Source organism: Cryptomeria japonica, chromosome 3, assembly GCF_030272615.1.
Source record: "Cryptomeria japonica chromosome 3, Sugi_1.0, whole genome shotgun sequence".
Taxonomy (NCBI): Eukaryota; Viridiplantae; Streptophyta; class Pinopsida; order Cupressales; family Cupressaceae; genus Cryptomeria; species Cryptomeria japonica.
In genome coordinates, this window is record NC_081407.1 from 706,740,323 (window position 1) to 706,812,411 (window position 72,089).

A 72,089-nucleotide genomic window follows, 5' to 3' on the forward strand; every position below is an offset into this window, starting at 1 on the left:
TAGTTTGCTTTCTTGCATTTTTGGACCTTGCACACACAATACATTTTACAAAACAACTTAGCTATTCGTGGAGGTGGAAATCACCGAAGCGGGGGTTTGACTAAGGCAAAACCCTATATAGCCACCCCTCCCCCTTTTCAGATATTATTGCAGGTTTCGGGATTCGGACGACGTCGCGGGATACAAATCCGGAGAGAGAAGGTCGAGACAGCACTCTGTGTGAAGTTGCAGAGCAGAAGACTGGGACAGGGGCGCTGGGCACCCTGGTCCTGCCAGGACAGGGGCGTTGTGCACCCTAGTCCCTAGGACAGAGGCGCTGGGTGCCCTGGTCCTCCGGACAGACAGCTTTCAGACAGTTTCCAGACAGTGTTTCAAGGTGCAGAACAGTGGTTTCCGGTGCAGTTTTCAGGACAGTGGCGCCCGCGCTCCCATCCCGAACATTTTTAGTCCGATTTTGACTCCGGGTACATATCTACATTCTTATTTCATCCTTGTATTTACAGCTGTTCATTGTTTAATCTCAATTCTGCAATCTTGTTATTAGTTTATACTTGCATTTTGGGATTAGGGTTTGAACTTGCATTACTTGATCTTACAATTTCAACAAGGGAATAGAAATCCTAATAGATATCCCGTGGCTCTCTCTTTCACCAAAAGAAGTAGCCAATCGTGCGATATCTCTAGGCTCTTTCGTATTCTGTAATGTGTGTCAAAAGGTAGGATTAGGGCATGATTAACCTAGTCTCGCTTTTTCCCCCACACAACAACAAATAACTTTTTTAAGAAGTGATTCAACTTGGTTAATATTTGTTCGCTATGCAATGTTAAACAAGAATTTGTAGATCATATATTCTTGCATTGTAGGTTTATCTTGTAAGTGTAGAAAGAGATCTTATCCACCATAAAAGTGTCATGGATTATCTCAACAATGATTAAATTCTTAGCTCGATGAATAAATCTCACTTCTACCAACCTAATATCGAAGAAATATGGAATGAAAATCCTCCTTTGTTAATTAGAGGTACCTTGATAGAAAGAAATAATAAAATATTTAGATAAAATCTAGAAATAGAAATGAAGTCTCCAAAGTAGTTTTAAATGGAAAAAATGGTTTTAAATGACATCAATGAAAGCATCAATGTGGTCAATATGAAAGCAACCCATGAGCTCCCCTCTCCAAGATGTTGATATTTACAAGAAAGGTTTAATCTTCTTTAGAAATAGATCCTCAATCCTCCTCCAATATTGGATCCTCTTTATGATCAAGTCTTTGATAGACTTCTCTAGATGATTCCCTTCTCCCTATCCAAGTTATATTTGGTTGCCCTCAAAATCCACTTCTCAAATGATAAATTAAAAAATATGGTTTTCTTTCTTAGCCTCTATAAAATTCTTGGTTATAAGGGGTTATCTCTAGATTTCTTCTAGAATTATTGCAATATTTCAAGATTAAGATGTTACCTTGATGCCCAAACAATTCCATTATTTTTGGATCCTCCTAAGATAAATCAATACCACTTTCATAGTCCTCATCCCCAAAAAGATGGGGGTTGATAGTATGTCTAATTTCAAGTCTATCAGCCTTTGTACCACTTTGTATAATATTTTTTCAAAACTCTTGATTAATTTTTTATGTTATCGTTAATTATTCTCCTCAAGGTTTCTTCTTAGTTTTTGGAGGGATCAAACAAGGAGATCCCCTCTCGCCCTAATTGTTCATCCCATTGGTTGATGTGTTCTTACTTCAAGGTTTCAAGATCTCGTCTTCCCCTTACATTGTCTCCCGCCAAAAAATTATTGAAAATACTCTCTTGATAAGAAATTCCTCCCTGGCTAAGGAAAAGGAACTGGTCTCCATCCTTTTGGATTAAACATTGGTCTTTGGTAAAAAAATTAATTTGGAGAAAAGTGTTATATATTTCATGCATGTGCATCCCTCTTTATAGGTAAATATTAAAGTGTCAAATTTGCAACCTCTCAACTTCTATTTAGGCATGCCCTTAACAAATGGTAAATTTGATATCTCTATTTGGTTCTCTCTACTAGAACATATCCAAAAATATCTCACAAGTTGGAAAGGGGATATTCACAGAAATGTGAGGAATATCCACCTTATAAAAGCCTCTCTCCAAAGCACTTTATTCTTCCTACTCTCTTTTTTCCATATGACTTATATATGGATGTAGAAATTAGAGTTGATTTAAAGAAAGTTGTTTTGGTCTGGTATGGAGGGAAAGAATCACATTTCCCTCATGGATTGGGAGACTATTTGCTCCAGTAAGGAATTAAGAAGGCTAGATACAAGGAAATCAAAAACTTGAATTTATCCTTTCTCTCTAAATTTAGTTGGATACCTCTTAACATTCCCTCATACTAGTGTAGAATTATGAGAGCCTAGTGTATGCAATGTGATGGAGAAAAGTTCATAAAACTAGACTCCCTACCTCATTGCTCTCATATCTAGAATAAGATTCTTAAAACTAAATCCTTCTTCAGTAAGGGTATCTTATTGTATATTGGAAATGGGGAGTTGGTTATTTTTGGAAAGACCCTTTGGCTTCTTTTGTTCCCTTTGAATAATATCTTGTTTTCTCAAATATTTTAATGGATTTAACTAGCAGACTTGGTGAATATTTCAAGAACTACTTAGATACTTCCTCTTCTCCTTCTTAATCAAATATTGATCCCAGCTGGTTTGATCCCACTATTCAGGATTTTTCTACTAAGTTCCTTTCTATTTCAAATAAATAAGGATTCTACACTGGGCCTAATTCTCAAGATATTGTAGTGTAGATGGCTTCTAAAGAAGGGAATTACATGGTCAAATCAGGTTTGAACCTCCTCTCTTATGTGTCTTACTCAATTCAAGTGGAGGAATTTATGGAAATACAAAACCATCTCTAAAAAATTATTTATCTAGTGGACATAATTTCACAGAAAGATCCTTACCCTTGACAATATCTAGAAAAGAGGTGGGAAAATGCTCAACTATTGCTTGTGGTATGATAAAAGATGGAGAAATATTTAATAATCTTATATTCGATTGTAATTATTATTCAAACATCAACCATAAAATTATAGGCTCCTTGTCCTTGACCTATGTCTAGCATAAGGATTTGAAGTATGTTTCTAATTGTTGGAATCCTCCCTTTTCCCACCCCCCACTCATTGAACTCTTGTGGTAGGCCTATCTTCATATTGGTTGTGGTATTTGGAAAGAATACAACAATAGATTCTTGAAAGATAAGAAGATACTATGGGATGTTTTAGTTGAGAGTATCATTCAAAATATTAACAATAATATAAAGTGATTCTCTTCTTCCAAACCCGGGAAGGCTCCTTCCCCTCTAGAGTTTAAAAATGCTATAAATTCCAAAACTTTTGAGACTCTCTTAATATTTATCATATATTTCTATTGTTTACGGAAATACCATTCATTGCCCCCCTCGACAGTGGTTGGCTCAAACTAAATTTTGATAGCTCTTCAAAAGATAATCTAGGCTAGGTGGGAGGGGAAGACATCCTATGGGATGAGAAGGTAGGTTGATTCTTGCCAATATGGTTAGTCTAGATATCCAAACCTCAAACTTTGATAACATGGTGATATCATATCATGGCATGCTATTGGTTTTAACAAAACCATATTTGAGGATGATTCTTAAAACATCATCATGACGTTGAAGGGATAGGCTTCTTTAGGCTTGTTTGTGAGAGAACTCATTTTGAATCTTACCATAGGGTATAGAATATTCTACATGATCTCCTAGATGAGGTGTGTGCACCAATTTTGAATGATTGAAACTCTCCCATCATTTGTAATCTTAGGTTTTAATTTGTGTATTGATATTATTGTAACAGTTTATTCTTTCAATATCTTTATCTATCTTCACTTTGACTTTGGAAAATCCTTTCCTTAAACTTAGATGTGATGGATATCTTTTATGACAATATGCTTGCATTCTCATTCTGTTTTCTAACTTAATTTAACCAATTTTTTAATATTAGTCAAAGTCACTTTCACTAATCATCTTTGGTCTACCATGGGTGGTGATTTTATCTAAGTGGAGCCCAACAACTATATTTATCCAAAACATGATAGTTTTTGTGGCCAATTTTTGAAAGAGGGAATTCTTCCGCCTACATTGAGGCAATGTCAGGTCATGATCCTTCTCTTTTTGTTGAGTTTTCTCATTTCAATAATTATGGTAGTGTGGAAAGAAAGGGTTATCTTTCAATGTGACTATGGATCTTATCTTGGTTTCTACTTATCTCCTCATGGAAGGGTTCCTTCCTAAGAAGACCAAAGGTAATTACAAGAATGATTTCAAGAAATTATTCAAGAAAGGTAAGAAAATTACCTGTCTGCAAAACAAATTCAATAGTTAAAATCTTCTTGGAGATAGAAATACTATGGTGGAGGTCCGTATGAGGTATGTTATCCTAGATAGAAGTTTTAAAATATTTTAGGCTCAACTTTTCTCAATTCTAGATCACTTTAGGCATGGTATAAAAGTGAATTTTTCCTTTTAGATTCATTCTTCCCTTGTTCAGGCAATCTTTCTAGTTCACTTTAAATCCAGTTGTATCCATCTTCATCAAGGTTTGATCCTTAGGCTTTATAATTATAATTTAAGTCTCTTCTTTGCCTAAAATTATCTTTGTTTCATTACTAATCCCTCTTTGATTGTGGGTTTGAGCCATACCCATGCACCTAGCAACTAGGTTTTCTCTACCTCCACTATGTTTAGAACTAATTCCCCCTCTAGAGAGAGGGACTCCCACATAAACCCCTAGCATAGGGCCAAAATGAATAATTATGAGGCCTTTTGTGCTTCCAAAAAAATAAAAGTAGATGACATTACTAAAAAACCATAATAAATCTCTAATGATCATGCCTCCATTTTGTCTTCTTCTTCTAATTGGTCTCCTAAAGACTCTATACCTTTCAATTCTATATCCTCCCCTAGAAAGAAGCTTCCTTATTTAGGTTTCTCATTTCACTCACCTGATCAAACCCTTGCTTACAAGCTTTGCAAGTAGTTTATCTCTAAATTTTATAAATTATGTACAACCTATAACCATCCAAATCAAATCCTAAAATGAAAAATGGCTCAATTTCAAGCAATCAAGGTAAAATTAATAAAATTGGAAGCTATTTCTTAGGGTGAGTCCTAGGTTGTAGATCAATTAAAGTCATTAATGAGATGGTTTGGACTTCTATGAAGGGATTGGTAGAGAAAATTTATATGTGATTGATCTAATAACATTAGGTGAGTTCTAGTAAGGATAATATGGTCTTCGAGGAGGACAAAAAGAATAAAAAAATGAGCATTTTTACCTTCAAGAAAAGCGTAGAAAAATAATGACAATTATAGAGGGCATTGTGCCATTTAGCAAGGAGATGGTTAACAAAATGTTTATCTCTATGTAGGTTGTATAGTAGTAATATGTAAGGAATAATTTTAAGCACAAGAAAGTTGAGATGGTAGAGACTTCTATCAATTTGTGGGATAGATCTTCCAAAAACGGGAATGTTAATGTTACTCTAGATGATCTCCTTCCAAGGAGGTCTCTACAAACAAGGTGTTTTCTTTTATGGACAAGCATAATATACTCAACAAGAAGGGATAGGCCATGAAGTGTCTCAATATTTTGGGAAACCAATAGTTGGTTTCTTTGTGTTTACTATTCTTCTCATTATCCCTGTCTCTTTTTGTTTGCTTGTTGCTAACTTTTTGTTTCTATTCTTTAGTTTTTGGTAATCTCATTTCTAATGAGATCCCTCTTTTATGCTTGATGGATATTATGTAAATGGGTTTGGGCTCTATCCCTATTAACCTAAGCAGAACTATGAAAAAATGTTCATTATTAAGCAAGCACGCTGATATAACACCAATAAATGAGATAATTAGTGAAGAATAGAGATATTGGTCTTCAATAATTTCCTCTTTCTAATATTAAATTAACAAGAATATCCTTCTCTATTTCTCGCCTCATTGTCTTTTCTTCAAGGATAAATTCTATTTTAAGGGAAACAATAAAAATAATATCATCATTAACCATTTTCTTAACTTTACCTTTCCTAACCCCCATATCATGGGTATTGATCATCCTCCTAATAATTATATACTCATTGTTTCTTATATTGTATATGAATGACTCTTCCTCAAAATAGATCCTATTTGTTTTATTTTCCCACCTTCTTTATCCATTGCCCCTTCCCTAACATTTTACTTCTTTCCTACTCATGTTTATGTTTTAAGGTTCCTCCAAGTTTATAACATTAGCAGAACTCTTGAGACAAATTATCATGCGATTGATTTCTCTTAAATTGTATTAAAATAATGTAAAATCTATTAAGAAAACTTTCAAACTCAACAAAATTATTTTAAAGTGATTCTCTCTTTACTCACATTCACTTTATTGTTTATATGAGAGATTACTTAGTTCTTAATTAAAATTAGTACTTCAATTTCATAGATATTCCAAATTTCAAAATCAATACACTAGATATTCCAAATTTTAAATCAATACACTAGCCCTTTGAATATTCCCACAATATTGATGCCATTAGCCCTTCAAATATTCCCACAATAGTGATGTCATGGGTGTGGCTAGTTTGGCTTCAAAACTGCAATGTCGTACTATGCATAAATTTCGTGTTATGCAAATAGAAAAAATGCAGAATAGGCACAGAATAGTTGTGGGAATCGCCTCTGACCCCCTTGTTGTATAACACGAAGGTTATTTTCGATGTACGACAATGCAGTTGAGACGTTTTTGGAGCAAGAATAGTTACAGTGATGATGTCAATACCCTTGCATTTGACTTGATAGTTATTTTATTATTTACATTAACCAAATTACATTAATATTATTTGCTTTAAATTTAAATATACCCTATACCATTATTCTAGCTACCTAGGTATTCCAATATTGCCTTATTTGAGTACATGGGCTAAATTTATAGCTATATGCTTTATAATTTCATACAAAGCACATATATATTTATTTTAATAATTTAGTGGTTTTTTTATTTTTTATTTTTACTTTTTCTTATTATAAATTAACCTTCTCTTAGATTTTTTGTATTGGCTTTTATCTCCTTCCTCCTTTGCTTGTGTATATATTTTTACTCATTTATTTAGATATATATATTTGTACATATATACATACTGTTTCTCACACACTCACATTCATATATAAGCTCGTGCTTATATATTCAGGTATATGCTTATTTAGTTCTTATATGTGTGTGTGTGTATATGTATATATATTACATACATCCATACATACATACATATACATATACATATACATATACATATACATATACATACATATAGATACATACATACATATACATACATATATATATACATATATATACATATATATAGATTAGATACACACACACACATCTAGTTTCATTGTGTTTCCCTCCTTGGTTTTTGTGTTCCTTTCTTGGGAATTTGTGCCACTTATCCCCCTCTCTCATCCTTTTTTATCTAGCATTGATCTGCAATTACATACATTTTTCGCCTACAGCTCTCATCCTGATGATGAATCATGGAATGTGATTCGAAACATTGATGCAAAAACCTCCTACAGAGCTGAATCCAGAAGTATATATCAATTTAGCATAGACTCTGAAAATCTCATCTACCTAACCCTAACTACATTTTGAGTTAATGCTATGAAACTCACAACTTACCATACAATCCTCCTGAGTGGCTATACAAGAAGATGCAATTATGGCAATGGCCCACAAGAAACAAGGGTACCAGGTACTAGAGCGATGTATCTTGGCAGAATAATATCCACTGCTACAAATTTTTTCTCTCTCTTTTTAAAGAAAACCTTATAACTATTCACTGTTTAGAGTTTATAGCTCAGGCTGTTCACATTTCTTTTCCCTTGTAGCTTTCAGGCAAGCAAAAGAGCCTCCCTAAGGCGTGTCCAGGGAGAGTATGGCGCAGAGTTCGAATAAATAGAAAAGGTGGCTGGAGTTCGTGAAAAACATGTACACATTTTATTTTATTTTTCTCCCCATGGTAAAATATTGGCGAGTCCCCTTTTTATTACACAAATTTGAGCTTTTACGTTTTTCTTTTTGATTTTTTATTTTTAAATCCCACTTTTATTCATTTCTCTGCACATTGCAGAAGAAAAAGCTATTAATATCCCTGACTGATGGATGACGGCCTGTCTAAGAGTGAACTGTGCCTTACACAGAAGTCTGACTGCGCCCATTTGTATTGTTATACAAGCATTAACTCTTATAACAGGGTTCTCTACAAGCTAATGCGTGAGGTCAATTTTTGGAATATCTTTCTTGCATGCATTTATAAGCCAATCTGGATATAACGTTTCTTGCTCATATGTGCCTACGGTGTCAACTTAAACAATAGGAACTACACATTTCACTTCGGAGGGGAAAATTAGGAAGTATTCCAACTTAGATAGTAGTTTTTAATTTCAGCTACAAGTACTACGATTTTTACATACATTCTACGGCAGAAGTCTGCAATTGAGCAACAAAGGAAATAAAACATATCATTCTTCTTCTATAATATTTCACCAGCAACATGTGTACTATGCGCTCTCATACGCAGTAAAAATAAAATAGGTAGAAAACATGAACTTAATAAGATTGTAGCAAGTATTATTCCATTTTCTCATTTATACAGCCTCAATTATTATGGAATAACTGTTTTTACCAAGAACTTGATGGTAACTCAGCAAACACTTTCGTGCATAGTAAACATACAATAGGAGGTAACAAACCATTCAGGCTGTTCTCTGCTTTATATTTTGTTTGCTTAACAACACTTATCATGATGACCGCTTCTGTAAGGATTGCGGGTTTCAATCTATAGTAGGATTTTAAGAGAATATTGATATAGAGTGTACCACAACACATCTCATCATTTACATTTGAAGAACAATTTTACAAAAGAATCTTGAATATTTTATTACATGATTATGTCCAAAAGAATTTCCAAAGTCACGAAGTTCTTCAGTATGAAATCAACCTACACAACAAAAACCAGAGAACAAAAGGTTACAAGGTCAATGAAAGCTCACCTCCCAACCTTACGATAGCAACTTTCCACCCTCACAATTGGGGAAAACGCAGGGTAACCAAGTGAAAATATTGACACCAAATTTTATAGCTATAACATGGAATATTACAACAATACTCTAACAACAAATCACACGTCACATTTACGTAATAATACCAAGAAAACATCTAAAGAAGGGCTCTTATAAGAATCTTGTGAAGGGAGATTGAGGAAACCATCTTGTGGGGAAACTAACAGCAAGATAAATATATACAACAATCATTGTTTTAGAAAAATTCAAGGTAAAAAATAGAGAAAACTAATAACCTAGATTGTTTTCATTACATCATTGGAAGCTATTTGAACATGTTCAGTGTTTGTTTTTTGAGATTAGTACACAATTTAATAGTCTCTTGTGAGATTCTTAATTGAAATGGTAATGATTTCTTCAACAAATACATCTTTTTGGGAGAAACGACCATCTGAACACCCTTCAAGTGCTTTCAGGATCGAATCCTCTCAGAATTTGTAATAAACTGGTCAATGCACATGGAAGTGATGGCATGTGAATTGGTTGATTCACATCAGTTACCAACGATATCTAAAGAAAAAAGAGTATTTCAATCACTCTTTAATCTCTTCATATAGCCAACATCCTAGTAGTTGCTTTAAAAAGAAAAATTCCATCATTGTTTATTATATTTTTAAGAAACTATGGATAATTGGTTATGAAATCAATCAGACCATTATATTGTTTTATTTTCATATATTGACCTTAAAAATGGGAATGTGAGATTGGAAAAATAATATTAGAAAATCCAAAACAAACCCAGCCGAAATATAAAGTTAATCAAGTTTTAAATACAAAGTTGATCTTGTTTGAGCCAACCAATTCACCTTTCAATCAAAATCTGGAAACGAAGTTTACGAGTCTTTAGATATTGGGTTCATATTAAGAAAAAGAGACCAATTTTAATCATTGTTTAATAAAACATTTTATATTGTTATAGGTAGATATAAATATTTATGCATGAGAGGTAGCCAAAATCTACTTCGGTTCAATTATCTAGATTTAGCTATCATATATAAGCAAGGGTTGCAAGGCATCATAGTTCCTGTAGTGCTGCAAAGTTGGTTGTGGATTGACTTTGTCCAATTTAAATGTTTATGGAAAAATAATATGAATGTTTATTGCTAATAAGAGGTTCATTTAATCCATCAAAACCTCCTGAGTCACGATGCTCAAACTTCTTAAAACCAACATCCTCATGATAAACCCATCTTCTCCTCACAGTGCTCATGTTTGCAAGTAGAAAATGTGAATGTAACTATTGTACCAGAATTCAAACTTTGTCATAGTTAAAAAGAAAGAAATTGAAAGGAAATGTCAATAGATTGTTGCAAGGCAAGAAAGATTCTTTAAAACCAGTAACTAAAATTTGGACTATTTGCATTGAAATATGAAGGCACACAAATTCATATTTTTGCAAATATCTTATTGCTGTAGAAAGGATATTGGTCATACACGTAGCATCCCTTAGGTACGACTCAATTGGGGTATGAGGAATTCCTATCCAACTTCGTAAGATATTACATGGCCAGTAAGCTATATATCTTTCTTCATAGTACATAGGCTTTTAGGTCCCAGTAAGGCTCACCAAGGATCCGATTCACGACATAATAGTCGAATAGTTCAAAGCATAGTTTCATTAGATCCCTAATTCCTCTTGATAGTTCATTTAGAACCTTACCAAGGTTTCTATGGAGCCATAATCACAACCCTAAGACGAAATGCTTGCATATCTGCAAGGAAAAATTAATAATATAAAGAATTAACCAAAACGTTTAATTTGGTGCATGCGATATCTCTAAATGTCCAAGAAGATGCAAGTGTAACAATTCCTAGCTATGTCCTATCAAATCCATGGGCGAATTGAGGAAAGAGATACCCATTAACTAGAAATCCTTAGAAATTTTAGCTTCTTACTGCACATTTTTGTAGTGTATGTACGTGCAAAGGAAAAACACTATGCTAAACAATATGTTACGAAACTGCAAAAACTGCGATGAATGAAATAATTTACCCTAGCCTACTACTTGCGTGTCCAATAAGTTTAGAAAGTGTGAAAAGCATTATATCATCATCTGTCGAGCAGGAAATTGCAATGAACTGAAGCCAATACTCACATGATCATAAACCATCTTTACATTCTTGCCTTTAAAAACAACCTCGTCTAGAAGAGTGTCTGGATAGTTTAGAGATGTTACAAACTCGATGAATTTCGTTTAATTGAAGCATTTTGTTCATTTTGTAAAAACCCTCTCGTCTTTTGTCCACAAATCATCCCGAGTTAAATAATATCACCTGTACTTTGTAGCCCTGCATACCAAACAAAGATTTATCATATGTTAAAATTTCCAAAGAAATACTTTATGGATTCCCCTCTTAAAAGTCAATTTTTTTGAGCTTGACCGAATCATTGTGTACATTTTTGTGTCGACTTGAATCTAGACACAAAAAAGAAAGAAAATCACTAAATTATTGAAAATTAAGGTTTCTTCATTTAAATAGATCTGAAATATTACACTGCAAAAGGGTGCAACAGCTGCAACTTTTGCTAGATTTGAAGCATTTGTGGGTGAAAGGCTATTAATGGCAGCATTGATGAGTTGCACGGAGCCTGTTCCAAGCACAATATATCTTCTTTCTGCAACGATATTTTCTACGAGAGCACTAACTCTAACTAACTTTCTGGGTTCGAGAACACTTCCTTACCCACCCCACACCACCGGTTGAACTCTATTCGGTTTCTATCCTTCACCGGGTAGTTATAGTTGTCTACTAGATGGTAACAACTCCATGGGCGAGAACGAACGAGAAATGTCTTGCTTCTTCTTAGTGGGGTCCTGCCTTCCAGTTAGACTAACCAGGGATTAGAGCTACTCCTACTTCCTGCACCCCCATAACAACCAAATGTTCTGTGTGCCTCTACAATGGTGCGTTCTCTCTCATCAAAATCTGACCAGCCCTCTGTAAACCGCCAGAAACTCCACTCAGCAGGCACCAGAAAACTTTGCCCTTGATATTTCAGGTAAAAAAATGTGCAGCCACCTACCCACCTGCAGCCTTCTGTAGAAATGGTAAACCCTAGAAATGAAGACTCCAACACGTCTTTTTTATCAGCCCACTATCTTAGATAATTGTGCATTCTCGGTTATGGTTTTATCAGGAATCGAGATTCCCAGAAAAGCCCACCTCGTTCTATGTGAAGGCAACCATATCGGTCTTAAAATTTAATCCAATGAAAAGCCATAAAAATCATTTATCAATGCATTTAGCTTAAAATTTGTTTAAATCAAACAATTTAAACATTGCAAAATAGAAAACTATACTTCATGAAATTTAATGTATGCAATGTGATTGGTTGGAGGAAGTAATAATTATTTGAAGGATAATGAATGCCCTCAACAATAGTTCCTTGAAAGGGCATGAACTAATAACTATTGGAATAAATAGGTAATTTCTTCCACCATTTGTTGAAGATCGACATACTGTATTACCAGTAGGAAACTACCTCATCTCCACTGTTCACAACAACTAACACTGTTGTAGAATTTTGAACCTGACCTATCCTCTCTGAACCAACTGATTAGCAAACAATAACAACAAAAAGAAGAAATTGCAAAAAGAAGAAATTGCAAAAAGAAATCACAATGCAGAATAAAAAACAAAGTGCCTTGTTTTTTTTGGAATTGCACACACCAATATCTTTATTGAAGGTTAATTAAAAATTACATAGAGGCTGTATATATAAAGAATTTGTAGTCTAGAAGAATTAATAATAACTGCAGTTCTAAATATATTCCTAGCATTGCATGGAAAGCTACTAAGGCTCTCAAACTAAAAAAAGCAAACTACTCCCTAAATTAAGAATACAATAAGTGCATGCACAGCATGCTTTATTTACTAAAAAGAAATTCATGCTAAAAGCAAAACTAAAAATAGTCCTAAGAATTAATGCATGTTGGAGTACATGCTTTATTTGCATGAATAAACAAAAAACTATTAACTAAACTAATCTAGCTATATGCTAGAGCAGCATCAGTTATCAACATACTCCCCCTTGATGCTAAGAGGGCTGACAATCTTATCTCATAGTGCTATAAACTGAGCTTTCGCAACCACTTTGGTGAATATATCTGCTAGCTGATCCTGGGTGTTGATGTGCTTCAATTTGACATCCTTCTTCTACACCAAATCTCGTATGAAGTGATATTTCAAATCAAAATGCTTTGTTCTGCTGTGATGAACCAGATTCTTAGCTAACTTGATAGCACTCACATTGTCACAATATATCACTGTAGGATGAATTTTTTTTTCTTCAATTTCTTCTAAAACTTTTCTGAGCCAAAGAGCTTGTGTACCTGTTGAGGTAATTGCAACATACTCCGCTTCTATATATGAGAGAGCAACAATACTTTGCTTTTTCGAGCTCCAGGTAATCAAACCAGAACCAAAAGAAAAACAATTTCCAGATGTAGATTTTGTTGGTATTTTGGTATGGTTTTGTCATTGATGTCAACACCTGCTAAATACACCTACTTTGGAGATCCAACAACATTCACCGGCAAATAGTAAACTGTGCAACAGTTACCAGTATATGATTAACCGATAGGATATAATGTTCACCGGTACCTGGAATGACATGGAAGACACTTGGTAATGTCGAAGACATCACGTGGACACTTTATTTTGAAGTAATAATCATTGGCATATCCTTATTTGCATATTTGCTTTTACCGGCAAATAGGTCCAGGTTATCTAGGGTTACACCGGTAGGTTTATCTTTTCTAGATCAGCACGACATGCTATGGAGATGATTTATTATTTTTGTAAATGCATTAAGCCGACATGTTCAATTGGTTATTGCATCGGATATTGTATTGTTTGTAAAATATTTTTATTGTAATATCTTATAGAGCCAACCTACTAAAATTGATCTTAGGGTATGGTATAAATGTAAGATCTTATTTGTAAGATCAAGTGTGAAATGTGAAAAAGATTCAAGTGAAAGTATATGCGAGATAAAGCAAAGGCATACATGAAGACATCATTTGAAGGTGAAGTTAGGTTTTTGTAGAAGCATATTAGCATTACACCGGTACTGAATTCAGCATATGAAGATGCAATTTTGTGCAGTACATTCTTATTGGATTTAACCATCCAACTGTACTCAGTGTGACTCTCATTTGTGATTGAGCAGTGAGCTCTAGGCTGTTGGCCTTTCTACATGTGCAGACCCCTCTTGTACACTTACTATCTGCAATAGTATCATCTGATTATGGGTAAGGTTTCCCACCATGGTTTTTCCCTTACAGGGTTTCCACGTACAAATATTGGTGTCATGTGTTGTGGATGACTTTATGCTTATGTTTCATGCATTAATTCTTACTAGTATAGCAATTTACTGTTAACACTGTCTATCGGCATACTTAACTGATTTATTGGTATTAAGCATTAAGTTGGTTAATAAGTTTTTGATTTGAATTTATTAGACAACTGATTCACCCCCCCCCTCTCAGTTGTCTCCAGGACCTACAATTGGTATCAGAGCTTAGTCCTCTTTTTGCAGAAGTTTAACAACTTGAGGAGATCCAATGTCTATTAATTATTTCGTAAAGGATAGTCCTAAACTTGATGGAACCAACTATGGGATATGAAAAATCAGAATGGAGACACATCTGAATTGCATTGGTAAAGACATTTGAGAAGTTACTAAGAATGGTTATACTACTGCTATAGCTGGTCAAACTGCTCCCACTACTTTAGCTAAAGATGAAGAAAATGATTGCAAAGAAAGAGAAGCACTCTTGAGTGCATTATCAGATCAACAAATCATGGGATTATCAGATAGGTCCACTGCAAAATCTATTTGGGATCATTTGGAAACACTGAATGAAGGGGATTCCATAGTCAAAATTGCAAAACTTGAAAGCTTCCGAGTCGGGTATGAACATCTGAAAATGGAAGAAGATGAAAGGATTTCTGCTTTTATGGAAAGAGTAAATGAAATTGTTTTGGGTATCAAATGTTGTGGAGGAACCTTGAGTGAAGATGAGATTGTTTTAAAAATCTTAAGAGGTTTGCCACCGACATATAAAATGAAGGTTACTGCTATAAATGAGTTGAGAACAATGCCTAATACATCAGTAACTAAGGATACATTGATTGGAAAACTTTTAGCTTTTGAAATTGAGGAATTTGCTCCTGTTACTACTATAAAAACTGATTTGGCCTTCAAAGCATCAGCATCATCTGCTCCATCCTTTGACAAATCAGACTGGAGAGCCTTTTATGCAAGAGAACTTGAAGAAACCGGGAAGGAGAATGAAGAGCTTGAAGAACTTGAAGCACTATTTGCAAGAAAAATGCCAAAAGGCCCAATTGGAAGTAAGTATGAAGGTAAAGCACCCTTTAAATGTTTTAACTACAATAAGATTGGTCATATGGCTTCAAGATGCCTTGATAGACATGCTAGACTAAGAGAAGAAGCTCGAAGAACATACAAACCTAATCCTGAATATCAGAGATACAGATTTAAGAAAAACAAAGATAAATCTTGTTACATTGCCGATGAAGGTGTGACTGATGATTCTGATGAGGATGCAGCAAACAATGGATGGGTCTTTGTTGCTATAATAGAAGATCAACTGGTACCTATTGCTCAACCGGTAGAACAAGCCCTAGCAGCTAAAGTTGAATCAAAGGATGAATGGATTATTGACTCAGGATGCTCACATCACATGACTGGAGACAAAGGTAAATTCTTGAACTTTCAAGAATACAATGGAGGTTTAGTAAGATTCGGAGATGACAAAGCCTGTTCAATCAAAGGTAAGAGTTCAATATCTCTTGATGGTAAACATAACACTGACAATGTCTACTATGTTGAAGGATTAAAACATAATCTTTTAAGTGTTGGTCAATTAGTTGAGATAGGTTTTCAGTTACAATTTAAAAATGGAAAATGCAAAATCATGAATAGAACTGGTTTGGAAATTGCAACTGGTAATCAGACTAGAGGTAATATCTTTCATTTGAATAACAGTGAAAAGGCATGCTTAATTGCACATATAGATGAAAGTTGGCTATGGCATAAAAGACTATGTCATGTAAATTTTGATTGCATGGTAAAAATCAGTACTTCTAAGGCAGTTAGAGATCTACCTAAAATTGTGAAACCTCATAATACAATTTGCAAGGAATGTCAATTTGGAAAACAAGTTAGAGCTAGTTTCAAAAGTATTCTAGAAAAATCCAATAATGCCCTTGATTTAATTCACATTGATTTATGTGGTCTAGCTAGAACTAAAAGCTTACAAGGTGATAGATATTTCATGCTAATTATTGATGATTATTCTAGAATGTGTTGGGTTACTTTTCTCAGAGAAAAATTAGAAGCACTTGGGAAGTTCAAACTATTCAAAGCAATGGTTGAAAATGAAACCGGTAAGAAAATTAAATGTTTAAGATCAGATCAAGGAGGAGAATTCACATCTAAAGATTTTAATACATTCTGTCAAGTAAATGGAATCAAAAGACAGTTATCAGCACCTCAAACACCACAATAGAATGGAGTTGTTGAAAGCAAAAATAGAACTATTTTGGATGCAGCAAGAAGTATGTTATCAGAAGAAAATCTACCACATGTGTACTGGAGAGAGGTAGTAAGCACTATTGTCTATACATTCAACAAAGTTCACATCAAAGGTGAAACTGATAAGACCCCTCATGAACTATGGTTTGGTAATACTCCTACTCTTAAGTATTTCAGAATTTTTGGAAGTAAATGTTATATTAGAAGAGATGAGAATATTGGCAAGTTTGATCCTAGAAAAGATGAAGGAATATTTCTTGGTTATTCATCTAAAAGTAAAGCATATAGATGTTTTAATAAAAGATTACAGAAAATTGTTGAGAGTACAAATGTAAAGATTGATGAACAATTCAGAGGAACTTCAAGGTATATAGACTCTGAACTAGGAACAGAAATTATGACAAATGGACCTACAATAAATCCACCAGTATAGAATGATGATCCAGTTACTCCGGTATCATCAGAGGATTCCATAGTAATTGAAGAACAACAACAGACTAAGACACCCTGGTATGTAAGACTGAATCATTCTGAAGATCAAATAATTGGAAGCAAACTTAAAGGAGTCATGACAAGAGGAAGATTTGCAAATGAAGAGGTATGTCTTATTTCTCAAATTGAACCATTATCTATCAATGAGGCATGTGAAGATAAATTTTGGATTAAATCTATGGAAGAAGAATTAGGACAAATTGAGAAAAATAATACTTGGACATTAGTTCCCCGGCCTAAAAATAAAAATGTAATTGGAACCAAATGGATATTTAGAAACAAACTCAATGAAGATGGTAAGGTTGTCAGAAATAAAGCAAGACTAGTGTGTAAGGGATATTCTCAGAAAGAAGGAGTTGATTACAATGAAACCTTTGCACCGGTAGCCAGAATTGAGGCAGTTAGATTATTCTTGGCTTTTGCAGCTCACAAGGATTACAATGTTTATCAAATGGATATTAAATGTGCATTTTTGAATGGAGATCTTGAAGAGGAAGTCTATATTGAACAACCTGATGGATTTTCCTTGACAGATGACAATGATATGGTTTGCAGATTAAGAAAAGCTCTATATGGATTAAAACAAGCTCCAAGAGCTTGGTATGCAAGATTGGATAAGTATCTTTTAAAGATTGGTTTTACTAAAGGAAATGCAAATAGCAATTTATATTACAAAGTAACTAATGATGACATCTTGATTATTGAAGTATTTGCTGATGATATAATCTTTGGAGGAGAAGATGAATTATGCAAAGAATTTTCTCTTGAAATGTAGCAAGAATTTGAAATGTCTATGATCGGAGAAATAAAATTCTTTTTAGGATTGCAGATTTTACAGACTGATAAAGGCATATTTTTGAGTCAATCTAAGTACTTGAAAGAACTACTTAAGAAATATGGGATGGAGAACTCTAAACCGATAAGCACACCTATGACTACAAATGACAAATTATCTCAAAGGGATGAATCTACACCTATTAATCCAACTACATGCAAATCTATGATAGGAGGTTTACTATATTTGACACAAACCAGACCTGATATTATGAATGCAGTATGTATAGTTTCTAGATTTCAGAGTAATCCTAGGGAAAATCATGAATCAACAGTAAAAAGGATTTTCCAGTACTTACAAGGCACAACAAATCTTGGATTATGGTATCCTAAAGATGAAAATTTTGATCTATATGCATACACAGATGCAAATTGGGTAGGAGATGTGGATGATAGAAAAAGCACCACTGGAGGAGCATTCTTTCTTGGAAAGATATTAGTTTCTTGGTTAAGTAAGAAATAGAGTTGTACATCTTTATCAACAGCAGAATCAGAATATGTTGCAGCAACAACAAACTGTACATAGGTACTTTGGCTTAAGCAAATGTTGAAAGACATAAAGGTAAAATGCAAGGAACCTATTACTATATATTGTGATAACACTGCAACAATTGATATATCTAAGAATCCAGTATTACATTCTAATACAAAACATGTTTCTATCAAACTGAATTTTCTAAGGGAAAAAGTTGAAGAAAAAGAGATAAAACTGGTTTATGTGAATACTAAAGAACAACTTGCAGATATTTTCACAAAACCTTTGCCTAAGGAAACTTTTGAGTATCTCAGATATCAGCTCAGAGTCATACCTCCACCGGTAGAGACTTAGACAGTTGATGATTGACATCAACTGGCAGAATTAAATGCACAAATATTTTATTCCGGTATTTGATGAGGAAGCTACTTCTCAGGGGGAGTAGTTGGTATTTTTGTATGGACTTAAATTTTGTAGCTTTGGCATTTGATGTCAAAGGGGGAGAGATATATGGAAAAACACATTATCAATTGAGGAGAGATATCCATGGTGAAAATTGGTATAGGATAACATAAAATAACTCATGTTGCTTCCAGGGGGAGAGATTGTCACTTTAAGGAGATTGTTGGCTTTACACTTGGCATCTCTATTTTGGCACTTTGATGGTTTTTCCATCTTGTGTTGCCATCAATGCCAAAGGGGTAGATTGTTAGTATTTTGGTATGGTTTTGTCATTGATGTCAACACCTACTAAATACACCTACTTTGGAGATCTAGCAACATTCACCGGCAAACAGTAAACTGTGCAACAGTTACCGGTATATGATTAACCGACAGGATATAATGTTCACTGATACTTGGAATGACATGGAAGACACTTGGTAATGTCGAAGACATCATGTGGACACTTTATTTTGAAGTAATAATCATTGGTATATCCTTATTTGCATATTTTCTTTTACCGGCAAATAGGTCCAGGTTATCTAGGGTTACACCAGCAGGTTTATCTTTTCCAAATCAGCACAGCACGCTATGGAGATGATTTATTTTGTTGTAAATGCATTAAGCCGACATGTTCAATCGGTTATTGCATCGGATATTGTATTGTTTGTAAAATGTTTTTATTGTAATATCTTGTAGAGCTGGCCTACTAAAATTGGTCTTAGGGTATGGTATAAATATAAGATCTTATTTGTAAGATCAAGTGTGAAATGCGAAAAAGATTCAAGTGAAAGTATATGCGAGATAAAGCAAAGGCATACATGAAGACATCATTTGAAGGTGAAGTTAGGTTTTTGTAGAAGCATATCAGCATTACACCAGTATTGAATTCAGCATATGAAGATGCAATTTTGTGCAGTACATTCTTATTGGATTTAACCATCCAACTGTAGTCAGTGTGACTCCCATTTGTGATTGAGTAGTGAGCTCTAGGCTATTGGCCTTTCTGCATGTGCAGACCCCTCTTGTATACTTACTATCTACAGTAGTATCATCTAATTGTGGGTAAGGTTTCCCACCGTGGTTTTTCCCTTACAAGGTTTCCACGTACAAATATTGGTGTCATGTGTTGTGGATGACTTTGTGCTTATGTTTCACGCATTAATTCTTACCGGTATAGCAATTTACTGTTAACATTGTCTACCGACATACTTAACTGATTTACTGGTATTAAGCATTAAGTTGGTTAATAAGTTTTTGATTTGAATTTATTAGACAACTGATTCACCCCCCCCTCTCAGTTGTCTCCGGGACCTACAGATTTACGATCATCCATACTACCTCCCCAATCTGAATCACTAAAGCCTACTAGATTGAACTTTTTAGAAGAGTAGTAATGAATACCAAAACTTAAATTCCCTTTCATATACCTCAAAATCCTCTTGGCTACCTTCATATGTATTTCAGATGGATTTTTCATATACCTTGAAACAAGTGAAACTGAATAGGCAATATTAGGCCTCATATGGATTAGAAACATCAAGCTCCCCACAATACTTCTGTAAGCTATCTCATCAACTAAATCAGCACCATCATCTCTACATAACAAATCTCCATGAGCACTTGGAGTGAAGGCAGGGTTACAATCAGTCATATTAAATTTCTTCAGCATATCCTGTGCATACCTTGTTTGACAAATGAAAATCTCATCCTTACTTTGATAAACCTCCATTCCTAAAAAATATTTCATTAGACCAAGATCTTTCATCTCAAATTCTTTCATCATAGCAGCTTTGAATTCATCTTTCATCTTAGAACTACTACCCATATACAAAAGATCATCAACATACAAGCTTATGATGAGAATATCAATACCTTCTTGTTTGTAGTAAAGGGTAGGATCACTCTTACTTCTCTGGAAGCCATTCTCCTAAAAGTATCCATCAATCTTGGCATACCATTCTTTTGGTGCTTGCTTGAGGCCATACAAAGCCTTCTTCAACTTGTAGACATAATTATCTTTTCCTTCTACTTCAAAACCTTGTGGTTGCTCCACATATACTTCCTCTTCTAAGTACCCATTCAAGAAGGCACTTTTCATGTCCATATGATGTATGCTCCACTTCTTCTGAGCTGCTAATGAAATCAGCATTCTTATAGTCTCTTGTCTTGCTACTAGTGCAAATGTCTCTTCATAGTCAATTCCATACTTTTGTGTGAAGCCTTTCGCAACTAATCTTGCCTTGTATCTTTCAACAGTCCCATCACTGTTAAACTTGGTCTTGTAGACCCATTTGGTGCCAATCCTTTTTTTGTCATGTGGAAGTTCTATTAACTCCCAAGTGTCATTCCTATGAATGGAATCCATCTCTTCTTCCATGGCTTTCACCCAAACCTCATTAGTACATGCATCCTTGAAACATGATGGTTCAAAATCAGCCTTGGCTAATAAAGCAAAATTCACTATCTCACCTATTGGGTTTTCTTCATGTACTCCTTACCTTCCTTGTAGAACTTGGAGAAGAAGCTAGACTTGAACTTGGTACTAAAGAACTTGATGAAGGATTGCTTGGTGGAGTTAAACCACTAGATACAGAAACATTAGTTGGCTGCTCATGATCAATATCAGCAATTATATCATCATTCAAAATAGGTTTTGGCTTCTCAACATGGCCTTTTTGATGACCATAAACTCCCCCTTCATCAAAAATCACATCTCTTGAGACAATAAGCTTGTTAGTGAGGGGATTATACAATCTATAAGCCTTGCTTTTCTCACTATACCCAATAAAAATACATGACTCACTCTTTGCATCTAACTTCTGTCTATTTTGATTAGGTACATGCACATAAGCCAAACAACCAAAAACATTGAAATGATTAACATTAGGCCTTTTACCATACCAAGCTTCATAAGGAGTCATCTTTTCTAGTGCATTGGTGGGACTATGGTTGAGGATGTACATAGTTGTAGCAACTGCATCTCCCCAATAAGAATTGCTCAATCCCTTGGTTTGTAACATGCACCTTGCCATTTCAACATAGTATGATTCTTCCTTTCAGCTACTCCATTCTGTTGAGGTGTGTATGCAGTAGTAAGTTGCCTCTTGATGCCATTAAAATCACAATAACTTTGGAAAGCCTTGGAGCAAAATTCTCCTCCACGATCAATCCTTAAACATTTGATCTTGCATGCTTTCTCATTTTCCACAAGGGCTTTAAATTTCTTGAATGTATCCAAGGCTTCATCTTTGGCCTTCAAAAAATATACCCAACAATTTCGTGAGTAATCACCAATAAAAGTGATGAAATATGATGACTTACCCAAACTCTTAGTCTGCATAGGACCACATATATCTGAATGAACAAGTTGAAGTGGGTGCTAAGCCCTCCATGCATTGCCCTTTGGAAACTTTTCTCTTGCATGCTATCCTTTAGCACAACCTTCACAAACCTCCTTGTGTTCCTCAACCGTGGGCAAACCAGAAACTAATGCATTCGAGGTTAGAAACTTTAAACTATGAAAATTTAAATGCCCATACCTGAGATGCCATAACCAACTTGAATCCTCATAAGCCATATTTTCCAAACTATTGTTATGTTCACCAAACCTCAAGGGGAACATCCTATTTCTTGTCATAGGAACAACAGCAATCACCCTATTACCCTTATTCTTATCATAGATAGTACATGTCTTATTCTCAAAGACTACTTTATAATTTTTTTCACATAGCTGCCCAACACTTAACAAATTGTGCTTCAATTGTGGAGTATAATAAATATCATGAATACTATTTATACCTTCTTTTGTTTGGACCTCCATAACTCCTTTGGCAGCAACCTCCAATGATTTATCATCACCAAGCTGGATCTTGGATTTGAAACTTCCATCCTTTGTTGAGAACAACTTCTCATTCCCTGTCATATGGTTAGAGCATCCAGAATCTAGGTACCAAACATCTTTACTAGTTTTTTCACCCTTTGCATAAGACAAAAATAAGTGATCAGGAGGATTCTCACTACTCTCTTGAGCATAGTTAGCACTTTTACCTTCTTTCAATCTTCATTCTCTTTCAAAGTGGCCATACCTATTACAATGGTAACATTGAACATTTCTCTTATCAAATCTGCCTCTACCTCTTCCTTTGAAACCACCACTTCCTCTTGAGCCACCTCTTCATCTACCTCTTGAAGAATTTTGGCTTTGCCCTTTACCTTGACCTTGATTGATTTTGGCACTATTGCTGCTTGCATCTTCATTTTCTGTGATTAACAATTTAGAGGAAAACACTTTCTCTACACCTTCAAAAGAATCTTGGGTGAACTCACAATAATGGTTCCCACTTTTTTGCCACTTTTGACACTGAGATGTACATTTTTAAAATAATCTTCAACTTCCGAGAACTATAACTTTTAAACTATTAAAAATTTGAAGATGATGTAAACTAGTGATTTCTAGCATTTTGTTTGTAGATTCTATATACATTTTTTTCAAATTTATTTGAAGGATTTTTTAAAAATTTTCCATCTCCCTCGAAAAGTAGTATTTTACAACAAACTACATTTTTTAAGAGTGAGGTGCCCCTCGAAACGTATAACTTTTTTTCTATAAATGATAAAAACTCAATTCTTTCGAATTTTGGTTTGTAACATCAATATCCAGGGCTTGCATTTGGTTTTATAGTGATATGTTCAATATTTTTTATTTTATAAAGTTTTGAAGTCCGACTAGTCATAATTTAGACATAGGTTTACGTTTGAACACATAACTTGTTCTATATAAATCTAAATTCAATTTTTTTTTTTTTGTTAGAAAGAAGACATCAATACCAGGGGCATAGATATTTTTCAGAATTTTTTTGAATTAGTTTCTTATTTTTCCCAATGCGTTGAACAGAGAAGTTCATGTTCGATAAAAAATCAATTTTCCATAAAATTAAAAAAACAAGAACATAATAAATTCAAAATATAACAAAATTATACTCGTTGGAAAGCTTGCTCTGATTAATACAATCTAATATTTTTGGGTTATCAAGATTATTTCATTCATGCTTTGAACCAGAGCTCCGAAGTCATTAATTCTTTAGAATTCTAAAAAAATTTGGGAGAAACCTGAAATTAGAGGGTTCGAATGAACAGTACTTCGAGCGAATGGGGTTCGCTCGAATCCATTATGGTTCGAGTGAACCCCCATTCGCTCAAACCAATAGGCTTGATTTTGGCCCGTACAAAGTCACCCGCGGTTCGAGCGAGCCCAAGTCCGCAACGTGGTTCGCTCGAACTCCCAGGGGTAGTTCGAGTGAATACCACTATTTCGCTCGAACACCTAGAAAATCGAAGTTCCCACTTTTGCCAAATTCCTTCGTTGGCAAAAGTGGGAACAAGCTTTGTGAATTCACCCTCTTTCAATCTTTCTTCATGAGACATCAAGGATCCAACTAGTTGATCAAACTGTAGTTTTGTCAAATCCTTGCTTTCTTCTATGATTATTGCTACATGATTCCATCTAGGTGTCAAAGATCTCAACACCTTTTTAATCGAAACTTCATTGCTTACAATTTCTCCAAGTGTAGTCATTTTATTGACCACATCTTTGACTCTGACACAATAATCACTTATACTTTCGGCTTCTTACATCTTCAAATTCTTGAACTCTCGCTTCAATGTCTAAAGCTTGACCACTTTAACTTGATCACTACCCTGGTAAGCTTCTTGTAGAGTCTTCCAGGCATCTTTGGCAGTTTTTGCTCCTAATATTCTTGGAAATAAGCTCTTATCAAGAGCTATCTAAATGTGAAACAAAGCTTGAGCATTATTTTTCCTTGCTTCCTTTCTAGCTATTTTGTCATTGGCTGTAAGGGCATTACAATCAGCTGGCTCTTCATAACCTGATTCAATAATCTCCCATGAATCTTTTCCAATCAAAAAGGTCAGCATCTTAATGCACCAATAATCATAATCATTCCCATCAAATTCTGGAATGGGCATATGGTTAGAATTCGACATGTTTAACTTTGGAAAAATTCCAACAATAAAACTTTAACCCAAAACAATTTTACCTGCTCTGATACCACTTGTATAATTTTGAACCTGACCTATCCTCTCTGAACCAACTAATTAGCAAACAATAACAATAAAAAGAAGAAATTGCAAGAAAAAGAAATTGCAAAAAGAAATCACAATTCAGAATAAAAAACAAAGTGCCTTGTTTTTTTGGAATTGCACACATCGATATCTTTATTGAAGCTTAATTAAAAATTACATAGAGGCTGTATATATAAAGAATTTGTTGTCTAGAAAAATTAATAATAACTGCAATTCTAAACATATTCCTAGCATTGCATGGAAAGCTACTAAGGCTCTCAAACTAAAAAAAGCAAACTACTCCCTAAATTAAGAATACAATAAGTGCATGCACAACATGCTTTATTTACTAAAAACAAATTCATGCAAAAAGCAAAACTAAAAATAGTCCTAAGAATTAATGCATGTTGGAGTACATACTTTATTTGCATGAATAAACAAAAAACTATTAACTAAACTAATCTAGTTGCATGCTAGAGCAGCATCAGTTATCAACAACTCCACCATGGGAACTCAAATTTGATTCTTATCTTCATCGTCATGTCATCACCTACTATTCATCAAATATAAGAGTTTAACCACCATTCAAGAAACTATAAATATAGTTTCCTAGCATTAAAATAGAAATCAATCTAAGATAGATCTCAGATAGAAGAACAACGGTGTGGAGTTCTATATTCCATTTTCAATAGCATTTGTCTTGAGGTGTTGTAGAACTAATAACATTTAATGTTTGAATGTATTGCAATATTTCGTGTGTTGTATTTTATTTCACCTCCATCCACTATCCTACAAACTGCTATTAGAGCTCAGTCGAACGTATTTTTGGGGAGTTGAGGATTGTTGTGTTGGTTGGTTATTGTTCCATGTTAAATCATTGAAGAGAGAAAATAAAGGTCCAAAGAAATTCAAAGAAAAGGTGTTAGTTTTTGCTGAAACTAAGTATACAATCACTGCCCATGGGAGATACCAAAAAGTGTTTAGTGTTGCCAGTAGAAATTGCAAGATTATCCTCTTGTAAGTTGAACTCCCTGCATAGGGAAGTCCCTATTGAAGAGTCCAAATGAACTTGTTGAGATGCAGAGCATCCTCTACGTGGGAGAGAATCTCTTTTAAATTTTAATTTCTTCTGTGCTAGGTAGAATAGTGGAGTCCTCCCGTGAGGACCTAATATTGGCTAATTTCGAATATGGGAGTTAATGTTTTTTTTTTCAAGCTTTTGTGTGTGGATGCTTCTAGAGAGGCTGTGTAGCATTCGGGGTAGTATTTTAGAAGTTTGAAAGGGGTATAGTATTTACGGGAGGATTTTCTATTTTTAGGGTGTGCAGGGTGGTTTTGGGGGTTTTATTTTTTGTTTTCCAGGGGTGGAGAGTTTAACTAGTTATTTGCAAGTGTAGGTTAGGTTGAGTTTTTTTTTTGAAAGAAGGCTTTTGAGAGACTGTCACATGATGGGAAGCATCATTGTTGTAGGTCACTGAGAAACCAAATCAGATGGAAATGTGTAAAGTGAAGCCAATAAGCTCACTAGTTTGTATTGCAATTTTTTTTGAGTTTCAATAAGAATTTTATGAAGGTGGTGTATTAGTTCATATCCATTCTCATCTATTTCGCCATTATACATTCAAAATTGTATGTGTGTTTAAGTGCTGGTTGTGGCAGGTCTGTGTGGGTAACCAACCCCTCTTTATCATGTTGAAGTTATCAAAGTCATTGATTTGAGGAGGTGGGTCTCTTTCAAAATGAATTTGCATCTGGTGTGACCAAGAGAGATCCTAGTTATTTGCAATACAAAATTAGAGGCCAATTTGAATAAAATGAAGTTAGCAACATTTGGATGTTAATCTAGTTGTAGCCAAAGGAGAAAGTCATTAGTTTGAAGAATATAATTGCAAAGATTGTATTTGCAAGAGAAAGATTTGCAGAAATGCAAGAGATATATATTATGTACTAACATAATAGACGAGAACACTACCAAGAGCTATAGAAAATCAATAGTAGAAAAGTAGTGTAATCGTGTAGCAATTTAACGATCATGAAGTACTTGCATAAATATAATAGGTTGGCCATTTTTCAAGAAAAATAGTCTTAGAAAATAGTTTTAATAGATGCTCACACTTCAGACCTCAGAAGTTACAAGTGTAATAACAATTCCATAATATTAGTGACAAAAGAGCATGGAGGATTGTTTTTTCAATGATTTAACAGTCCAATGTCCATAATGGTGCAATCATAGAAATGTATTCCAATCAGTTCAAAAACCCACTTATGCCAAATAGAAGGAGAGAGAGCAATATTAAATTCAAAAGAGAGTTTTAATACCTCCAAATACAATGCAATGCTTCTAGGATATATAAAGCATAGCCAAAGGGTTCAAAAAATTCCAACTCAGCTCAAGTAACCACTAGAGCATTTTTTTGGTATTCTATTAAGTCTATATGGCATGTAGGGTGACAAAGATGTCTTCGGTCAGAAATGAAATCCCGCTCGCTTCTAACCATTATCAATTTGAAATGAACATCCTCCATGTGGCAAAGATTCTTCTACTTTGAACAAGGGTTTATTTTGGAGAATGCGTGAACGGGGTTTTTGTGAGCATGTGATCGAGGATTTTTGTGAACGGCGGCAGTTTGGAACTAGTGGACGCTGTGCGGACAAAGGTTTCAGATGGTAGAGTCGGGTGGTATTTCATGTGCTGCATACATTGCATGTGGTCTTTTTAATGGAGAAGCAAGGGCCTTCTAATAGCTTGGTGGTCGTTGGTGCTACGGTGCCTGATGGATCTTCTTTGAAGCTTCATGCACAGACGAATGAGTCTTTCTATGTGGGGTTGAGCTCAAATGTTAATAAAGTTAATGGATGTTTTCCGTAGAGCCAAGATCACCCAATTTTGGTCATTCCTTCAGAAACTGTGATGGAAGATGTGGAGTACTGGTCCAAACATGCTTTGATCTGCAAATTTCTTGGTGTTCAAATCTCTATGTCAGTCCTTGAAGCCTGGATATGACGTTCATGGCAGGTGGACAAAGATATGGACATAATATTGGCAGGAAACAACTACTTCTTGGTAGTCTTTTCTTGCATGTTTGATCGTGATCAAGTTTTTGAGGGGGGGCCTTATTTTTATAATCGTGTGGGGTTGTTTGTGAAACCTTGGTATCCGGGGTTTAACTCTGTGGAGGATCTTCCATCGAGGGTTCCTGTCTGGATTTGCCTACCTAGACTTCCTTTAGAGTTTTGGAGAGAAGACATACTGTGCTAGATAGTTGTCTTACTTGGGAAGCCTATTGCAATCACACACCAGTCCTTGGACAAAAAGGTTATTTCTTATGCCCGTATTTGTGTTGAAGTTGATTTGAGTAACCCACTACCTAATTCCTTGGAAATTTGACTTGGTTCTTCTTCTTGGATTCAACAGTTAGATTATGAGTCCTTACCTTTTTGCTATCGAGTTTACCATGAGTATGGACATTTGCAGCGGCAATGCCCTAGGTTTTTAAGGGGAATAGTGGTAGTTCTGGTGGGTTTGCCTCTTCCTCAGGCCTAAAGATGGACAATGCAAGCAAGAGGAAAGCCCCGACTAATGATGTAGGTAAGGAGAAAGTCAAGATGGATAATGTTAGTAAAGGGCAAGCCCTAGTCAACACACTAGCCCCTGATAATGATGGCTTTACTCCTATCCACAATCGACCTAAGAAAAGAGGACAGAAGAGACCCTTTTTAGATCGGCAATCATATACAGATTTTAACAGATTTGAAGTGTTGGACAATATGGTCGTAGAGGAAGGTATCACCCCGGATGTGTCTAGCGTTGTAGGCTTAGATGGGGGAAATCATGTTCATGATTCTCCTGCTGCGAACTAGGATACAACTCTCCTCCAAAAGAATGAGGCTCCTTTTAGCTATGAGTCTGCTGCTCTTGTGGTTTCCTTGACACCACAAGATAATGATATTCTCTTAATGGATCTGGCTAAGGAGGTGTTTTCTTCTGGTAAGGGAAATGGCTCTCCTCTAGCATTAGGACTGTTGCAAAGATCGTTTAATAAAGTATCCTTTGCTACTCCATCAAGAAGTGGCCGCAAAAAGGATCAGGAGAAAATTAGACTTATAGGGGATTTACTGGTAGAGTCTAGGGTTGTGAAGGCCATGGAAGCTCACTTTCCTCACTCTACTCAATGATTATTCTCTCATGGAATGTTATGGGGTTGAATAGCATCCCCAGACAAAGGGCTATTCATGAGTTGGTGATTGATCATTCTTTGGATATCCTTTGTATTCAGGAAACTAAGCTTTCAATGGATTCCATGCTTTGTTGTGTCCCTAATATTTGGTATCATGGTCAATGTCAATGTATTGGATCTATGGGGAATGCTAGGGGATTAGCCATTTGCTAGGAGCCACATAAAATCACCCCTCACTGTTGGATTTCTTCTCTCTCCACACTCTCTATGGTGTCCTCCAGTTTGGATATAGGTGAGGTGATTTTGGTAACTAATGTGTATGCTCTTGTTGACTTCCCTAGAAAGATAAGACTTTGGGAGCATTTAAGGTATGTTCGAAGTTGTCATCCTTTCTTGCCTTGGATTTTAGCAAGGGACTTTAATTCAGTCTTACATTTGGAGGAGAAAAGAGGTGGGAATGCTCATCTAGGGCCTTCTTCTAAGCTTCTCTAGGATAATATGAACTTTTTACATCTTTTTGATATCTAACCAATTAATGGGACCTTTACTTGGAATAATAGGAGGGTTGGTGAAGATGCCATTTCAGAACACCTGGATAGATTTTTAGTCTCCTGTTTTTGGATGAGTCGTAATCTCTCTCTCTTTGGAAATTCTAGATTGGAGGGGATTTTACCATTGGCCTATCAAGTTCTCGGCTTGTTGCATTTCTCTTCCCAAGAAGCCTCCCTTTAAGTTCCAACTGATTTGGCTCCGAGACTCTTCTCTTCATGACTTAATGGCTCATTGGTGGAGAGTTGGTGGCCCAACTTATGGCACTGCTATGTTTTCCTTTTCTAAAAAACTACAATATGTCAAAAGGAAGCTGAAGAATTGGAACAAGAATTGCTTTGGTAATCTTTACATTATGAACAAGAGGGCTCAAGAACGTCTGGTAGTCATTACAAGGAAAATTAGAGACCTAGGTTTTTTTGAAGCTCTTAGCAGAGAAGAATCTCAAGCTTCCAGGGATTTAGAAGAGTGGGATCTTAGAGAGGAAATTTATTGCAAGCAAAAAGCTCGAATTGATTGGGTCCAGGAAGGAGATAAGAATACTGTATTTTTCCATAAATCTGTTCAGGGCTGCCAAAATCGGAGTTACATTTCATCTCTTGTTAATTCTGATGACCTGCACTTGGCCTCCTTTCAAGCCATTTCCAGGGAAGCCATCCGGTTCTATTCCACTCTTTTTTTAGAAGATTCGCTTCTCACTGATAATGAGGAGAATATTATATTGTCTTGCATCCCCTCTCTTGTGAGTAGAGCAATGAATGACTCGCTTATGAGGTTGATCTCTATGTCTAAATTGGAGGAAGTGGTTTTTAGTATGCATAAGGGAAAAGCTCTTAGGCCTGATGGCTTCCTAGTGAAATTTTTTCAAGAGTTCTGGGGTATTATTAGTCAGGACTTATTAGTTGTGGTTCAAGAATCACACTCTAACAAATAGATGCTCTGAGCTTTAAATGCTACATTCCTTATTCTTATTTTGAAAAAGGAAGGGGCTAATCAGTTGGTCCCTTTCAACCAATTGCTCTATGTAATGTGGTTTATAAAGTTATTACTAAATTAATTAACAAAAGGCTCAAAGTTTGGCTTCCCACAGTTATCTCAGAAGAGCAAGGGTGTTTTGTTGCTTTGAAAATAAATTATCGACAGAGTGGTTATTGCCTCTAAAGCCATCCATTCTATGTCGTCTTCTAAAGAGCATTCTATGTTCATCAAGCTTGATATGGCTAAGGCTTATGATAGAGTGAAATGGGGCTTTTTGTAGAAAGTTCTTCTTACCTTTGGATTTAGCTTGGAGTGGGTGGAATGGATTTGGAGTTGTGTCACTTCTCCCTCCTTTTCTGTGCTTCTCAATGGAGAACCTTCAAAGTTATTTGGGGCCTCTAGGGGTCTCTGCCAGGGCGATCCTCTTTCTCCCTACTTGTTCATCATTATGGCAAAGGGACTTGGCAGATTTATTAAACATCAAGTTTCCCATAATTTGATTGATGGCTGGAGTTGGGGAAATGGATTGCCCACTCTCTCCCATCTTTAGTTTGTATATGATACTGCACTCGCTGGGAGGGCTCGTATTCATGAAGCTAGAGTCTTCAGACTCACTTTGGATACTTATTTGGCTGCCTCAAGTCAGAAAATCAATGACCACAAGTCTTCTATTTTTTTTTTCAACACTTTGGAGCCTATCCAGGGAGGATTGCTAATATTCTAAGATTTTAGATTGAGTCTCTTCCTATGACTTACTTGGGCATCCCTATTGTTTTGGGTAGACAACCCAGGCTCTTCTAGCAAAACCTGCTTGATAAGCTGCATCAAAAATTTAATCATTGGATGCATCGGTGGCTCTCTACTACTGGTCGGGTGACTCTCTTGCAATCAATGATTCAAGCTCTCCCTATCTATAGAAGCATGGTGCAGGCTGCCTCGGTGTATTTTCTTAAGGAATTTGATGCCCTCTCTCGATAGTTTCTTTGGAGTGGTAATTTGCAAAATTTCAAATGGAGTCCAATCAAGTGGGATACAGTTTGTAGGCCAAAGAAGGAGGGCGGCCTTGATCTTCGTTCTAGTATCTTGAGTGGACAAACTCTTGTTGCTAAGCCCTATTGGTGATGGTGTTCCAGTCAATCTCAGCTATGGGCTCGTATCCTCTCATATAAGTATTTACCAGGAGCCTGACCTTTAGAGGTTTCTAGATTCCCTTTGGTGGGTGGAGGTTCTATGGTGTGGAATACCCTTAAGATAGACTCTTGCCTAGTTAAGAGTAGCCTTTTTTGTATTTGTAACAATGGTTCAGAGGCTCTGTTCTAGAGTGATTCTTGGAATGGTAAACCTCCTCTTTTGTCCTCTCACCCACACTTGCAAGCTCTTTGTGACTCTTTCCTTTTTGCAAGTAGGAATAAGGTGGCTCACTATAAGGAGGCCTATAATTTGGGCCTTTCTATTGGTTTCCGATGGAAGAATCCATCTAACTGGCCGCCGAGGGGCTCTTTGGGGGATCAGATGGAGCTCTCTCAGATTCTAGCTTCTAGGGAGTGCAGTTATTTGCACGAACTTGATGTTTTGTCTTGGAGAGGTGCTTCTTCTAGTAAATATACTATTTCCTCAGGGTACCTTATGCTTACTAGGTAGCTGTTTGGTGATATGGAGGTTCCTTGGTGGAAGAAAGATTGGAATTCCTCTTCATGGCCTAAGTGTAATTTCTTCCTCTGGTTGGTGGCTCACAATAGGTGTCTTACTTGGGATAATCTCTGCAAGAGAGGATTCCATGACCCTTCAATTTGTGTTTTATGTAGTAATGATGAGGAGTTTGTGTCTCACCTCTTCTTTCAGTGCTCCTTTGTTAAACAGATCTGGCACTCCTGGTGGTCTGCATGGGGCTGCCCTTCCTGGCATGTTTCCTCTTTGTTTGAGTTTTGGAATCGATTGGGACCTTCCCCATCTAGATCCTCTTTTCTCCAAGTTGCTTCGACTACTAGCCCTTCCTTTATTTTATGGCATGTTTGGCTTGAAAGAAATAGGTGGATCTTTAAGAGTGTCAGGCTTGGGATTGTGCACCTCTGGGGGAAAATTGTTCATTCTCTTCATGAAACAGTTATGGTGAAATATGATTTGTCTTGGAGGTCTAGACCCTGGAGATGTTGGTATTTGCACTGGCCTTTCTTTTCCTTTGCAGGATGGTGTTCCTTTGGTGGTCTCCCACCACCCTGGGAGGAGAGCTAGATATCGCTCGCAACATGTTAATTGTGAGGGGCACTGGACTCCTCCTCCACTTGGATTTCTTAAGATTAACACTGATGGATCTTCTTGGGGAAATCCTGGCCCTGCAGGCATAGGGGGAGTGGGGCGCAACAACTCTGGAGATGTTCAGTTTCTCTTCTCTATCTACAAAGGTTCTCATACCAATAATCTTATGGAAACCTTGACCATCCAAGTAGCGGTGGAGCAATGTTGTAAGCAGGGGTGGCATAGGATCATTTGTGAGATAGACTCGTAGGTGGTTGTCAACTTATTGAATAAAAAAGAGCTGGCGGATGTTGACTGGCATTTGGCTCTGGTTAGTAAGCAAATCACTCAATTATGTCGGACCCTTGGCTCTATCATTTTTTCCCATATCCCTTGAGAGTGGAATGGTGTGGCTAACTGTTTGGCTAAGTGGGCATTCAAGTATATGCAGGATTGGAATATTACAGATCAAAGGCATCTTCCCCTTGAATTGTCTAATGAACTGGATCAACTTGTTGCTCAGGATAAAGCTCATTAGAGCTCTTTGTATTTTCTGTTGTCCCTTTTGTTGTACTGTTCTCTTTGGATTTCAATAAATTTTTACCCCTCTTTTAGTTGACAAAGATGTCTTCACTTTATATAGATTTCTTCTCTAGACACCATGGATGTATATGATTTCATTTAAATAATTTAAAATTGATTTTCATTTTAAAAGCATTTAAAAGAGAAAATGGTCAATGGAAATGTAAAGTGTGCCCATAGAATTCAAAAATCAAAATGGTTTTGTATCATTTAATTCCTTTTAGAAAATAAAGTTGCATCTATAGGAAGGAGTAGATAACAAAGCTTTTAAAAATAGTGTGGGATTTAGAAAAGCAAAGAACGGTAAAGAAGTCTGAAAAAGAAGAATAAAAATAGAAACTCAACGATGTGTTCAACACGAAAAGTGGATAAATGTTTCCTCCCAAGTTTTCTTCTATTCTTTTATAAAATAACTAATTTTCCAACTCATGTTTTTCAATTAGTGAAGCTCTAGATCAACAAATAACACTTGTCTAACTGTCCCATTGAACCTTTTGCATTATTTATTTAATAATCTTTGAATGGAATGAAATGTTTTGTTTTATTTGTGTTTTATTTTATTTTTATCAGTGTAGTGTCATAAATTGTTGTCCCTGCAATTTCACATCATGTTTAGCACTTATTTTAGTGCATATTCTTGATTGTATTTGAATATCTTCATTAAAGAATCTATTTTGCAAACATTATCAATTTCTTGTTTATTAGGCCTTTTAAAATATAACTTATTCTTTGACTAAGGTGCCCAATGCATCTATCCCAACATTTTTCCTCTATAATTTGGGCATTCAATTGTCAACCTTTAATAAGCTCGAAACCTAATCAAGTTTGTTGGCCTTAGGTCAATTATTGTTTTTGAAGGATATGAACTCATTGATAAGGATGTCATTTTCTCATTCATAAACTAGCATGCCATAAGTGGATCTCTAAAAACAATTTGAGCTAATGAATCTTCAAGGAATATTGGCACAAGAAAACCTAAAGCATATTTTTTACCATACAATTATAGTGAGGTCATTAATTGTTATTTTCTTATCTATGTGATTATTATGTTATTGCACTAACACTTGTGGAACTTCCAAAAAGCATTGTGTCACCACCTTTATGTGGAGCTCCTTAATGTTACTTCTTATCAAATTTCCACTAGTTTCATATCCAAAGTCATACTATATTCTAGTCGGTTAGTATTACCGAATGATGTAGTTGGTACACTCAGAGAAGCTGGTATGAACAGTCTAGTTGGTTACAGAAGAAAGGAGTCACAGAACATAGTATTCACCGAGCTGTTTACAGAGTAAAGCTTCATGGCTACCGAGTGATAAAGTTAACTCACCAAGTCGATATTCACTGAGTGAAATGTTTTACTAGATACATTGATCCTAGACATGCACATGAAAACGTGTTACAAGATCGAGGCACATCTAACCGTTTTTGCATTGGAAATTGCACTAGGAGATTGTGTATCATTACAAGGTCAATCTAACCAATGAGATATTTTGTTTAGTTATTCATTCAAAGAATCTTTTTGTAAGATCGAAGCAATGAATCAGATCACCGTTGTAAGAGATCTATTTATACAACATGATTCTAGGGTTAGATATGATATGCAATGAGATAACAGAGTGTATGCATGAAGGAAGACTGTTACAGAGACACAAAGAGGTCACCGAGAAGGTTATCAATGAATAGTCGAAGAATAGAGTAAACAGAAGGGTTTACCGAGTTTCATTATGGGTTATCGAGGTATGCTACAAGCTAGGTAATCTTATTCAGAGCACATAGAATCTGCTTTAGCATTTCAGATGTAAAGTTGCGGATATTTGTAATGATTTTACTGTAATATTGAAGTTGTAAGAGAAACCTTTAACAGGGTAAAAGACTCTAACCAAGTCTATAAATTGTAAATCCTTTAACCAGGTGCTACACTTATATAGTGTTGTAAAAATCCTTTAGTAAGGTAGATCTAACTGATCTTGATACTCCTAACAGGGTAAGCTATCAGAAATAGCTAAATGTAGCTCTAACCGAGCATTCTTTCTTATTGCAGTAGTGAAGTTGTGGGTGCCATCCCCACCGCAGTTTTTCTCTCTAACGAAGAGTTTCTGCGTGACCAAAATATATGTGTTATGGAGTGAATCATGTATGATTGTTATCTGTTGATTTTAGTTTTATTTTATGTTACTGCACTATTCTGTTTATGCATAATAGTAAGGTTATTATCTGAGAAAAGTTTTGGAGTATTGATTCACCCCTCCCCTCTCAGTACATTAGCTTTCTATATTGGGCCTAACAATTGGTATCAGAGCTTGAATCTATGAAAAGGGTTTAACTACCTAAAGAGAAAGATCTTAGCAATGGAAGGCTACAAACAATCTCGGAGGATTGTGCATCTTCAAGAAGAGTTGGATAATGCAAATCAAGTGATTGCAGACATGCAGAGGCAAATGCAAAAATCTCTGAAAGTAAGGAGAAGATTATCTGATGACTTGTAGGATTCTCAAGAGCTAGTAGAACAAATTGAGACATCATCTGAGAATAGTATATTTGAAGAGACTGAAGAAATAATTGGAATGTTGAAAGAGAAGAACAAAGCATTGGCTGATCAACTAAAAGCAATGAAAAGAGAACATGAACATTTCAGTACACAAATGACTGAAAATCTAGATGCATTAAGGATAGCTGAGGATAAAGCAAGAGATCTACAAAGAGAGAAACAACAACTTGAAGCTCTAGTATCTCATAAGGAGGATGAAATCATAAGGTTAACTAGTATTCAACAAAATATGACAGATCAACTAGGTTATGCACTTCATGAAGCAATTATGAAGAATGATGAAAATCAATCATTGAAACTTGAAGTATCAAGGTTGACTGGTGAACTTGAAACATAAAATAAATCCAAAGAATCATTGGAGAAAAGTTATGAAGCATCAAAGATGTTGGATGAGCAAATGAATACAAGAAGACTCTACAAAGATGGAGGACTCGGTTACAAAGGAAAAGACTCTACCGAGAAAGGAATTCATACTACCGAGAGAGGAGAATCATCAAAACAAGCTGGAAAAAGGAATAACATCAAAAGGAAGAAGCCTATTTGCTACTACTATGGAAATCAAGGTCATACTGCCAACATATGCCAGATCATAAAAGGTAAGCAATCGAATATCTCTAAGTCCAATGGATATTGTTATAATTGCAATAAATATGGTCACACACCTAATCAATGTAGGACAAAGTCTGTTAACAACTATCAGAAGGTAAAATTCAAAGGGTTTTGTAAAAAATGCAATACATATGGACATAGTACCAAGAAGTGCTGGTTTAAGCAAAAGAACTACATGAAGTATCCACACTGAGCAAACACTGGAGGTTACCGAACTCACACAGATCCTTACCAACAATATGCAGTAGTACCATGGGATTACAATACAAGGATATGGTGCGAATGTTGTGGAAGATATGGACATATAAGTGCCAACTATTTTATAAGTTTTAGAATGAACAACCGGAGATCATGGAGAAATCCCAATATGGCATGTTTTCATTATCACAAAGCTGGACATTTAGCTGGAGATTGCAGAGATCAACCAAGAAGAGACACTGAAGAGATAAAAGAAAAATTCAAGATGATTTGGAAAAAGAAAGAAATTATGTCTGAAAGCACCTTACCTACTGAGTTAGGTGCACCTATTTCACATTAGTCAAGAAAAGGTATGAAGGGACTGCATTCTTTAAAAGTTAAATCATAACATTTCCTATTCTATTATGTACAAAATTCAAAATCTGCATAGTTAAGATGCAATTAGTCAGTTTATATACTATACAGGAAACCTGTCAAGTCGGTGTATACAGGAAACCTGCCAAGTCGGTTAATAAAGCAAAGTTGGGTACTCGGTAAAACAGAAAATGGAGTAAATCGGTAAAAGGTGAACCGAGTGCATTTAATATCTTGACCTAACTTGCACGGAGCCCGATAAGGTATTTTTGAGTACTTAAGTGTTTTCATGGTCATTTTCATTCACCCAAGTTTTTGAGAAGCAGAGCAGAGAGAATCAAAGTGATCAAACTTCATTCAGAGTGAATTTTGAGGTATTTACATCAATCTATTCACACTATTTAGCTAGTTTCCAATCTAGTCAAATTGCTATTGTCTACTGAGTGTGAAGATTCAGTCACTTGTAAACCCTAAGGATAACTTGTCGAATTTTACCCAAGATCTACCATGGTGCCCAAGATCCAAGACCTTGTAGCTGTCCAAAATGTGGAGAAGCCCTCGCTGAAATATTCCCTAACTCCTAAAGTTGCCTCAAAACCGGATGATAAAACTGCATTTTCACTCATCCCAGATCGAGTCTTGTTGGTAGAAGATGTTAGATTCTTTACCAAATGCCATGTTGAGGAACTCGGTCATGTAGAGATTAGTGACACATATGATGAACTATCCACTGATGGCAAACTGGATAGTAAATTTGAGCATATCAGAATCAAGGGATTAACTGAAGCCCTAGTCTATCCTCGTGTGTTCAAACCCCAATGGGTTAAGTTTGTATTGAGAAGAGTACATGATGATTTCATGTGGCTACAAGAGCAACCATTCAAGATCACAAAGGAAGTCATTCACCTGATCACCAGATATCCCATCTATGATCATGCTCGTGCTCAGAAAATGATATTACAAAAGGAGCTAATTAGTCTAACCGGAGTGGAATCCAATTACTGAGGACTAAAATTAAATAATGTCACTGATGCTGAACTAAAATTTGCAATCAGAGTTATTGGTTACTATTTCTTCCAATCTGCAAGGGAAAATAGTGTACCATGTGCTGCAGTGGACCTAGCCTACAAAATAGTAAAGAAGGGAATGAAAGTAGACTTATGTGAAGTGCTACTAAAGAACTTGTTTGAGAACTTGAACACAGTAAGGAAGCTGAAGAAGAACAACTCAGCAAACACACTAAAGTTCGGTTCACTACTTGTATGTATGTTTTTCTATTTTGAGAAGTTCTTTCCCTCAGTCGGTAAAGTAGTATGGGAGCTACACCGACCTATCACCCATTAGATCAATGATTACATCAAGAAGTTAGGAGATAACTTTAATGATATCATGGATGATTACTTTAGCAAATTCCAAGAGAAAATGCACAACAGGTATAGGATCCCACCACAACTGGTCAAAAAATACAAGGACAATATATGTTTTGAAGTCGACACTGATTATTGCTATGTAAATGTTGTTGAACCGAGGATTCAATCATTGCAACCAATGGGTTATGAAATTGATTATGATATCACACAGTAACAAATTGATCCTATTTATCACTACCAAGGCATGCAACTGAACTAAGGTATGGAACCTATGAAGAGGTGAAGGAGAAAGTAAAAATGAGCATTGTAGTTCCTAAGGCTACAAGAAAAGCTACAAAGATGATAAAGGCTTTATCTGAGAAATTCGGAGAAGAATCCTCCTCCACACCTATCAAAGGCAATCTTGCCATAATCAAGGAAGAATCAGAAGCATAGGAGGCTGCAATAACATTGAGCATAGAGTTGCCAAAGGGAAATGTTCTAAAAAGAAAGAAACAGGACATCACAAAGGCCCTACCGACTCCACCAACAAAGAGACCCAACACCAGAGCATTAGCTGCATCACCGAGCAAGAAACAAAAGACTGTTGTCATTCCTAAGGTAACTAAGACTTACAAGAAATCTACTCGGAGACTCATTTTGGCAAAAGAGTCAAGTGATACAGAGTCTAATGATGCAAACAAATTCTAGATTGTGAAAAGCAAAAAGGTAAACATTCACAGTGTTGATATTTTTTTTGCCAATCTTAAAGAATATGGTGGATTTGCAGGATTCAGATATGTTAAGTATGAGTCTAGGAATAATGATGAGAAATGACAGATTGAAGAAGCTATCATATGTACACTTCTGAAGTTTTGGTTAGCACCATTAGAACTAGCAAAGTCACTTCCAAGTGAACTCTACTCACATATTGATAACAGATGGAAACATGCAATGGATTCAGAGAGACAAAAAAGAGAAAGAAGTCTAGTCCATTTATTTCCTGACATATCCGTAGCTGAAATTAAGGAGCATCTGATCACATACAATTCAAAATTTCTTGTGAAACAGAGAGCCTTAAAATTAATGAATGGGCTATATATTGATGTGGAAAATGAGACTAAAGCCAAGTGGCAGGAGATCTTCAAACAAAAGGATGTTGGTGAGCAATCTAAAATTGAAATTGTTGATGTCACCGAGCAAGGTCCAGACCCAATTGACACTATACAATTGATGAAGATGTAATGGATGAAGTAGCACCGGAGCAGGAAATGATTGAAGGCACCACTTATGCAAAACTTGTCTCTAGTGAATCTATCTTAGAACAAGTTCAACCTTATCCACCAGTGAAGCCACCAGCCTCAACCGAAGCTCCCAAGGACACTGAGAAAGTTACCGAAGGTAACAAATCTAAAGCTGCAGAAGATACAAGTAACAAATCTGAAGCTGCAGCAAACATAACCAAAGATAAGACATCTCAAGCACAGACAAGCACTGCAAATATTATAGCTAAGACTCCTAGCACCAAACCAACCAAAGACACTACAACTGCTACAGGAATAGACCAAAGTGATGCATCTACCGAGCAACCTACCGAGGGATAGCAAGCCTCACAAGCACTTGTCTTAGTGCCACAGACCAAAGGAAAAGAGAAGAAGGTGAGAAAGCATGGCTTTAAATTTGACTTATCTAAACCGATCGTGTTGCCCAATGTAGACATTTCCAAATTGAAAGGGAAAGCACTCACTGAATTTGGAGAACTATGCAAAGCAAAGGCTGAACAGGAGAAGCAACTGGCCATACAAAAAAAGAATAAAGTACTTCAAAAGGTTAGGACACTACTCACAGAAATGCTACCATCAGCAATAGTGTCAACCGATGCAGCCATCCATATTCAGTTGGATGAACTCCTTAATCAGATTGAAACATCTAGAGTTGATGCATCTGAGTACCTAAGCAAGCTCAAGGATAAAGATCTTACAGCAAAAATGATAGAGGAAGTACAAAAATCAATTTCTTTTGGCAAGGTAAAACTTGTCAAATTCATTGCTGAGTTGTCCCTCAACTCAAGCACATTCTTTATTTATTCCAGAAATTGTGTACATTTTCTTTATTTATTAAAGACATCAAAAATAAAACTGATGCAATTGAGAAAGAGATCACCGATCTCTCATCTAAGTTGACAACTGAGCCTAATTCAGTTCAAAAATTTTACAAAAAGCTACAATAGCTCATGGCTCGACAGTTAGAACTAAGGAATGAAGAAAATAAAATTAGGATGGATATAATGACCCTTCAAACATTATTCCTTCCTCATCTCTCATCAGTACAGGAGCAGCTCAACCGAGCTAAAAGCTTATCAACTACACAAGAGGGAAGCACTCTTATCTGATATTCAAGCTCAGAACTTCTTAATGGAAAGTCTCAAGGACTCACTCCCAGTCGCCCTCACCGACGCTCAGACCAAGTATAAGACTATTTTTTATTAGTTACCACCTCCAGATGGAAATTAATTTTTTAATGTTTGTGAAAAAAGGGGGAGTAATATTATGATACTACATAGAGGAAAGCCCAGCAAAGGGGGAGTAATTCTACACTTGGAGAGTAATACAACTTTGATAACACAATTTTGAGTATTGTATACAAGGGGAGTATACCAAGCAGAATATACAGAGCATTCAGAGCACACAAGTATAGAATAGAACCGAACATGCAAAATTCAGAGTTATGTAAAGAATAATGGTAAGGGGAGTATATTTGCATATATTATTGACTATTGTACATATTGTCAAGTATAGTCATTTTGTCAAGTATAGAGTTTTCGAGTTATGACTTTGTAAGTAGTTTTTGTCAAACATCTCAACTAATGTCAAAAGGGGAGATTGTTATTACTTATCAAATTGCCATTAGTTTCATATCCAAAGTCATACTATATTCTAGCCGGTTAGTATTACTGAATCATGCAGTCAGTACACTCAGAGAAGTCGGTATGAATAGTCTAGTCAGTTATAGAAGAAAGCAGTCACAGAACACAGTATTCATCGAGCTATTTACTGAGTAAAGTTTCATGGCTACCGAGTGGTAAAGTTAACTCACCGAGTTGATATTCACTGAGTGAAATGTTTTACCAGATACATTGAACCTGGACATGCACATGAAAACGTGTTACAAGATCGAGGCACATCTAACCATTTTTGCATTGGAAATTGCACTAGGAGATTGTGTATGATTACAAGGTCAATCTAACCAATGAGATATTTTGTTTAGTTATTCATTCAAAGAATCTTTTTGTAAGATCGAAGCAATGAATCAGATCACCGTTGTAAGAGATCTATTTATATAGCATGATTCTAGGGTTAGATATGATATGCAATGAGATAACAGAGTGTATACATGAAGGAAGACTGTTACAGAGACATAGAGAGGTTATCGAGAAGGTTATCAGTGAACAATAGAAGAACAGAGTAAACATAAGGGTTTACCGAGTTTCATTATGGGTTACCGAGGTATGCTACAAGCTAGGTAATCTTATTCAGAGCACATAGAATCTGCTTTAGCATTTCAGATGTAAAGTTGTAGATATTTGTAATGATTTTATTGTAATATTGAAGTTGTAAGAGAAACCTTTAACAGGGTAAAAGACTCTAACCAAGTCTATAAATTGTAAATCCTTTAACCAGGTGCTACACTTATATAGTGCTATAAAAATCCTTTAGTAAGGTAGATCTAACTGATCTTGATACTCCTAACAGGGTAAGCTATCAGATATAGCTAAATGTAGCTCTAACCGAGCATTCTTTATTATTGCAGTAGTGAAGTTGTGGGTGCCATCCCCACCGCAATTTTTCTATCTAACGAAGAGTTTCTGCGTGACCAAAATATATGTGTTATGGAGTGAATCATGTATGATTGTTATTTGTTGATTTTAGTTTTAGTTTATGTTACTGCACTATTCTATTTATGCATAACAATAAGGTTATTATCAAAGAAAAGTTTTGGAGTACTAATTCACCCCTCCCCTCTCAGTACATTAGCTTTCTATATTGGGCCTAACACTTAAGTGGGTTTCATATCTAAGATAATCTTGTCATTTCAATATTTCTGATCGATTTAGCCTATGTCCTTGTAAGGGCACACACACTAACTCATCATTGTTTTTATGGAGGTGAAAACACCAATAAAAGTTTTGACTAAGGCAAGCCCTTATATAGAAAAAACATTTTTCCCATTTTCCATGTGTGCAGGTTCACATTCGACTGCGAGGAGCTATAAGAAGGTAGAGAAAACAAAGAGAAATATTTCTACATTTCAAATAGAGAAAAACTTCAGAATTCAAGCACTTAAGGCCCCTATCATGCCAACTTGACACATATTTTCAACAGACAAATGTATAGACGTTCCTCATTCCAAATTTGGTTGTCCCTTGAGAATCCACATTTATCAAACAAAGGCACCAAATACTTGTGTCTTTCACAATTAACTCTAGATTTCATTTCTAGGTTGTTCTTTGTATCAACCTTTGTGTGTTGTATTTTCAATCTTTATTTCTTATATTTTTTTCACACATAGTGATTTAAGTATTATTACAATAGTTCATTTACACACATTTTGCAATCCTAATCTTCACAACTCTAAGAAATATTGAGCATTCAACAACCTAATCTCTCCCTTGATAATAGGAGCCTTAGGTTCTTGTTCTTATTCTCAATAATATGTTTGAAAAATACTTTATCTTAAAGTTATTATATTGAGTATTCCAAGATAACTTTTCATATATTTCATTTTGGTGAACTGATGTAGAGACTATTTACTGCTAAAACACATAACTCACAATATAATAAAAAATACAAATAGTCTAAGAGAAAGGAAATATTTTGCCCCCTTCCTTGTCTGTGTCAAGGTGGGTCCCTCTAGATGTCAACTTGTCTTCACATGTCCTAGTTGTAGTCAACACTGGTTTGGATCCACAAGTGAAAATGAAGGCATACATTCGATTGGTCCATGATACTACCATGCAGGACAATAATGTTTTCCCCTGGAGGTTGCATTGGAGGTTTTTCTCCCACTCACCATGGGAGAATAGGCCATGGAAGAGGTTCCTTTGAATGGATCGGTGATGATTCCACCTCCCTCTTCGAGATGGCCATTGTCCCATTTCTTCCCTCCCACAATAATAACTCCCCTCCTTTTGATAAGATGGTAGCTCTAGAGACCCCTTTGCTAGTGTCCCCTCTATGGGGTATCCCCCTGAAGACACCATGAGTTTTTCTATGGCTACTCCTTTCACAACTCCAATGTCTTCGGTTTTCAATAACCCAACCCCATATAATGGATGAATCTTTGGCAGTCAAGTACCCTCACCTAGAGGGAAAAAGATTGCAGATGAGGGTAGGGATTATGAGTTGCAAAAAAATCCTTAAAGGATGTGAGGCAAAATAGTGCCACCAAGGATGTGGCTAATGGTTGTCAAGGTACCTTGAAGCATTTTTTCTCTTAGAAGCATAATAAATGATTATTCTCTCCTAGAATGTTAGGGGTCTAAATGGGCCCCATAAGCAGATTCTGGTCAAGAATCTAGTTAAAGATAAAACCGTATTTTTTTCTTTTGTAGGAAACTAAGATGTGTTCTAATTCTTGTTTGAAGGTGTGTAACTTCATTTGACCCTTTTCCCACTCAATTTCCATGAGTGATGATAGTGCATTCGGTGGACTTGTTGTCCTTTGGAGACCGAATAGTCTTAGGAGATCTCTAGTTGTTTAGGATAAAAATTACCACTGTATTGATTTTGAGAATAATACCCCTAACAAAACTTGGAGACTCACTAATGTTTATGCTCCTAACAATATTGTTCAGAGATGAGAATTATGGTGCTCTTTGATTGATCACTAGAATCTTAACCGAGGTCCTCATTGGATTTTTATGGGGAACTTCAACACTCCCTTGTTCCCCTTAGAGAAAATGGGAGGAACATTAGACTACTCTGAGATTATAATGGATCTCTAGGAGTTTTTGACCAAAGGTTGCCTTATTGATTTGGACTTAGAAGATAGGAGCTACACTTGGTCTATCAAAGAATGCGCAATAATATCATCTAGGTCCATCTTGACAAATGTGGTATATCGTCATCCTGGAACATTTATGAGAATGACCACCTTTCCTCCTTTATTCTTAGTGGTTCAGACCATTGTCTTATCTCTATCAATTGGCAAGTGACTAAACCCAAAAGAGGATTTCCTTTCCTCTTTGAAATTATGTAGACTCTTGATTCAAAATTCAAGTCCCTCGTGGCTCAATGGTGGAATGTTCATATCCCTAGCATGACCATTTTCATAGACCTTCTTCAACATTTTTCCTCTTATACTATAGACAATATACATAGGAGAGAGAATCCTCACATGGATACAATGACAAGCACAACCTCTTTTGTACACCCTGATTATAGTATAGATGAGTATCACTTTGTGGTATAAGTTCTTCATTTTTATATGATTTATAATCAACCCATCTAGATGGCCTTATGTGTGCTCACATAGACCTGGGTGAATAATTTTCTCACATCCACAATTATCTAAAATCTGGAAGTTTTTTGTAATGAAGCTATATTAAGAATACTTGTATTAGAATCTAAAAAATTTCAGCTCGCTATATCATTCTTTCCAACACTCTATCAGAGGTCTTATAATGGTCTTCTACTTCAATGTTTGTTTAAAGGAGAGATATGAATTGCCCTCTAAGAAGCCCATTCAAGATCTGGAGGTGGTCACTTTGGTAGTATATCTTTGATCCACAAATTAATTCATATGGATACTATTGGCAAACAATGGAGCAAGATTCATTTTCTTTTGCCAAGAAATGCACTCAATGTCAACAACATACTAATATTATTCAAGACCCCACATAGGAACTTTGAGCTCAAGCCTTTCCTTGGCTATTTCAAACTTGGAGGTTGGATATTATTTGCAAGATATCTCATTCTTCTTCTAAAGGACACACCCTTGTTATTACATCTACATATTATTGAACACAAAGTGGGTCAAAGTTATACCATTAAGGTCCACTACCATCAAGATGATCTATAGCTTTCTTCTTAATAATATCATTTCTTATTTTGGATTGCTTTCCACTATTATTTTTTATAATGGCATGTCTTTCAAGAAAAAATAAGTGAAGAAATTTCTTAAGAAATTTCATATTCACAATCATTTTTTTGCACCTTATTATCCTCAATCCAATGATCAAGTTGAAGCATCAAATAAGATCATTAGGAAGATCCTATGGAAGATAGATAACAAGCATGATAAAGATTGGCATACTTATCTAGTTTATGCATTGTGGGCCTATCACACAAGTCTTCGCACAACTATTGGAACTGTGATATTTTGCCAAGATCAAGAGCTCAATGAAATGTACAAAATAGAGAGACAAAATATAGGACAAGAATAAATTGTATTATCATCAATAGATAAATGATCAAAAGATCAATAGTTCAATAGTTGTTCATACAATAAAATGATCCTGCATATATGGGCGAGGCTATACAGATATGTGAGCACACAAACATGACATGTGGATCAATAAGAAACAAGGGTAGGTAGGAGAAACAATAAAATATTTCACATGAGGTGGATCACCCAATGAAGGTGGAATTATCACTCCACAATAAGTGGATATGATAGAGTAGTAACAACATCATCATAAAAGGTGAAAATTATCCTACACACACTATCCCAATGTGGCACAAACACCCAAGTGTCTCATACCCAAACTACTATGAAATGCATTACCTAAGTATACTTAAGTAAGGTGTAATAATATCCATGATGAATAATTAATTACACCAACACCCCCCCTTAGGTGCAACTTAGGGGAATGCACTTGAGTATACAATGCAACTAAGCAATGCAAGATGGGTCCCGACTACAAGGCCATGTTAGGTACCCATGTACAAATGCAGATGCATGCAAACCAAAGAAATGAAATCTCTCACAAAGTGAGGAAAGAGAGAAAAACCCAATGGAAAAAACCCTCCCCTAAAAGAGAGATGAAATCTATACAAGAGAACTCTCATAGAAGAATGTGAGGAACAAAACCCCATGTGAGGAAAAAGTCCCCCCCATATGAGAGAAGAAGAGAAGCTAGGAATCCCCCCCCTCAATGTAAAATCAACACCAATAATAGAAGCTTGATGATGTATGAAGAAACTGCTCCACGAACATCAAACACCATTCCTCCCCTTATGAAGAAACAAAACCAAAGGTGTATCCATGAAGTCTCCCCAATCATGAAGGGAAGATGAATGAAAAAAACTCATGATGAAAGGAATCTCTGAAAAACTGCTCAAGTGTCCCCATGCTGATGCTAAAAGATACCCCCTCCAAAGGTGGTAAACTACTCCACACTACTTTAAAGGGCACTCCAAGATCTAGTGGAGAAGAATGTAGAGCAATATCCAAAGACTCACATGTCTCCTCTAAGGATAAAGAGACCTCCTCCAACTGGTGTACATAAGTGTCCACAATCATATCAACCTCGAAAGAATGATAATGTAGAGAATGAACAAGAGGATTAGAGTGTTCCCTTGCAACAATTGAAGAAGGATTATCTTCATCAAAGAGAAGATGAATATCATCAACGATGTCTCCCAAATCTGCAATGTAGGATTCCACAAACAAACCTGCAATGTATGTCAAGTACTCATCCCATGAAACTGAAGATGGAAGACAAGGTATATCCTGTTGCACTGAATTATAAAGAAGGCAAAACTATCACACTATTTGCATCATCAGGTGTAATAGGTGATGTGATATCAATAGGATGAGATGAAACGCAAGGCTCAAGAATGGGGTCACATGTGAGAATCCCCAAGTTCAAGTACCCAAAGTTCTCCTCAAAATTTGAACCATCACAAGAAGTGTGATCATCATGTGTAGAATCATTGATGCAGAGCCCTTCACACACCTAATGAAAAGTCCAAAAGGTTTGGGTTTGACCCTTAAAATGACAATAAGGATCTTACAAGGAAGGACTCCACTTCTTAAGGTTTGAACTACACACAATCCTCTAAACTTGCTCCTACTCAAGATGAGTAAAAGGTCTCAATATTTCCAACATGCCTCACCATGACTCCTGCTCTTAGGGGACCTGGATTTGGTCCATTCATGACACCTAAGAACTACTCCAAGAATTGGTTTTAGGTTTTGGCATCAATGCCCTAGACTTCCTTTGTAAACCTACCCCCTTGGCTAGTAGCCCTATTTAGTGGGTATTTTGCTGTTAACTCCAAAATATTGCACATACCCTAACAAATTGTTTATCATTATAGATACCCTTTTAGAAGTTACATTCATCCCCAAAATGGTTTGGCAAGATATTCACTCTAGGAGTCTGAACCCCTTAGAAGCCTAGAGACCTAATTAGGGCGATTAGGCGTAATTTACAAAACAAAACCCATTTCTAGATTCCCCACTGAAAAAAAAAAATTATGAGCATGTGGGGAATGGTAAATAACCTCTACTTATAGGGTTGCATGCCTAGAATCCACTGCTACAATATTTTAGGGTGATTGTCCTAATATTGGCTAAGCTAGTGACATAGAGATGCCTACCTAGTTTTGCATCATACTCTCCACAACTGAGCCTTCCCTGCAAAAACCCATGAAAACCTTAAATTAAATTGACCAGTTCTACACTCCACCAAAGGAAAGAACTTCTAGAGATAGGAGGAGCAAGATATGGTCATTTTTAGGTAAAACCCTTTCCAAACCCTTGCTTTCCGGGTTGCAGTCAGCAAATGGAAGAATTATCTCTCCTCCCAAAAGATCAAGACCTCAAACCACCACCAAAAAAAGTTGATTCAACCCTCTATTTTCTCCATGAATTGTTATGTCAAACTCATTCTATACAAGGACGTTCAACCTCTGCAAACTCAAAATTTCTAGGAAAAACTCAATTTTCAGTATTTTATTGCCTTCAAATTTGAATCCACAGTAACTCTCTCCTTGGGAATCATGTCCAAAAGGCTTATATCCTTCCCCAATGGTTTCCAACCAAATTTTGAAGAGGCTGGAGCCATTGAGAGGCTTACAACAACCAAAAGTGGAAAAGTTGCACTTTTGCTCGCAAAAGTTGCATTTTCAAAAGTTGCACTTTTGCTCGCAAAAGTTGCATTTTCAAAAGTTGCACTTTTTGACAAAGTTGTCAATTCACACCAATTTGGGATCCACACAACTTGGATCAACCAAATATCACCTACACACCATAAAATCCTATCAAACATCAAAACAAACATCAATTTACCCCTTATACACCAAATTGTCCAAATTGTCTTATCAAGTTGCCTAATTTGTGACAATGGTTTACATAGTGGGGTCCTTATTGAATACATGAAGAGTTCACAAACAAAAGAAATTCACAATGACCCTAAGATCCTAATCTTCATCATCAGATCCATGACTAGCTTGTTGAGGAGGTGCTCCTACACCATATTCCTTGGGAGAAAAGATCTCAAGCCCACTTGAGATCAGAGTTTGGAGGTCTGCACCATGGTTAGAAATTTGTAATTTTGTCATCCAAACTACTTCAAAGTCTAGTTTGCCCTGCCAAGACACCAAATACTCTATGTACTCCCTGTTCCTTGTCCTCTTTGTGACTCTAGTGTCTAGAACCTTTCTTAACTTTGGTGGATCATGCTTTAGAATATCATCATCTACTGCAACCTGCATTTGTTCTTCTTCTTCATTACCATTTCCTTTGTAAGGTGTAAGATCACACACATTGAAAATGGGTGACAATCCAAGAGCAGGAGGAAGTTGGATTTCATAAGCATTCTGCCCACATTTCTTCAAAATTTGACATGGTCTAATCTTCCTCTGCATGAGCTTTTTGTGTTTTCCTTTTGGGTGTCTCTCCTTCTTCAAATGTACCCATACTAAGTCCCCAACACCAAATTGCACATCCCTCTTTTTCTTGTCAGCATAAGCCTTCTATTTCTCTACAGATTGTTGGAGATGAGACTTCACTTGATCATGTACCTCCTTGATAGCTGATGAAAAGCTTCACCATCTGCACTAATAGATTCTTCTTTGGGCAACTCCCTCAACTCTAACACACCTCTTGGGTGGATGCCATACACAATTTGGAATGGAGATTTCCTAGTGCTCCTATTTATGGTGTCATTGTATGAGAACTCTACTTGTGATAGTATGTTGTCCCATTTCTCTCCATGTTGTCTTGTCAAACATCTTAATAGGTTCCCCAAGGACCTATTGACAACTGTAGTTTGTCCACCCATTTGGGGATGGTAAGCGGATGAGAAAGCTAGGTTGGTTCCCAACTTCTTCCATAGGGTCCTCCAAAAATGACCTATGAACTTCACATCCCTATCTGAAACTATGTTTAGAGGCAACCCATGTATCTGGACTATCTCTTTGAAAAACAAGTTTGCAACATATGAGGCATCACAAGAGGTTTTACATGGCAAGAAATGAGCCATTTTGCCAAATTTGTCCACCACTACAAAGACACTTTCATATCCCCTCCTTGTCATAGGTAGACCCAACAAAAAATCCATGCTTATGCTTTCCCATGGCCTAGAAGGAATGGATAAAGGTTGCTACAAACCTACATTGGTGGATTTCCCTTTGGCTTTTTGATAGATCACACATGTTTCTACAAACTTCCTAACATTTTCTTGCAACTTAGGCTAGTAGTAATGTCTTTTCACTAGGTCAGGGGTCTTTTCAAGGCCAAAATTACCAGTCATTGCTCCACAATGCTTCTCCCTAATGATATTTAGTCTCATTGAACACTTAGGTATACATAACTGTCCACCCTTGAATAGCGATCCCTCTTGGATCAAAAACTTAGAAAATTCAACATGATACCTCTCACCAAAAGACTCACATACCTTATAGATCTCTCCAAAATCTTCATCAACATCATACATGTTCTTCAAGGAGTCAATGCCAACACTTTCCATCTTGATTTGGTTGATGGTTAAGACCCTCCTGCTCAAGGCATCTACAACTTTGTTCTTGACCCCATTTTTGTGCTTGAGGTTGAAGGTGAAGGCTTGTAGGGTCTCTACCCACTTCATATGCCTATGGTTTAACTTCTCTTGACTATTTATGAAACTAAGTGTCTGATTGTCAATGAAAACTATGAACTCTTTTGGCAATAAATAGTGCCTCCACTTCTTCAATGACTGAACCAAAGGATACATCTCCAAATCATAGGATAAGTATCTCCTTGTGGCATCATTTAATTTCTCACTAAAAAATGCAATTGGCCTTCCTTCCTAACTAAGTACTTCTCCAATATCCACGTGGCTTGCATTACATTCCACCTAAAATATCTTGTTGAAGTTTGGTAGGGCAAGGATTGGTTGTTCTACAACTTTCTTCTTCAAAGTTTCAAATGAGTCATCTACCTCCTTGGTCCAACTGAACTTGCACTTTTGTCCTCCTTTTATGGTGTCAGGCATTAGTGCACAAACATGACTAAACACCCTTATAAACTTCCTATAAAAAGTTGATAATCCATGGAAACTCCGAACATCATTCATGGTGTTAGGCGTTGGCCAAGATAGTATAGCACTTACCTTCTCCTGGTCCATTTTCAACTCACTTTGTGAGATTAAAAAGCCCAAATACATGATCTCCTCCTGCATGAACAAATGTTTATCCAAATTTATCATTAGTTGCTCTTCATGTAGCCTTTTGAGGACCATATCTATATGTTTGAGGTTCTCTTCCTTTGAGTGGCTAAAGATCAAGATATCATCAAGGTATACTATCACAAACTTGCCTATGAACTCCATCAAGACCTAATTCATCAACCTCATAAAGGTACTAGGGGCATTGGACAACCCAAATGGCATGACTTTCCATTCATATGACCCCTCATTGGTTTTAAAAGTTGTTTTCCATTCATCCCTTGGCCTTATTCTAGTTTGATGGTATCCACTTTTTAGATGCATTTTGGTGAAATATTTTGCACTCCCCAAGCAATCAAGTAAAACTTATATCCTAGGGATTGGGAACCTATACCTTATAGTTATATTATTGATGGCCCTTGAGTCTATGCATACTCTCCAAGTGCCTTCTTTCTTGGGTGCAAGGACAACAAGTACTACACATGGGCTTAGAATTTTGCAAATTATCCTTGATTCTAGCAACTCCTCAATTTGTCTAGCCATCTCTGCATTCTAGTCTGGACTAAACTTGTATGTTGCTTTATTTGGTAGGGTAGATCTAGGGATCAGATCTATGCAATACCTTATGTCTCTCACTGGTGGTAGGGATCTTGGCATAAGATCTGAGATGATGCCTTTGTACTTGTCCAGTAACTGTTTGACTATAGTGTCTATGTGCCTCTATCCTTCTTCTATCCTCTTTGCAATCTACTCCTTTGTCATCTTGGACTTGGGAATGAGGGCATAGCAAACTACATCCTTCTCTGCAATCTTCTTCATGAACTACTTTCCCTCCACCAACAACACTTTGGCATCCTTTCCCTTTTGTTTTTCCTTACTCTCCATCAGGGGTAAAATTTCTATCACCTTACCATCTTTGGTGATTGAGTATGTGTTTCTAACCCCATCATGATAAGCCTTCAAATCAAACTACCAAGGTCTCCCAAATAAGAGATGGCATTCATCAATCTTGGCTATATCAAATAGCAATCTATCCTTGTATGATCCAATCTAAAACTCTACCCAAGCATGCTCTTCTGCCACTGCTTGCTGATCTTGGGTGATCCATGAGACCTTGTAGGGGTAAGGATGTGGCAACCTTGTCAACTTAAGCTTCTCTACCATCTCAAGTGACACAAAATTTTCAGTAGACCCATAGTCTATCAAGACCTTGCATACCTTTCCTCTTGCCTTGCAGGTAGTTTGGAAAAGAGACTTTCTTTGTGGGGGCTCCTTATCAGGTACCTTCATGGTGGTTACTTCTCTCCTCATCATCAAAGCCTCTCCTCTTTCAAGGTATCCATAGCTATCAGGAGCATTGACACCTTGATAGGTGTTTGCACTTGCCACACTTTGGCAATCAGATTCCTGCACCAAGTTGCTCCTCCTTTCTCCCATGATCTTGTAGCCTTCTCTGGACACCTATTGGCCATGTGCCCTTATTGGTTGCAGTTGTAACATCTAGGAGGTCCTCTGCCTTTGGATCTTCCTCTATAGGATGGTCTTCTGCCCCTAAAGTTCCCTATTTGATTGTAGCCTCCTCCTTGGTTATAATTTCTCTCTCCTCTAGTGCCTTCTTGGCTAGACTCGTCTTGGTATCCAAAACCATTTCCTCTACCTCTAAAAGGACCTCTCTCCCCTCTTTGTTGTCTCCCTTTGCCTCTACTATTTTGTTCCTACCTTCTCTTTATCTTCTCCTCCACCTTGAGTGCCAACTGAAAGCATTTTTGGACTGTCTCTAGGGTGTGGATATTCAAATCTTCTTGGATGGCAAATCTTAGTCCATTGAGATATCTCACCACCTTCTAGTCTTCACTCTCCCTTACCTTGGTCTTCACACACAACTTCATGAACTCCTCTGTGTAGGAACTCACATCCATATCCTTATGCTTCAAGTTTTGTCTCCTCTTGTGCAATTGGACATTATAGTCCACTGGAACATAGGCTTCCTTCACCAAAACTGTCATCTTCTTCCAAGTAGCAACTCTTCTCTTCCCTTAATTCACCCTCTCATCTTGGATGAAATTCCACCAAGTCAATGCAACCCCTTTCATTTTGGATTGGGCCATCTTCACCCTTTGGTGCTCTGGTATGTCTTCACTCTCAAAGGAATTGTCCAAGGAGTCTATCCACTCCATCACTATATCAAGTTCTATCTTCCCTACAAACACTGGCAGATCCAACTTCACATCCATTGTTCTTCTTTCCATGGACTTGAGGACACTCATCAGGGGTCTCTGGTTTGTAGGAACCTCTAGTTCTTCCTGCCTAGGGATCTCCTCTTCATCCACTTCTCCATCTCCAGAGTCTCTCTATCCCCTCTCCACTTTGCCCTTCAACTGGCCCATTTCATTTCTCAAGGCCTGATTCTCAGCCTTGACTTCTTTTCTCTCTGCCATCTGCTTCTTTACCAAGACAACCAACTTAGTATTGGTCATCTTTGATGAGATATCTTGGGATCCCTCTTCCTCTGACATCTTGTCTTCTTCTTTGGTCCCAAGTACACTCCAAAGCTCTAATACCACTTGATGTAGAGCCCTTCACACACTTAAGGACAAGTCCAAAAGGTTTGTGTTTGACCCTTCAAATCACAATAAGGATCCTACAAGGAAGGAATCCACATCTTAAGGTTTGAACTACACACAATCCTCTAAACTTGCTCCTACTCAAGATGAGTAAAAGGTCTCAACATTCACAACATGCCTCACCATGACTCCTGCTCTTAGGGGCCTTGGATTTGGTCCATTCATGATACCTAATAACTACTCCAAGAATTGGTTTTAGGTTTTGGCATCAATGCCCTATACTTCCTTTGTAAACCTACCCCCTTGGCTAGTAGCCCTATATAGCGGGTATTTTGCCCTTAACTCCAAAATATTGCACACACTCTAACAAAATATTTATTATTCTAGATACCATTTTAAGAGTTACATTCATCCCCAAAATGGTTTGGCAAGATTTGCACTCTAGGGGTCTGAACCCCTTAGAAGCCTAAAGACATAATTAGGGCAATTAGGCCTAATTTACAAAGCAATACCCATTTATAGATTCCCAACTACAAAAAAAAATTCATGAGAATGTGGGTAATGTTAAATAGCCTCTAATTCCAAGGTTGCATGCCTAGAATCCACCGCTACAATATTTTAGGGTGACTGTCCTAATTTTGGCTAAGGTAGTCACATAGAGATGCCTACCTAGTTTTGCATCATACTCTCCACAACCGAGCCTTCCCTACAAAAACCCATGAAAACCTTAAATTAAATTGACCATTCCTATACTCCACTAAAGGAAATAAATTCTAGAGGAAGGAGGTGCAAGATATGGTCATTTTTAGGTAAAACCCTAGCCAAACCCTTCCTTTTCGGGTTGCAGTCAGAAAATGCAAGGGTTTTCACTACTCCCAAAAGATCAAGACTTAAAACCACTGCCAAAAAAAAGGTGATTCAACTTTATATCTTCTCCATGAATGGTTTTGTCAAATTCAATCTGTATAAGGATGTACAATCTCTATAAACTTAGAATTTCTGGGAAAATCTCAATTTTTCAGTATTTATTGCCTTCAAATTTCAATCCACAGTAACTCTCTCCTTGGTAATCATGTCCACAAGGATTATATCCTTCCCCAATGGTTTCCAACTTAATTTTGAAGAGGTTGGATCTGTTAGGAGGCTTACAACAACCAAAAGTGGAAAAGTTGCACTTTTGCTTACAAAAGTTGCATTTTTAAAAGTTGCACTTTTTGACAAAAGTTGTCAATTCACACCAATTTGGGATCCACACAACTTGGATCAACCAAACATCACCTACACACCCTTAAATCCTATCAAAAATTTAAAAAAACATCAATCTACCCCTTATACACCAAATTATCCAAATTGGCTTATCAAGTTGCCTAATTTGTGACAATGGTTTACATGGTGGGGTCCTTATTAAGTACATGAAAAGTTCACAAACAAAAGACATTCACAATGACCGTAAGATTCTAATCTTCATCATCAAATCCATGATTGGCTTGTTGAGGAGGTGGTCCTGCACCAATCATCATATGTGAAATCATCATCATCAATAAAATCTGAAAAGGAATATAACCGAGATGCATGATCAACCACCCTATTCGCAATGATAGCTCTAGTCTCCAAGTCTCTAATGAAAAATGACTCAGGTGTGAACTCCACAATTCTCTTTGTTGCACCATGTGTGATCTGATAGATAGAAAGGAGATTGTTTGTCAAATGGGGTACACACAACAAATTATTGAAGGAGTTATCCCCAATGGCAATAGATCCTTTCCCAATCACATCCATGTATGTATGATTGCCCATCAAAATATGCGGCATGGTGCAAGGCTCAAATAAAGAGAACATAGACTATGAAGATGCCATATGATGAGAAGCCACTGAATCTAGAAGCCATCTCCCTGAATCATGACTTGTAGTAGCACAAAGAGCTTTTTCTTTTCTTGTCCCAAAAGAGTGAGTCTTCCCACTTGTAGAATCCATGAATGCTTTCCCTTTCCCCTTTGAATGTGAGCAAGTGGAAGTTGATGAATCCTCCTTCTTGTAAGCATTAGGCAAATAAATGTTGTTCTTTTTGAAGATGTGTGAGAGCTCATCAATCTTCTTAGAATGGCAATGACGCTCCTCATGACCAAACTTATTACAATAGGCACAAGTAGGTCTCTCCCTCTTTGGTGATTTATCCCTCTTCGAAGAGGATGAATCTCCTTGTTGTGGAGAAGGTGATGCTTTTTCCTTAGGCTTAGATTGCCATTTATTCTTGTTTGAGTTGTCCTTTCCTTGATTTCCTTTGTTCCCTTGATTTGCCACTAATGTTTGAGGCTTAGAAGTCTTAAGAATGCCCATGCTTATCAACTTAGTTTGTTCCATCATCAACATTTCAGTGAAAGCATCAAATGTAGGCATTGTGTAGCTTGACATAATCTTGTATAGTATCAAAGTTCTTAGGAGCTAACATGGTGAGATCACTAGCAATTTGATATCCCCTAATCTCATCAACTTGACCATACAAGTCTTGAAAATTTTTCCAAGCATCTTTGATTAAGGTACATTTCTCAATATGAGAAATGAGATCCTTTGATACATACTTTTAAGGTACCAATTGCCATGATATTCTTAGTGAGCCAATCCAAGTGACCAACAAGATCGGCCTTAGGATTAGTGGGAGCAACAATAGTTCCATCAATGTAATGAGTTAGTCCTCTTTTCATAAGTTGACTCCATGCATCAATTTTCCAAGTAGCATGATTATGAGGAGTTAAGAGAGGAAACTTAGGAGAACCCATAGTAGGAAAAAAGGCAAGAACACAAGATCACAAAAGCACAAGAGACACCCCCCAAATTCAATCAATCAAAGTACCCCCACTCCCCCCCCCCAAAAAAAAAAAAAAAAAAGATGATTTTGACACTTTATATGTAGTGCATGTACAATAGGCCACTTGCAAACAATGAAAAGGTGGACTTCTGATTTTTATTTTACAACTACGCCTATAGGCTAAGAACTACAATGCAAAAGACCAGAAAGATAGATCTATGCAATACAAGTGTCAAATTGACCAAAAAAGATCATATGCTCAAAGTACAATTTCCACTCAAAATCACTGCAAAATGATAGTAGATTATGAAAGTAGAGGAAAAATTATGCTCTTTCAAAAAACACGGCACCTGAAAAGGAGTTCGTATGAGCCCAAACGGAGTCTCTAAAGTTGCACAATCGGGGATTACTTAGCTACAGTGATGAAGATATGCATTTTATGAAAAAATTATGCATCAAAATGGAAAACTACCTGCACCACTGCGAAGAGCGCAAAATTCTATCTCAAATCAAAAAAAATTGCACTGAAAAAGTAGGTACTAAGTCCAAGATATTGCCATTTAAAAATCACCTATCTGACTGAAAATGCAAATGGAGAGGGGCAAAATTCTCTTACACTTGATGACGTCAGCATATCATAATCAAAGAATTTTTTTTGATGTGAGCATATATGCTCATAAAAAGTATTTTCTTATCAAAAGAAAATAGTTAGAACAGTTTTATTAAAGACATCAAAAAAAAAAAAAAAAAAATGGGATGGGGCCCACGTGGGGCCACCTCAACCCACACTCTTCACAATAAATATACATAGGCCCTTAAAAATAAACTACAAACAAATGAATTTGACCATTGTTCAATGTGGAATGAGGCCTCACACATAGAAATACACCACCGTGGATGAAATCAATGCACCCAACCTGCAGGCAAATCTAGACGACATGGCTCAAAACATCATTATCCTTCAAAAAATCAGATGATAGGATTCAATGAACAACAATTGTAGCTTCCAGAAAAGATAATATCCCTATCTCAGGATAAAACTACTTGCGAAGAGCATAAACTTCCACCACGAACTCTATCGGTTATCAATGGTTCTGGCCAAAATTCGAGATTAACCAACAATGATGAATTGCCAACACACTTTGCAATACAATATGTCGATGAAAATATTGAGCCTCAGATCTCTATGCAAATCATGCATAAGCTCTCCATGGAATATACAATGCTCAAGTCGATTAAACAATTTATGATGCCACCGTGAAAAATGGCCAAGGTAGACTAGAAATAAAGATTGTCAAACACAAAATGAATTGGCCAATGCATATACGAATCAGTGCAGAGGCACACCAATAAGCCCAGAGCACTGTAAATACACAAATCTACAAAAAAAATTAACTACCAACCATATGCAACCTGTGGAGATAGGACAATGAGCAAATCTAACAAATTGTGTCCAGATCGCCTATAATATATAATATTTCCCAAAATGATAAATTTTGCTTAGATCTTATAAAATTCATAGGAAATGAAACATGATAGAAATACAAATTCCGTAAGTTTCTTTTGGGAGGGGGCTTAATGGCCTTTTGACTAAAAAAAATTTCTTTTCAAACAATTTTACTTGAAATATAGGCAAATTTGTAGTCAAAATTTATGGAAATGGCCACTCAGACGCAATGGCGGGCTTGGATCTGGTCTAGGACACCTCCAAAAGATGCTTCTCCTCAAATCTGCCTCTTGACATTGCAATAATACCTCTCAAGGATGAATCAATGATGCTCTAATGGCTCTGATACTATGTGAGATTTTGCCAAGACCAAGAGCTCAATGAAATGTACAAAATAGAGAGACAAAATATAGGACAAGAATAAACTATATTCTCATCAATAGATAAATGATCAAAAGATCAATAGTTCAATAGTTTCTCATACAATGAAATGAGCTTGCATATATAGGCAAGGCTATATGGATATGTGAGCACACAAACATGACATGTGGCTCAATAACAAACAAGGGTAGGTAGGAAATAGGTGTGGTAGGTAGGAGAAACAATAAAATATTCCACATGAGGTGGATCACCCACCGAAGGTGAAATTATCACTTCACAATAAGTGGATATGATAGAGTAGTAACAAGATCAACACCATAAAAGGTGGAAAGTCTCCTACACACACTATCCCAATGTGGCACAAACACCCAAGTGTCTCATACCCAAACTACTATGAAATGCATTACCTAAGTAAACTTCAATAAGGTGTAATAATATCCATGATGAATAATTAATTACACCAACAGGAACAACACCCTATAACCTTGTGTACGATACTAATTAAATCATGCCACTACAATTAGAAATCTCTTCCTTGCAGATTTCCCCTAAAGGGATTATTGATGATGACTCCTACCATGCTCTTCGTCTCAACAAACTTGAATTTCTTGATAAGCATCAATTAGAGGTCCTCTAGCATTTTTAGGCCTGCCAAATGTCTTTATCTAAGCAATATACTCAAAATGTCCTTACTCGAACTTTCAAGGTAGGTGATCTTGTTATCTATAAGAATCAGAGAAATGTGAATACATTGCCACATCAAAAAGGGAAGTTAAGCCCTAACTGGTTAGGTCCTTACATGGTCACCTTTATCTATAGTTCTGGTTCTTACAATTTATCTAAAATGGATGGTATTCCACTTAAAGAACCTATGAATGTCATACACTTTGTCAATATTATGAATAAAGTCCCGTTTTGTCATGTGCATGATACCTAGACTATCCTGGTATGATATTTCTTCATCAACACATTGTTTTATGTCATGTGTTATGATAAGTTCATGTCTGTTTAACTTCATCGATCAGATGTCAGACTTATGTTTGTATTGTATATATATGCATCTATCTACATCCTCATACCATATTAGATCATCATGGTATTTAATATAGCATGTGTATAACATATCTAAAAAATAATAATGATATCTAATCTAATCATACAAATTTAAAAGCATATATCCATAAAGACATAAGTGATGGCTCAATCAAAATTTCATGTGTGTATATATATATGTATGTATGTATATGTATATGTATATGTGTGTATATATATATTTATGTGTGTGTGTGTGTATATATGTGTGTGTGTGTGTGTGTGTGTGTACATATCTATGTATATATATGCATATATATATACATATGTATATGTATATACATATCTGATGCTCTGCAAAAAGGATGGTTAGGATGACAAACACAAGCAACAAGCAAGAAACCAATTGTTAGTGTTAGAAAATCAAAGATCAAACACTATCCTAAGCAAGCATATCAAGAGACACACTAAAAGAAAAATAGAACATTTAACAAAGAAATAAATGCAACAAGACATCTGCAAATGGCTTCCACCATGCTTGTAGCTTCTCCTCCCTTGTTCCTCTCCTCTCCAAGTTCCCAAATGAGTGTAGCTCACAACAGCTTTTTGCACTATTCTAGATGTCTTATGGAGGTTCAAGATTATAAATGCTTTAAATTATGCAAATGCAAGTGTCAAAAAACTAAATATGAGACATTATGTAATTAACTAAGATTAATTTTATCCAAAAATGACAAATATAGATGATTATGCTAAATGATCTCTAAAATTCACTCTAAGTTAGATGCATACAAGTTTTCAGGATCTGGATTATGAAGAAATGAGCTATATTTATAGGTAGAATGGAGCAATGGAGGGTTGAGATTGAGTGATCTCAACAAGGGTCAGGATTGAAGGGCTTAAGATCCATGTGAGGGCTTTCAATCCAATCCCAGGATGACAAATGTCAATAAGAGATGGGTTGAGAGGAGAGGGAATAAGCCTTAAAAGTTTGACATGACTTGAGGGTTAACTTGGGAGGTAAGGTTAATGTTGAGTTGAATGAATAAATTCATTATTCAAGGAATAATTCCTTTATCCAATGGATAAACTCTTGTGCAAGAGTTAGTGAGGATTACCATGGTCAAAGCAATAAATGCTTGAAGAGACCCATGGGTTAAATGAGGGTTGAGTTAGAGGTAAAGTCTCCAACCATGGGAGAAAGTGGATTTAACCATAAATGGTTATGTAAGAGCCATTAATGGTCATGTAAGAGCCATTAGTGGTTTGGAAGACTTTAGGGGTTAGCTTGTTGAACACATAAAGCATTAAATGTTTTTCAAAGACTTTGAAGGCTTTGAGAAGTGACTTCAAGTTGCTTAGGAATGTGACAATATTTAGGAAATGGGATTAGGCTAATTAGGAATGATTAGAAAGTGGTTAGAAGGGTCTAGAAAGGGATTAGGATTGCAAGTGGGTTTGGTGGGTGAGGGAAAATAGGATTTAAATTAAAATAAAATTAGTTTATTTCAACTTGTGGTTGCAACTTTGTATTTGTAGGAGAATGCAAGTGGAGGGGATTTAATGATTTTAAATAAATTTTTTATTATTTATTTAAAAGAGGAAAGAAAATTAAATTAAATAAATCCTATTTATTCATTTAATTGATTTGAATTAGGTGTAATGAATTAATTAAAATAAATTCAATAATTTATTTAATTAATAGGAGAATGTTTGAGGATGAATTAATTAAATGTTAATGTAATTAATTGTTGGCTAGTGGATTTATTAATCAAATAAATAGTAAATATTCATTTAATTAAAATGGATAGATTTATGTGACTACATTTGCCCCTCTTTGAGACGATGCGGTTTATCACGTCGTCTCAAAGAAAAAAAATAGGTGTGAAGAAAATGCCCCATAAATGTTAATTTAGTGGGTGGCATGCCCCCTCAAAAGATGGGCCGAATTTTTTTGAAAAATGGGTGATCTCTCGAAAAAGAACGAGAATTGGCGGGGAGGTAGAAGAGAAAAATTTAGCAATAATGGTGAAAGAATAGAAGAAATTAGAGATAACACAGAGAAACGGGATGCGCTGGAAGTTCACGGGGACCACGGTGGTGAGTGGGGTAAAATTAGGTTGAGGGCTGAGGGTATATATGGGGGTGAAGGGGTAAAAACAGGGTTATTTGCATCTATCTCTACAGTGATTCAAAGCTATGATAGTGCCTTTGTTGAAAGAGCGAGCAACAGTCAGGATGTCAGTACCGATAGCAGATCATCAACTAGAGCAAGTCCGTTGATTCTCGTGGCTAGATGACTACGGACCAGTGGTACACCAATTTAAATTTTTGCTTTCTATGCATTTTTAATGTCTTTTTTCAAGTGTCCAAGTTGAGTTAAGACAATAGTGCTAAAACTATGTTTGAGCGTTGTTGTCAACTAAACTAGCACTTTTGTGCCGCTATAGCGCTATTGCATAGTGGTTTTAGCACTATCGCAAGGTTTAGCGCAGTCATGTAGTTGTTTTAGTGCTAGTATAGTTTTAGTGCCATCGAGTCAATCTTGTAGCATGATTGTCCTCGAATGGCGCTATTGTGCAGTGGTTTTAGCACTATTGGTTTTTAGCGCTAGTGTTTAGTTTTTTTAGCATGATTGTTAGCAGAATAGCACTATTATCTGAAAAAATAGATGCCCCGGTGTTAGAAAAATAATCTCCTGATGCCGATGTTGGGTGGATGGATAGATAAGTTAGTTGTTTTGAACCATAGCAGCCGCATTGAGACTAGGTCATTATGATAAATGTCTGTTGTAATCTAGGTTTGCCATGATTGCTTACTTGTTGAGACCCGAAGATACTTGATCAGAGTATCTGTTAATAGTCTAGGTTTAAACTTAAGAAAATTTGAAACAAAACAACTGATGAGAATGTGGATGTGTGTTTGTGTAGGAGGATCTTCCCATCTTACAGATGCAGGAGCAGCATCTAGCCACACAGCAGTTGAGAGATTGGTTGATGGAGGTTGAGATTGAATGCATTGCAGTGACAAGCCTTTATGATGTGATGTACATGCTCGTGATTCAGATGAATCGCGGCCTGATGATGACATTAGCGGAGCAGTAGCACAATGAGACTTGCACGTTCCATCTGGCTATGGGTGAAATGACCATGATGCTGGAGGATGTGTGGCAGATTTTGCACATCCCTATCTGAGGGGATCTAGTGACATATGATTGAGCATGGGGGACAATAGCTGTGCAATGGATATTTTCAGAGGATTTTTTTATTCATGATGGCTCAGTAGCATGGGAGGAGATAGCTACGTTATATGAGCCACTTCCAGCTGTGTTATCAGGGATTGTTGGGGGCCTTCTATGCCCTGATCGATGATCGCATGGACTGGTCGTGGGTTGGAGGCAGGTTATAGAGCAAATGGTGACTAAGGGGACCCATTTTTCATGGGGACCATACATTATGGCACATTTATATCAGGATCTGCATGAGGTGGTGTACTGAGAGATGAGTACTATAGGAGTTGGGATCACTCTTTTGCATATCTGGGCATGGGAGCTCCTACCCATGACATGACCTATTAGTTTGAGATTTAGGGCAGTAGATCAGCCCTATGTGTACATGTATGGAGGTATGATGAGTCAACCCCACCTGGGGAAGTTAGAGTGGTGGCGATGGACATTAGACGATTTAGATACTGTGATAAGGAGACCCTATATTGAGTGTGAGCCTTGGGATGATGATACAAAGGCCTTGTCATATGTATTTATGACATGATATTTGATTGGTAGGACATCCTACAATGTTGAGAGATAGGTACTCGATAGAGTGATGACGCAGTTTGGTTGAAGGCAGGGATTACCGAGTGGATCAGGGGAGTATGCATGGGTGGTACAAGAGAGATTCCAGTGGGGGCCAGTGTTACCATATGATTAGGCCTTAGCGAAGTTTCAGACTTTATAGGCAAGACCATGGCATATGAGGTTGGGGGTTGTAGATGCAGGGGTTACAGATGAGTATACCCAGTATATTATTGCACATCCTATTCCACATATATCGAATTCGGCGGAGCCAATTCCAGCTTTTTAGGATGATAGGAGACAATGATGGAGGAGGAGAGGAGGTTGAGGACTTGTAGTAGGTGGACAAGGTAGAGGTGATAGAGGAGGAGGAGGATGTGGTGAGGGAGGTGGTGCTAGAGGTGTTGGAGGAGGAGGAGGAGGTGGATGGGGTGGTGGTAGTGGATTTGGAGGTGGGGGTGGATTTGGAGGTGGAGGTGGTGGAGGAGGATGGTTATAGAGGAGAGGGAGAGGCAGGAAGCCGTTACGACTGTTACAGGGTCCTTTGATTCAAGGAGGAGTCAGATTAGGTGGCAGGGATATGGGGGAGGGAGAGGCACTTATGGATATGGGAGAGGGAGCTACTGGTGGAGGAGAGGGAGCTATAGGTGGAGGAGAGTATCTGATGGGTATGGGAGATGCATGAGAGAATATGCTAGTATATATGTAGACTCAACTTACAATAGCCAAGGCATGGGTGGAGGAGATGGAGGAAAAGGTTGCAGCTAGAGATGTTCAGTTGTTTGCACGGGAGTTAGAGTTGACTGTAGTGTTGTGAGAGAGAGATGATGCGGTGGAGAGATTGAGGGAGTTGCAGGAGAGAGGGTGAGTTGTGGAAGGAGCACAATGTCCTACTGGGAAGGTGATGAGGGAGATGTGATGGGCTCAGGCGGAGATAGATTATTGGCGGGGTTTATATGAGCAGGTGGTGCCAATCATTTAGTAGGCACTGAGCTATTCACAGATGCGTCAGGCGAGATCAAAGTAGTCTCAGAGGATGCAGAGCAGTGGTGGTGTTATGGGTCCTCCACGATGAGATAGTGTGGGTGGTGCAGAGGGTAGTGGTGGAGCAAGAGGTGGTGGGGGTGTATCATCTGGCTAGAGTGCCATTTGAGAGAGATTTATGTATGTTATTACATTATCATTTTGGACTATGACTTGGATGGCTTTTGGTAGCCGATATTTTTTACATTATTGTACTTTGATACATGTATGTTTTTGTGAGATGGTGTATGATGTGATATATGAGGAGATCCCATATTTTGTGATGATATGTATGGATTTATGCATAGATGGATGTTTTTACTTTCTAGATGTATATGTTGATGAGATGATTTCTATATGCATGTGAGGATGGTTTTATGATGTCTATATGCATGTTTATGAATGTGATGCTAACATGTGGATGCATGTTAATGTATGATGCATTGCTATAATGCTTTATGTATGTAATGCCATGATGATGATGTATGCAAAAATGATGAATGCATGATGTTGACTATGAGATAGATAGTACTTTGTGTTTATGTTGATGAAATAATGATATGCAGTTGTGTTTGATATGATGAAATGTAATTAATTGAATGGTTTATGTAAATGTTCATAGATGTTTAAAAATGAATGCAAAATGGATAAACAAATGGTGATTCAAATGTTTATGTGATGATCTTAAATGAATGCACTTGGAAAATGAATAAACAAATGTTAAGATAGATGTTTATGTTATGATTCTAAATGACTTAAAATATGACTAAGTGAAATGATAATGCAAATAAATGCAACTAAGGGATAATGAATAACGACACCTTAATGCAATTTAAAGGATAATGAATGCATCTTAATGGATCCAGAGGAAACTTGTAAAGATGAGAATGAAATGAATGAGTATAAGAATATACTGGATAGATATATGAATGCATTTAACTAATAGATAGATAAATGCAAATGAATGCAACTAAATGAATCTAGATGAATGTATTGGAAACAAACTTTAAATGATGATGAATGATTTGGAATGATTTAAGAGACAACTGACTATACTTAGATGACTAAATGAATGGATGTTAATGACTAATAATGGAAGTAAATGAAATATGGGAAATTTATCCAATGAATCTAAATGTCCTTATTGCAACAATGAAATGATGCAATGATGATAATGTAAGTAAATGATAATGAATGCAACTAAATGATATTAGATGGACTTAAATGAATATATAAAAATGGATGTAATGAACCTACATGCAAGTAAATGATAATGAACTAGATGCATTTAGATGAAACTAAATGTAATGGAATGATGATGTCATGCGTTTATGATAGATGAATGCAAGTTGGTGAGAAATTGCATGATGCATTGATGATGTATCAGAGAACTCCATTATGATTGTATCTAAGACCAATTTATATTAAATAGCTTCTCATATTTTAACTTGTTCACACTTGCATACAAAACCATAAATATGAATGATGAATGATCAAATGGATGGGTGATATGCAACGGAATGCAATATAAACAGTTGAGATGAAATGACGATCCATAGTGCTTTTATTTTTCATCATTGAGCAATGGTAGTATCAATCTTGGATGAGGCAGTAGGAACCAAGATCAGAGCATTGTACCTATAAGCAAGCAGCATAGATAAAGAATATGGACCCTCCATAATGGTTCATGCTCATATGGTCAAGGTATACGCTGTAGTCAGCAAGGCATAGTGATCCATGACTGTATTTTGCATAAGATCACGTAGCTTAGTGAACTTCCCACGTAGACACCATTAGTACATGCCCCGGAACTTCATTGGAATAATTCGCAGATAATAAATAAAATGATACTTAGGAACCATCCTAGCTATGCTAATCACTTGTGGATACCCCGAAGTAGCATAGGAACCTGATATAAATGAATAAATAACTTTATCAAAGTAACCAAGTACTTGATAACTTAAACATAATTTTCTTGTCAAAGAAAATGTTATCATGTCTTTGTTTTGGTAAGGAAAGATGCATCCTTGTTAAGACAGTTGTGTGATGATGTTTGATTGTTTGGTTGATTTGATAAGTGGTCATCGTTTGAGTAACTCAAAATGTTTGTTTGATAATCTACTTTGATGCGTATGTACAAAGGATTTTTATGCGTTGCCATGTTTTTGATCAATTTTTTATGTTTTTGAATGTTTTTGGATTTTGTGAGACAGTTTTGAATGAAGAACTCAATGAATCACAAGTGTAGTCACACAAATCTGTCCAGCCTAATTAAATAAATATTCGCTATTTATTTGATTAAAAATCCACTAGCCATCAGTTAATTAAATTAATATTTAATTAATTCATCTCCAAACATTCTCCTATTAATTAAATAAATTATTCAATTTATTTTAATTAATTCATTAAACCAAATTCACAATCAATTAAATGAATAAAATCTATTTATTTAATTAAATCCCCCTTTTCCTCTTTTAAATAAATTAAATAAAACATTTATTTAAATCATTATCCCCCCCCACTTGCATTTTCCTACAAATGCAACTTGCACACATTTATTGAAATAAATGAATTTTTATTTTAATAAAATCCTATTTTCCCTCACCCACCAAATCCAATTGCATTCCTAAATCCCCTTCATAATTAACCTAATCCATCCCCTAATTATTGTCACATTCCTAAGCAAAATGAAGTCACTTCTCAAAGACTTCAAAAGTCTTTGAAAAGCATTTAATGCTTTGTGTGTTCAACAAATTAACCTCCAAAGTCTTCCAAAACTACTAATGGATCTTACATGACCATTTATGGCTCTTACATAACCATTTATGGTTATTTCAAACTTGTCTCCCCAAACATTTATTGCTTTGACCATGTTTATCCCTCTTGCCCTTTGCACAAGAGTTTATCCATTGGATAAAAGCTTTATTCTTTGAATAAAGAGTTTATTCATTCAACTAACCTTGACCTTAACTCCCAAGGTCATATCAAGCATTTAATGCTTATTCCCTCTCCTCTCAACCTATCTCACATTGACACTTGTCATCCTGGGATTGGGTTGAAAGCCCTCACATGGATTTGAAATCATTCAATCCTGACCCTTGTTGAGATTGCTCAATCTCAACCATCCATTGCTCTATTTTTCCTATAAATAGAGCCCATTTCTTCATAATCCAGATCCTGAAAACTGGTATGCATTTAACCTATAGGCATTTTAGAGAGCATTTAGCATAACAAACTAAAATCTTGTTATTTTGGTTAAAATCAATCATTTTAATAGCATCTAGTATTTTAGCTTTTCATTTTATATTTGGAGCAAAATACTAAAATCTCAATCCTCCATAAGCATCCATAGTGCAAAAAGCTGCTAAGAGCTACACTATTTTGGAACTTGGAGAGGAAAGGAACAAGGGAGAAGGAGCTAAGAGCATGCTAAGAGACATTTGGAGATGCCTTATTATCTTTGTTTCATTTGTTAGATATATTAGCATGATTTTAGTATCTCTTTTGATATGCCTGTTTAGATTAGTTTTTGATTGACTAACACTAACGATTTCTTGTGTCTTGTGTTGTTTGTCATTTGCTAACCTTGTCCATTTCACAGTGCATCATTTGGTGAACCTGACATGAATTGAACACCCAAGAGATCATTTTTTTTTAACCAATAACATGTTTGAATGTTGAAATTGTCACACAGGTTGCCCTTTAGCGCTATTGATACTTGTTGTTCTAGCGCTATTGTTCTGACAATAGCGCTATTGTATCAAGATTAGCGCTTTTGACACTGTTTTGGCACTTTTGACCCTGTTTTGGCGCTATTGACCCTGTTTCAACGCTTTTGCCTTCTCTGTCTTTCTTTTTCTTTTAGCATATTTGTGTTAAATAGCGCTTCTATTTAAACATGGACTAGCGCTATTGTAACAGAACATTATAAAAAGGACCTTGTAACCAAAAAAGTGAAAGTTTTTTAGGCTTGTGGAAGCCCCCCTTAGACATGGATTTTACTAACCGGTTGTTGTTTGTGCAGGTTTAAAAACTCACCCTTTAAAATCACAAACTTTATTTTGGTGTTTTAAAACTTAAACAAACAAACTTTCCTTGCTTTCTAGTTAGGGTCACTTGTTTCTTTGGTGCATTAAAACTGAACAAAACAAACATTTGTTTTCTTTCAAGTTAGGAAACACACTTCATTTGGTGCTTAAAATCAACACTTCCATTTTTCTTGCATCAAAAGAATTTACAATCCACACTTCTATTTTTGGTGCACATAAAATACACAATCAACTTGTTTAAAAATTTTTGCAAAGAAATTTTTTTCATGCATACGTGCTTCAAGTTCAGTTGACTAGGATTTCCAATTTCTAGATTACAACACATTTTGCCATTGAAGGATAAAAAGAACACCATGATTGTTGGAGCAACATCTCCAAATAGTTAGATCACATTGCAAATGGTAGATTAAAAAGAACAAGTGTTTTTTGTGTTTGGCACACTTGTGCAAAAAGTCGGTCGAGTGGTCCCACTTCTAACACACACTATCCTCTCCCTTGGCTTTCGTGGTCCTAGGTGCAAGAGAAAAGTGTTAGTAACACTCAAAAAAAATTATCTTTTTAAGAGAGGTCTGCCAAGAGACACATCACTCTTGGGAATGACCTCGTGCGGTAAATCCTTCGAGCCGCTATAGAAATCAGGTGAGAGCGAAAGTTGTAGCCTTGGGTATAGTTTTTCCTATAGTGTAACTGGCTGAAAGGACATATGGGCCCCACCACTAGTTACAAGGCTCTTAAGTGAGTCACTACAGAATAAACTTATGTCCAAAAACATCGAACATGACTAAACACCTTTAAGTAGTAGCCCACCTGTTCTATTGATTAAGGATATTTGTGATATAATTTAGTGCAAGAGCATAGATGGTTTTGCTCCCAAGATACTCACCATACATATTTCCTTGAGTAGAAACATAGCTTTTTGAAAATTCACTCGTGGCTTGATGAAAGTGGTGACTCCCCCATCATAGGGATCATCTATTTGTTATGTCGTGCAAGACTTAGTATATCACATCCTTACCTGCCAAGGTGGGATTCATAAGGTATGTAGTACCAAAGTCGAAGAAATATCAAGATGTGGGCTAAATTTATCACAACTGGCCATTTGACCTTAGAGATAAAAAGTGTTTGAAGTGTGTTCATTTTAGTCAAGACCAAGTGCAAATTGAGCCAACTTCAGGCTTTGGAAATACACCTTAAAATACATCTAAAGGAAGGGTCATATAAAAAGTCCAAGGATTGGGTTGATCTAGACCCATACTCATTTGTGCCTTTGAGGCTACATTCTTGTGTTTGTGTGCTTGCTTTGTTTTCTTGTCAAAGAAACATCAAAAGAAAATTACTTCCAAAAACAAAGTATTCATCCAACCAAACACCTTTCAAAACAACCAAAAATATCAAAAACAAAGTGCAAACAACAAAGAGTCAAATTTTATGACCATTCTTCACATCTTGCGAAAGAAGAAGCATCATCAGAATATCAACTTGAAAAGAAGACCATTGAGCTCAAAACCTTTGATCAAAAGGAGGAAATTCTTCTATCTAAATAGACAAATCTTTGTCTCCCATAGAGTTTTTCTAAGTCACATGCATCTCTACCTTCAAGGCAAAACAAACGAATTTGATTTAGAATCATTGAACCACAAAGCTTTTATGAAATATAGAGCTTTGAGTTATCACAAAAACCAAGGACGTAAGATTAATCCCAACTTTTTCCCAAACATCTGTATCACATACAACGTAGCTTGAGAAATACCACCAACACCCAAAAGGGAAGAGGTAGAGTTTGTTCCATTTGTGACACAAAGTTTTTATTGAAGTTGAAAACATTTTCATCCATCATCTTATTCATACATCATCACTTCATCATCAATCTGTTCCAACTCTCAAAACATTAAGAGGTTCTTGTCCCAAGTTCTCTTTTTTTAGATATTGCTTGAATCAAACGCATCACATCACTTTTTAGATTGTTTCTACATCTAGGATAAACTCATCCTAAGAGACACATCTACGCAGGTTAAAACTAGTTCATGAGTGAATCCTCTCATTACTAGGTAGTTAAATCTATAACACATCTCAGATTTCTCTACACCTTATCACATCAAATCTTATCAAAACAAACAAGCAATTCAAAGAAATAATTTCGGTCACATCTACCTTAAAAAGTGCTAAGATATCTACATGCAACACAATTCACCAACCCTCAATCTCTCATTTCATCAGAAACTCATCATCATTTTCACACAACTTCAACAAAAGCTTGCAAGCAAAATGGCCCAAACCCGATCACAGTCAAGGCAACGAGAAATAGAAATGGAAGAAGAAGAGGAAAATCTTAATGAGTTTCAAGAAGCACTTGGAGGAAATGCAAATGACAAAAACCCAAGTACTCCCACTCCTGCAACAATAGAAAGGGCCCAGCATAACGCTCTCTTTAACAGACTTTTTGATGAAATACTCAGGAGCAATGCGGATGCTCACTTTTTAAAGCTCGCTCAAGAAGGAGAAAAACTCCCCTCTGACTTTGATCTTGCCCAATTAAGACAAGCATCAGAATGAAAAAGTCGCCATGAAGAGGAAAGAGGTAGAGATCCCATCAGATACAACATTCCTTGAGGTAACCCACCACCTCCTCCTCCAAATGAAATTGAGATGTTGCGGCAACAAGTTGAGAATCTCGCCCAACAACTTCATAGTGGTGTTAAAACTAACCAATTCTCACTCAATGACATCTATCCCTATCCTTTTGATAGGAATATTTATATGCCACCCTTTCCATGAGGATTCGAAACACCAAAATTCAAAAAATATAGAGGAAAGGGAGATCCCCATGATCATGTCAGAGAATTTCATTCCGCTTGTCTTGAAGTGGCATATGAAGACACATACCTAATGCACCTTTATCCCCAAAGCTTGGGAGGAACAACCACATCATGGTTTTCCCAACTATCAGGTGGCATTAGAACATTTGAGGAACTCATCCAGAAATTCCTCGCTCATTACTCTCATAACATTGAATGCGACATCACCATGGCTAATCTGTGCAACACTAAACAAAACTAGGTGAACTATTCTCAGTATTCCTGCAACGATGGCATCAAATGTCTAGCAGACGTTCTCTTCAGTTACCTGAATGAGAACTAGTGGAAATATTCATTTCCAACTTAAACAAAGAAATGGAATTTCACCTAGATGTCAAAGACATGGACTCTTTTAATGATATGATCACCAAGGGTTTGAAATGTGAATGGGCACTCATCAAGAAAGGACTTATCAAAATCTATAATGAACCAAAGGATAGTCCTCGCTCATGCTTCAATAGTGATAAACCAAGCTTCTGGAACAAAAACAAGAATATCGTCAATGATGGGGTTGTGGATGCCAGGACTATAAAAAGTGCACAACCTATGGTTCAGTTTGCAGGACAGAATCCTCCACCTCAGAATAACACAAATGTTCCTTCCAATCAAGGTCGCATCACATCTCACGATGAACCAAGACCCCGTCAGCAAAAACAAAAATGAACATACACTCCCTTAAGGGAGCCCATTGAAACAGCATTGCGACAACTCATTTCTCAAAATTTGGTCACTTTACCTAAAACATCAAACTATGAGCCTCAGGTCAAACCCGCATGGTGGCGAGATACTGAACACTGCGATTTCTACAAAGGGAGAGGACACAAGACAAGTAATTGTCACCGATTGAAGGATCTTA

The 72,089-nt window shown here is 36.4% G+C and overlaps 2 protein-coding genes across 2 annotated transcripts; one reads left to right on the forward strand and one right to left on the reverse strand.

Moving 5' to 3' along the window:
- Nucleotides 1-10,522: 10,522 nt before the first annotated feature.
- On the reverse strand, nt 10,523-29,995 carry LOC131066520 (tryptophan aminotransferase-related protein 1-like). Its single transcript, XM_059217651.1, has 7 exons — nt 29,900-29,995; nt 12,185-12,212; nt 11,993-12,095; nt 11,651-11,831; nt 11,430-11,444; nt 11,252-11,341; nt 10,523-10,867 (listed from the first exon to the last, which is right to left on the reverse strand). The coding sequence occupies exons 1-7, from the start codon at nt 29,993-29,995 to the stop codon at nt 10,838-10,840; spliced, it is 543 nt and encodes a 180-aa protein (XP_059073634.1). The 3' UTR covers nt 10,523-10,837.
- A 6-nt stretch (nt 29,996-30,001) lies between these two features.
- On the forward strand, nt 30,002-30,709 carry LOC131874329 (uncharacterized). The gene has a single exon (XM_059217652.1). It carries the CDS (start codon nt 30,002-30,004, stop codon nt 30,707-30,709), a length of 708 nt encoding a protein of 235 aa, XP_059073635.1.
- Nucleotides 30,710-72,089: the final 41,380 nt, after the last annotated feature.

Bases quoted from the DNA above. Each gene is read 5' to 3' on its own strand.
- LOC131066520 (XM_059217651.1), bottom strand. From the start codon at position 29,995: ATGAAGAGAAGAGTCTCGGAGCCAAATCAGTTGGAACTTAAAGGGAGG. The intron at 12,096-12,184 runs GTGGGTAGGTGG...GGCGGTTTACAG, and splicing joins ATTTCTACAGAAGGCTGCAG to AGGGCTGGTCAGATTTTGAT. The intron at 10,868-11,251 runs GTGAGTATTGGC...TTTTCCTTGCAG, and splicing joins TAAAGATGGTTTATGATCAT to ATATGCAAGCATTTCGTCTT.
- LOC131874329 (XM_059217652.1), top strand. From the start codon at position 30,002: ATGGCTCATTGGTGGAGAGTTGGTGGCCCAACTTATGGCACTGCTATG.